This window comes from Paramormyrops kingsleyae, unplaced genomic scaffold (assembly GCF_048594095.1).
Source record: "Paramormyrops kingsleyae isolate MSU_618 unplaced genomic scaffold, PKINGS_0.4 ups92, whole genome shotgun sequence".
Lineage (NCBI taxonomy): Eukaryota > Metazoa > Chordata > Actinopteri > Osteoglossiformes > Mormyridae > Paramormyrops > Paramormyrops kingsleyae.
Window position 1 is genome coordinate 1 of NW_027326030.1, and position 72089 is coordinate 72089.

Consider the following 72089-nt stretch of genomic DNA (forward strand, 5'->3'; position numbering starts at 1 on the left):
CCTAAGATCAAAAGAGGATTTGTTGATGTTCATATATCTTGTAAGGGTTACAATGAGATTTCTTAAGATGATCAGTCTTAGCTTAGAGTGTTTTGTCTATAATTGATGCTTTGCCTCTAACATCTTCTTTAGGACATGTTGATTTAAAAATGGTGGGTGGAGGCAGTCCCTGTGCTGGCATAGAGCAGATATATCGATGGGGCAAGTGGTGGACACCAGCAGCACCTACTGATCTGGATACTATTAAAAAACTGATTGCAGTAGTAGGTAGACAGCTGGGCTGTGGATCCTTGGATTTTTTCCAAACAAGTGAATATTCACCTAATTTTGATAATATATTACTAGGTGAAGATCTCTGTAATGGATCAGAAGCTAATTTAATGGAATGTAAAATGGATGTTTTTAGTGAAATCAAGTTCCTTCCCCTAGTCTTCCATGCAATAGTTTTCACAGGTAGGAGTAAACTCGTACAGCATAAGGTTCACCGTTCACATTCTGCTTTGTCTATCACATACAGTTTATTCATGTGTGTTTCCAGATAGATCCAGACTTTTCCTAATGATGAAAGGAGAAAAAGAGAACCTGTTTATAGATTACAGTTGTCACACCCTGCATTCCTGCCACCTTGTTCTTTTCCCAGTTATTAATTTGTCTTACCTCTCGTTTCAGCCCTCGTGTGACTTACTCCAGCTGCCCCTCGTCTGATCCCTTGTTAGTGGTGTATAAAGTGTCTCCCAGTCTTGTGCTCCCTAGTCTGGTCATTGATGTTACCCTAGTGTGTGCTCCAGCAGTTTCCCCTATTGCCAGTTTTGCCCCTTTGTTTGACCCCACGTGGTTTATGTTTGTTTGCCCTGTTCCCATTCCTTAAACTTATCGTTTTGCCCTCATGCCTGCTCTGAACTCCTCTGTGTTTGGAACGTGACAACAATGATCTTAATAAACCTTCAACTTGAATTTAAAATTGTGATTATTAAGGGTTGCTTGTACAGGTGTGTTAAATTAAGAGATATAATTGAAATCTATTTCACCTCAGGCCATCGAGGGATTCAGTTAATAGGAGGAAGTCACATGTGTTCTGGGAGAGTGGAGATTCAGCACGGAAAATCCTGGGGCTCAGTGTGTGACGCTGACTTTGACTGGCAGGACGCTGAGGTCGTCTGTAGATCACTAGGCTGTGGGGAACCTGCACAGCTGCTGGAGGGAGCTGCCTTTGGTCAGGGAGAGGGAGGGATGTGGTCTGAGGAGTTTCAGTGTCAGGGAAACGAGTCTCATCTTGTTTTTTGTCCCAAATTGATACATAACAAGACCTGCCGCCATGAGAATGATGTGGGCCTGGTGTGTTCTGGTAAGAGTATCATTGCGCTGAAACACCCTCACTGTGTTATTATGATCTGAGAGAAGTTTCAGGGTCTTATCTTTATTCTTTTCTCTCTTTCATTGTGCTGCTCCTAGGATACTCAAGGTTCAGGCTGAGGGATGGTCCTGATCTCTGCTCTGGTAGAGTGGAGATGAGGTACAATGGAACATGGGGAACACTGTGTGATGCATCATGGGACATGAGAGCTGCCACTGTCCTGTGCCAACAGCTGGAATGTGGGAGCGCTGTGGCTGCCCTGGGACAGGCCTGGTTTGGGGGGGGCACTGGGCCCATCTGGCCCGATGTGTTTCATTGTCAGGGGAATGAGACTCGCCTCTCCCAGTGTGCTGTGTCCCCATGGAGACGAACAGCATGTTCTCATGGAGAGGATGCGGGAGTCATCTGCTCTGGTGAGGAATGGCAAGTCAGTTATAGTCCAGGGAGACAGAGCAAATATCATCATAAATAGCAATTACACTACATATCCATAGTATGGAGGCTCTTCATCATTATTAGGGTCCTTTTTCATGTTTGAATTTTTTCACAGGTTCAACCCCTTCTTCCTCTGATGGGGGTGTCAGGCTGCAGTCTGGAGGGAGTGACTGTGAGGGCTGGGTGGAGGTTTACTACAACCAGACCTGGCAGAAGGTTCACCAAGAGTCCTGGAGTTCCATGGATGCATCTGTGGTCTGCAGACAGCTGGGCTGTGGCTCTGCCACAAATATCTACAGATCATACCTGTCAAGGACAGGGGACAGTGACAAGTGTGTGACAGGCTTTCACTGCTCAGGAACTGAGTCTCACCTGGGGAAATGCAGACCTCCACATGTCCTCAACTGCCGCCCCAGTGACCAGGTGTCCATGGTCTGCTCCAGTGAGTTTCACCACAACACCACGATCTGTTCCAGCAGTATATGTGACAGCTATTTTGGAGGGATGCCAGTTTTTCACATATGTATAAACAGGTTGGATAATAGTCAATACTAAGTCTGTAACCATTTAATTCAGGAAATTAGGATTGGAACATTACCAAATCAAATCAAGTTTTGTAAAAGACTAATGACAAATAGACCTCAAGTTGATGTAAGGGTACAGAACTGAGCATCTAAAATGGAAGGCAACCGTTATTTTAGGAGCGTCACAGGGTTTGGCTTTGAGCCCATTTATTTACCTAATGCGAAACAATTTCCTAGCAATAAAGGAAGCAAACAAGAGGTAGAGATTTTGACCTGAATTTTAACATGACTTTCAAAGCAGGAAGAATCTTTTTAGATCTCTTGTAGAAACTTTGTATTTGTCACTGACCATTAGTTTACTTGCACTTGTATCTCTTGTTGCATAGGATGTATGTTGTTATATGGTGTATTTCTTGCATAGTTGTTCCTGCAATTCATAGTTGTCTTCTCTGGTAGATCACAGGTCCCTCAGGCTGGTGGGGGGAGGCAGTGACTGTGCAGGGAGGCTGGAGGTCTTCCACAGGGGCTCTTGGGGGACTGTGTGCCATGAGTCCTGGGGTCTGCCCGAGGCTCAGGTGGTGTGCCGGCAGCTCCATTGTGGGACAGCCCTCAGTGGGCAGATCCCTGTACCCACTTACTTTGGCCCAGGGACGGGACCCATCTGGCTAAGCAAGCTGGGCTGTGGGGGGAACGAGTCGTCCCTGTGGGACTGTCCCTCAGTGGAGTGGGGGAGGAAGGACTGTGGGCACAAGCAGGATGTGGGTGTTGTGTGTTCAGGTAAAGCCGATCCAATTCTACACGAATTGGCATTGTGTCCTTTTACACTCAGCACAAAGAATTCATATTTTTTGTGTGTCCTTCATGCAGAGCACAAGGTGCTGCGATTGTCTGAAGGATGTTCTGGGCACACAGAGGTCTATTACAATGGCAGCTGGGGAAGTGTGTGCTTTGATGGTCTGGAACAACCAACAGTTGCAGTCATTTGTCACCAGTTGGGCTGTGGAGACAAGGGGACAGTCACTAACACAATGTCCAGGCTTCATCCTGACCTCAATGGGCTGGACTTTGGAAAATGTCGATCCCATGACACATCACTCTGGCAGTGTCCATCATCCTCCAAAGGGCCAAATGGCTGCTCAGAAGCTGCCAGAACAAGCTGCTCAGGTGAAGATAAATTCAGCCTGCTCCCTGTTACTGTTTGTTAGTCAGTCCAACCAACCACGTGAGTCTTATTATTATGGACCAGGGCCGGTATTCACAAAGCATCTTAAGGCTAAAAGTAGCTCCTAACTTGCCTATTTAAGAGAAACTCCTAAAAATAATGGGTGTGTCAATTGTAAATGTAGGACTCCTATTCACAAAGCCTTTTAGTGCTAAAAGTGGCACCGATATCTGGGTTGAACCAAAAATTAGTCGAGAGGATTCCTAAGTCGCTAAGACCAATTCACAAAGAGTCGCAAAATGGCTGCTGTCAATCTACGTTGGAATGCCATGGAAACATTAAACAAACACGGAATTACTTAAATGACATTGTCTCAGTCGGGAGGGAATAATGACTGTTGTGGAGCTTATGAGGGATGCAATAATAATCTCCAACAAATAGAAACAACCCAATCATATACAGTGGAAACCTCTTATAGTGATCATTATAACCAATTTAATAATGTTTTTCCTTTTCTTTATGTCTCAGGCAGATTGTCATCTAATTGACATTTGTATATTTATTACATTAGTATAAGGTAATAAAACAGTTTTGCCATGTACTAAATTTTACTGACTTGTTTAAAATACAGTACAGCTGTTTCAAATGCTTTTCAAATTATGGAACTGTGTATAATTTAAATACGCTATAATACAGTACTGTACATAAAACTTACCTTAATGAGGTTTTGCTGCTGTGTGACCAAAAATGAACACTGTAAGCAGACTACAATAAGCAATTTATTTAATAAACAGCATTTGTACAGGAATGATTCTGTCCCAAGAATTTTGATCCATATAAGTGGTTGATCTCCATAACCATGATCACTATAAGTGGTTTCCACTGTATTTGTGTTTATGGGATATTGCGCATACATTTTTATAACATTGTTATAAAAAGCCTGCTCCCTGTTACTGTTTGTTAGCAGGCTGTTTTATAATTTGTTTTTTTTATTTTTAATTTGTTTTTTTATTTTTTATTTTATTCTATTTATTTTAATTGTAATGTATTTTAGATGTGATTTAGATGTGTAATGTATTTTAGTTTATTTTTGGCTTTTATTCTTATTCTGATACACTTGTAGCACTTTGGTTAACTTCGTTGTGTGTAAAGTGCATTATAAATAAAGTTGCCATTGCCATTGCCATACATTTTCACCAGCACATACCAGCCTCTCATCAACCAATCCTTGTGATTATTGCAGGCTAGTTCATGCATGAGAACCGACGCCAGTCTTAGCAATGGAGTCTTACTCTTAGCTTAGAAATGGACTCTTTTACTAATTAAAAGTTGCTCTCAGCCACTTTGTGAATATGTTTTAGGAAAAAACTCTTAGTTAAAAACTTTTAGTGCAATTTAGGAGTATTCTCAGTTGTAAGATAAAATGTTTTGTGTATACGGGCCCTGAAATTTTATTTTCTTCATCGTATTTCTTGTAGATTCTGAAAAACCAAAATCTCCTCCAGACTTCATGCACTGCCAAGCTTCTTCTGATCAGACTCTGTGTAACAGTAAGTTTATGGCTTGATGGATTTGCAAATTTGAGTTCAGACATGTTTAAAAACTCTTTAAAACCAAGAGGAAAACAAAAAGATTAAATAAGGAAATGATAATTGTGGTGTATAATTATTAACCTATGTGTTCCAAAAAAGAAAATGATTTATGTATTAGATGTACTGTGCATGCTGTCTATTTTGCTCCAAATAACCTCCATCTCCCTTGTGTCCACACTAGACCGCCCGCCCCTGAGACTGACAGAGGGTGCAGACACTTGCTCTGGGAGGGTGGAGGTGTATCACAGCGGCTCCTGGGGAACCGTGTGTGGCGACTCCTGGGACGTGCGTGACGCCATGGTGGTGTGCAGGCAGTTGGGCTGTGGGCCGGCTCTTAGGGCAGAATGGGCCGGACGGTTCGGGAGGGGTGACGGCGCCATCTGGCTGGATGAGGTGAACTGCAAGGGCAGTGAACTGCACCTATGGCACTGCTCTTACTCACTGAAGCAGAGTGACTGCTCACACAGGCAGGATGCAGGGGTCACCTGTGCAGGTGAGGCTACAAAGGATATCTACCCTATGTGCTTTATTGATCACAACTATCCAAGCTATAATTGCAAAACAGAGAAAGTTAGGTAAATCAAGTGATTGTATGTCAAGCACACATTTTACGTGCATGATATTTATGCTGGGGCAGCATGGTGGTGCAGTAGTCAGCACTGTGACCTCACACCTCTGAGACCAGAGTTCAAGTCTGTGCCATGGCTCCATGTGTTTGGAGTTTGAATGTTGTCATTGTGGAGTTCTCGCTGAGTACTTCAGTCCCCCCCCCAGTCCAAAAACATGCTGAGGTGAATTTGAGTTACCCAATTGTCCCTAGGTGTGAGTGTGCCCTGCAATGGCTTGCCACCGCATCCTGGGTTGTTCCCTGCCTTGTGCCCATAGGCTCTGGACCCCCTGTGACCCTGAATAGGATAAGCAGTTACAGAAAATGGATAGATGCTAATATGCAGAAATGTGCAGCTGAAATAGGTGTTCTTTGCCTTAAACTGACACTATAAAACAATTTTCTGCGTGCCATTTATATCTAAATGTAAGTGTATCTACTCTATAAATGTATCTACCTTCCCTTACTACAGGGGTGGCCAATCTTATCCGAAAAGGGCTTGTGTGTATGCAGGTTTTCGCTGCAACTCCCTAATTAGGTCACTAATTAGAGGACTGATTGGCTGAAGAGTCCTCACACCTGGGTTTGAACAGCTGACCTACAGGTTATCCCAAAAACCTGCGTACACACCAGCCCTTTGCGGATAAGATTGGCCACCACTGCCTTACTATCATCATTCCAACAGGTGTTACAGAAATCATTCCAGATGTCACTGGACCTCCCACTGTCACTCAGTTTAAACCAAGCCAGTCTGACCCAACAGTGTCCTCAGTGGTTATTGGCCTTCTGGTCTCAGTACTTCTGCTGCTGCAGTTTAGGCTGCTGTACAGGAACTGGGTCCTGAGAAGAGGTAGGACTGCATTTGAGCAGGGAGGGGTGGGGAACTGAGCAAACAAAAGAAACTGCGATGTTCAAGTACAGATAAGTACATACAGTTTATGGAAAGGTAATAAATGCAGGGCTGGTCAATCCTACTAGTGTCACAGGACATCTAGGGTCCCATCTTCTGAGGGGGGTGACTTTGCCAACTGCAGGCACCCCCACAAGCTATGTTCAGGTTACACATGGGTTTAACCTGCCTGGACTAAACATACCTGATTCTATTATATAAATGCAAATTGCAGCAGTATTGTCAGTGTCATATATGGACTTCTCTTGGCAGAAATGATCCAATGTATACAATGAACAGCATAAAGATTTGTAATGAATCCATGTTAACTGACTACTCCTTGCTGGGGGTGGGGGTGGGTTCCAAGGCTACCTAGTATATGTAAGGATCTCACTTTTTTACATAGTGGTATATCTGTTTGTATGCTTTACAGAACTAAACAGAAATAAACAGCTGTCTCCAGCCATTTATGAGGAAATAGATTACAGGTTTACCAAAAGGATAAAAGATGCCAGTCAGAAAGGTGAGTGTAGTGAAGTATTTATGACCACATAGTGAAGCACTTATAAACACATAGTGAAGCACTTATGACCACCACATACAGGTTCGTCCATGAAGTTAGAATATCAGTAAATTCTGAGAGGATAGGTCTCCACACTGAAATGTATCTTTTTATTTAGCTGAACACCCCTTAACTGTAGCCAGGTAAAGATCTGCCAGGAGTGTAAAAGTGTGACCAGCCCTTCTTCTGGTGTCAGGGAGTGACCTTCCAGATGAGCTGCCCTCAGGGTATGAAGATGTGGGGGAAGCGGAAGGAGGGAATCTCTTCAGTAATGATGGTGCAGAACATCTTAAAAAACATTTATGTAATAAATAAGAATTCAGGAGATTGGTCTCCTAACAGGCATTGATGTGCTGTGTGTCTTCTGTTCTTGTGACTTAGAGAAGACTGCCACCGGATATGACCCAGAAAACCATGTCGACCTTATTTGCGAGAAAGAGAATCCAGAAAATTTGAAAGGTGAGATTATCTCAGCTCAGCAATGCAGTTTTCCCTGCTTAAATTGTGTGTTTCTTCTCTTCTAACACTTCACATTTATATGAACTGTCATTCATCTCTTTGCTTTGACTTTCTGGTTCATGGGGTAGGTACACTGGACTACAATGGCACCCCCACAGATCAGACACATGACTATGATGATGTCGCAGTCAGCCAGAGCAGTGACTACAATGATGTCTCTGTGAAACATCACCCAGCCTCTCAGCCAGGTGAGCAGCTCTAAAGGGGTCAATGAGACTGAGTTTGATATAATTTCAACCCAAACATCCAATTGCATTGACTGTTATTAATGAAGAGCTTTTACACATAAGCATAAATATCTGTTTTATAACTACATAACGAGTGTTATGGGTGATTCCTGTTTTGGACCACATATTTAGCTGTCTGTTTTCTGAAAATTGGAATGATTGTATTTTATGGTTTAAACATTTTGTCAGGACTCTACCATACGTAGCTATGAGGAATGCATGTTTGCCAAGCTCAGGGGTTGGAAATATTATAATTATGGGATGTTTTTTGTATATATTTCTCCAGACGTTTTCCACCCTGTTAGGGACATGTACATGGTAATCACAGAGTTTAAATAATGTACAAATCAAACAATACTGAACTTTTCTGGGATACAATGTGTCCCTTTTGCTATGATAAAAGTTTCATTTTTGTAGTATTAACAGTTTTATTTTTATGAAGAGTACAATGTCAGAATAAGGGAATCTGCATTTCTTGTCCCCATTTTGTTGTCTTGTATGAGGAATTTTATTAATTAGAAATAAAAGTATATGTAGATGCATTATATGTACCTCATTTAACAAAACAATATACAAATATACCAAACACTTACTGTTGTGATTGGAATATTTTTTAAAATCATTGCCTAACAGGGTGGAATAGAATATAACAGGGTGGAACCGAGTCGGCCTCTTAACAAGTAGATTCAGATTCACAACAACAATACTACTACTACAACTAATAATGATAATAATAATAATACCACTGTAGTAACATAAAGAAATACACTCATACAATAATAATAATAATAATAATACATTTTGATTATACCATTATTATTCATTATCATACACAAGAAATACACTCAAATAATAAAGCTACAAGTCATTTTAATGAAAATAACAACACAATTTCTACTCAGTAGGCTGCATATCCCATACATAGCCTAACAGGGTGGAACTTAACAGGGTGGAATATTTCTAGCTAATTTAGCTCTAGCTCTTTGAGTGAGCAACATTTAGCTAGCACACACTCTACAGCTGATCAGCATTTAAATAGCTATTTTTAACATGTTTAAAAAATATATTTTTTCCAATAAATATTTCCCATAATATATACTAACAGGGTGGAATTTTAAGGGTGCCTCAAACCGGTTTGTAATATAAAATTGAGAAGAATACAGAAGAGAGTGACAGTTAAAGCTTACCTTAGTCTTCCAGTTGAATTTCCCCCCAAAAACAAATGATGTCACTTCCTGTAAATGGCTGTATGGATTTGTAATCTTTTTAGGGAGCCAAGAAACTAGAGGACCACAGGGTGGAAAACGAATGCGGGGACATATATTATATTATATAATTACAGAAAACAAAATAAGTTTCACCAGATTTGTTTCTTTCTCTAAAGGTAGTATACCTTAGTCTATCAAAATAATAAAGAATAAGTTTTGGTTTTTATAATTTTATAGTTTATATTTACTGAGGAAGTTGAATACATTGCATTTGGGACATGCTAAAATGAGCGCATATTCCAGAGAAATGGTGCTTTAAAGAGATGTAAAAAGATAAATAGTAATTTATCTTTGTTAGAGCAATAGAAATCACCTAAACACATAATAAATAGGTTTGTTATAAAGATTTGTCTAATTTTATAAAAGAATAAGAGCCAGTTAAACACGAGGACATGAATATGTGCCCCAAAACAGGAATCACCCTTATACATCCAAACTTAGACACATATTGTTGTTTTTAAGGAATCAAATGGTTTTGTCATTCACTTCTCACCTCTAGCTGTGGGTATGGAAGATTCACATATTATATTGAAATATGTGAATTATATTAATGTAGTTGAAATATTATACATAAAATTAGTGAAACATGACAGCATGCTGCCATTTCCTCAATCAGCAATTACAGCTACGTGCACATTCAACCACCGTTCTGTGTGTTTGTGTGCCTCTCTGAAAGATCTCCACCACAGTAACCCTATCGGACACAAGACCGAGCTGTCGTCCACTAAAGAAGGGAGGCTGCCTAATGCTGACATCATTGACTATGGCGATGTGGGGGAGGGGCTTCTGTGACTATTTGAAATGGCCTTTTTTTGTAATCATTATGCAACATGAAAATGCATAATTGTTATAGTTATCTTTCTGCTTATTCAACTACTTTTTAAACAATGTTGACTTTTGCATATATTTTTAGAATTGAATATTTTTCAATAATTCAAAATAATTTCTGTTATGTTTTTGAGTTGGTAATTTTTTTTCCTATTAACAGCTTGGTTATCGACATGCTTAAATCTATGTTAAACAGTTGTAGTATAAGGGGTATAAGGTATTCATGCTCTGAATAGTCTGTTAGCTACTTATGATTCAGATAAATAAACCATCACATAACAAACAGAAGTCTTCCTTCCTGAACCTTTAACAATTATAGACTTACTAAATACAGGTGTATCTCTGAAAATGGCAGAATTTGAAAGCAAAGGTGTTGCACTGCAGAGAGGAGTTGGAATTAGGAGATAGTTGATTGTAGCTCCCAGTAGCTGAGTGAAGGAAATATCATAGTGAGGTAAGACCTCAGGCTGATGGAGGAAATGTACAGAGTAGGGGTGGAGAGGATAGATGTTTCTTAACAGTACAATGAATGTGAGAGCAGAGTTGCAGAGATCTGAGTAGATCTAAGGTGGGGGATGTGTAGAGAAGGTTGGGAACGAGGGGGGGGGGGGGGGGGGCAGAGCAGAATATTACAGGAGCGTGTTTCCTGTCCCAAAATATCCTTTGCCTACATACATCAGGGGTGCCCAACTCCAGTCCTGGAGAGCCATAGCCCTGCACATTTTTGGGTTTCTCCTGATTCAACTGTGCTAATTACCACACAGCTCTTGAGCTGAATCATTTATGGTGGAACAGGGAAAGAACTGAGCTACACAGGGCTCTGGCCCCCCAGGACTGGAGTTGGGCACCCCTGCCCTACATGATGCCAAACCTGCTACATCTATTTTCAATAAACATAGAATTTCAGTAAGTCTGAAGACAATACTAAAATTAATAGGGCTTATTGGTTTTCCTTTTCTATGTGAAAAAAGCTGTGGGTAGTGAGAAAAACAAGTTATACCATATTATGTCAATCACACCAACAAGAGGAAACATGAGCCAGATTTAGGCTGCAATGCAAAATACCCTTGCAGGGTAAATGATTAGCAGGAACAAAAGCAGAGACAAGCAACAATGACTGAACTGGGGAACTCAGGAGCACTTAAATACAGGATCTACAAAGGGAACAAGAGGCAGAGGCACTCAGCATCTTTGGTTCTGTAGGTTTGGAAGGTTTTACAGTGCAGGTGTAACCGGTCTGCTTCGCGGTCGGTTATCCTCTCTCTCTCCCTCTCTGTACTGTGTAATAACATAACACAACATAAAAGACGAAGACTCGTGCCGCTGGTTGGCTGACGGACGTCGTTTATTCCTTTTCTCACCAAGGCTTCCCGCCGACTGACCACACAAAAGAACTTTGTACAGCACAACAGGAACACGCTTGTCACACTCCCTCTCCTCACCAAGCCTTCCTGCTGACTGACGCGCTTATAAACATATACTGACATAACAGATAAAATAAAATATATTTGAACATTGTCTAATTTATCTTATACATATTTCGACCGCCAGCTAGCTTCACAATCCCTTGTGGAATTGGAGTGCTGACATTTCAGGGACTCCCCATGCCTGCATTCTCACTTGCCTCTCCCTCCTTCTTATGCTACAGTACCGTAGCCATATCTGCCGGAGCTTGCACATTGCACTTCATATTGCACTCACCTAACTTTTAGCACTGCCTATAGTCTCCCCTACTTTGACTAATTGCACATTTTATTTCCCCTACTCCTCCTGGGGGGTGCTGACTGGAGATCAATCAAGAAATCCAGCACACCCTGCTACATGTGACGTCGCCACTACTCATGACGTCCTTGCATCCAACTCACCGTTCTGCCTGTATCATCTTCCATGTATGACCCGCTGCCTTACTTCTGGTTGCCTGGCAGGTAACGGGGATTTATTGGACACAAACAAGGTAACAATACAATGACGGATCTGGGGAAGACAGACTGAGACTCGGACTAAATACAAAAGACCAGCTAGACATAACAGGACACAGGTGATCACAATCAGGGCTGAACACGAGGTAACGAGGTGGGTGTGGCACACATCAGGAGCGGACGGAGCGGGGCATGACAGCAGCACTGATTTTACTGATTAGCAGTCATTGTTGAAAGAGTAGAAGACGAAGAGTTGTTGAAGTAGTCATAAAAAAATAATAAATAAATAAATAAATAAAAAGAAGTAGTCATTTGGTGCACGTGTTGCCCAGTTTCTAATGGAAACCATGTATTTCCCTGTCCATCGACGGCACATGTGCAAGAAAATTTTTTAGGTATTTCCAGTTACTGATCAGTGGTCAATGATGAAAGAGTAGGGGAGAAAAAGCTGTTGTTGTTGTAATTATGGTGAGCAGCTGTTTGAGGAGGGTTGGAGGTACCCACACATCTAATTTTTCATACTGTCCTGACATCATACCGATGTATACAATATTTTAAAAAGCAACACTAGTCTGGCATTTTTAAATATTGGCAATAAAATTCACTGAGCGGGGGGAGAGGGGCTCCTGGTTAATTTTCTTATGTGGATTTCAAAATACCGTGGTATGCCTTATTACCTTAATACTGCCCAAGCCTTGACTAATAATGTGTGTGTGGACTGACCCCAAACATCCACATCCGCAGCCAAATGTAGTATGAACACAAGCTGCCACGTACATGACCATCTGCAGCCCGAAAGCACACAATGAAAAGTGAAATATGAACTATGCTTTAGACTGCAGAACAGTTTCTATTAGCAGGCTATCAGGCTTGTGAATGATTTTTGCCCACTGCCCCTCCCCCTCCCCTCTACACCCCCGATTCTGTTGTAATACTAAATTAATTCTGCTGAACCACTGAACGTGTGCAATGGTTTCATACTCATCACAAAGTAATGTGTTCATTCATGATTACAAACGATTGCATTTAACTCAAATTTTTAATCTAATAGGCTTAATGGCAGTCCGTTCATAAGTAAAGGTTGTCCATAACTTGGTCTGATATACTTTTTGGGTCCATACATCAAAATCTCATGTAAATGGAAAATGTAAAACCCAGTCCAGAAGGCCAGCAAGTCCTGCCACAGATCTCCATCTGGATGCACGTCACCCATGACAACTCACAGCAGCATGGACATTAACAAGAACTACAGGCACCATATACAGTATAATACCTATTTGTAACATTATTATTATTATTGTTGTTGTTGATATTGTTGTTATAATTTTTGTTGTTTGATGTCTTGATGTCCTTGTAATGAGTGTTATGTGTGTTATGGTTGTTTGGATTCTGCATTCCCCTACACTTTGTTTTCTCCATCCCACCTTTATTATTATTATAATTTTTTCTCTCTCCCCATGGTGATTAATGTCTGTTATTGTTACGATTGTTGTTTCTGTGTGTCCCCCCCCCTTTTTTTTTTTCTTTCCTACTATAGTAGGACGGGTGAGTTCAGAGTGGCCACACTCTTTACACTGTACCTTTAATTTAATGTAAAATAAAGTTGTCCTCTGTGGAGGGGGGGTGATAGTGGGCAATTAAACAAAAAAAAAGATATACAAAGATAGAAAATGGCAGAAATGTCCATGGTAGAATATGACCCCAAACAGTCCCACTCCAGATAAAAGCCCCTCTGTGAATTTCAGATTAGCCTGCAAACAGCTCATACCCAGACGGCAGGGATTATACCTTTGAAACTGTAAAATATTATTGCAAATTGATTAATAAAATTAATTATGGTGTCACACCCCGATCGTGCTGATCCTCCTGTGCCACGCCCCCCTCGTTAACCTCATGTCGATTCCCAGTGTTTCGCAGCTGTTTTCAGTTGTCTGTATTCGATGTATTTAAGTCCACGTCAGAGTTTGTTTCCCTAATTCTGTCATTGTAGTGTCGTGCATTGTTATAGTCGTGTAGTTCCGTGTTGTTGTTTTCCCTGTGTAGGATCACACATGCACATATCACAGGGCCTAAATTCCAGGTGGCCTGAGACAAGGCCGAGCCTGGTACGAGAGGCACCAAAGGGGGGTTACACACATAAACACACATACACAGATAACAAGGGAGGCCAGCACTCCAACTTTTATTGCCCAAAGATTTAGGGACCTACAGACAAGCAGAGTGGACTTCACGGACAGGGGTCCCTCGACTTGGCACACAACCCCCTTCCCATACATTCTGCCTTACATTTCACTCACCCAACAGACAAACACCCTAAAGGAAGTTTCATTTAAGTTTGGCTTTTGTATACCCTGTATATTGATTTACTCACGACTACTAGTCTCAATATACAGATAGGTTATGTTGTATGTGTCCTTAGACAATCTTAGTGTTTTGTGTGCCACCCTTATAACCATGTTCACGGAGTATCACCTATTTTACCCCTTTGCACTTGAACACATATAAATTTAAATAAATAGATAGGTATAGCTACCATTGTATATATGTTCTCATGGTATACCAGAAGAATCGGGAAAAGTGAGAGTAATTAATGTGTCCTAACTTTTAGAGAGTCTTCTGTGTTAAAACCCCCCCCTTCTCTTCCAACATTCCTTTGTGGTCCTTATCTGATCTTGGTGGACAGTCACCAAGTTTCTTTGTTCCTACCATGCTATGTTAAAAGAACTGAATTAAGGTGTATCTTATCCATTCTGGAGAAGATGAATTGGCATAAGCCACACCAAACAAAATATGTTGTTTCCAGATGTGCAACTTATATTGATATTACCACAAACTAACGGCCACGCCTATCTATGGATAAGATGTGCTGTTTGTAAAATGAATATTTGATGTAATATCCGCACAAAGTGTAACATCTGTTGAGGTGCAACCCAAAACCCCTGTATCCTATACTGATATGAATCAGTCACATAGATACAATAATTAATTGTTTAATCAATTAATGCAGATGGTATGAGGTATGTACCTGTGAAGCTGGTATGGCATATTTGGTGTCAAACTAATGGAAAATCACTCCTGATTCTAAATCTGGTCAGTGATTACCATAAAAGTGGATGTATCAAAAGTTATAACAGCTTAATGAAAATCATCAGTAAAGGGAGATTCAGTCGGGCCATAAATCTCAAAAGGACTGATACAGACCCCCTTCCGAAAGCCCGCCAAATGGATGGCCAGCCATTGGGCCAGGAGTCGAATTCCTGGTCATCCCTATTCATGAACTTTACAGCATAAAATGCTGGCACCTCAGAACAAAGGGAGCAGAACAACCGCCAGCCAGCGCAGAGAACAACCAGCAGCAGCGCAGAGAATAACCGCCAGCCCGAAGGAGAACATCAGCCCGGGAGGAGAGAAGCCCACAGAAGCCCTCCGGTGAAGGCCCAGCTGAACAGAGAACAGCACCCAAGACAAAGCTTCACCATGAGAGAGAATCTAAAGGGACTCCACTCCACTGCTCCAAACGCCGCGCCTTCCTGAGTGCCATCAGCTCAGCAGCTCTGCCATCAACTGCCAAGACCCCCCCCCCCACTCTTCAACCAAGTAAACCAACTTCCTTTCATTCTAACAACTTAAGCTGTTCTGTTTAACCTGCTATAAGACTTTAGGGTCGTGTTTCCACAAACTATGTTTGCTTTGCAGAACAGTATTTCCCATTTAAGGTTACTCATTTAAATCCGGTCATTGCATTTTCATAATTACATCGTTTGTTTTATTCCGTTATTTCATGTTTGTTGTTTGTGTTAGGTGTAATGTCTGTCTTATGTTAGTTGTAGTGTTAGTTAGGAATAAATGCATGTCTTTTACACAACTTCAGCCTCCGTCATTGAGTACTCACACTAAGTTCCTGCCTCTGTGCGATCTTGCTACACGCTCTGAACCTCAAACTCGCCTGAAACATCGCGAGACTCTCTCTCATTGGCCGTGAGGGGAGCTTCGCTACCAATCGTGTACATTACCTGGTGATGCAGCTCGCTGGACGAGCCTTCTAACCCAGGTTACTAAGCGATACTGGTAATTAGTGAATCCCATTTAAGTCTCACATTAACAGACTCACAGGGATACCGCAATTGAGTTTGGAGGAGCCGACCATTCGGCATAACAATTGATTAATAATCAGCATTAAATAATAATTAATTAAACTTTAATTAATTCAAACATATTGGTGGAGAATATTAAAATTTATTTGAGCTAATAATTCCTACACCTGTTATGCCCCTTCGTTCTCCGATTAAATCCTTTTATTTAACCCCATTCCTGCTTTCGTCCGCCTGTTTCCCTGGTCCGTGTTCTCTGTCATATGACATATGGGCATTAAAAAAATGAGCTCCTTCTCACTTTCTGTTTTCTCAGAGTTTTCAGAAACAATATATCCTGCACAAAAAATTAAAGGAACACTTTTTAATCAGAGTATAGCATCAAGTCAGTTAAACTTCTGGGACATTGATCTGGTCAGTTAAGTAGCAGAAGGGGCTGTTAATCTGTTCAGGAGGGGCAACAATGACACAACCCCCAAAACAGGAATGGTTTAACAGGTGGAAGCCACTGACATTTTCCCCTCCTCATCTTTTTGTCTGTTTTTTCACTAGTTTTGCATTTGGCTACGGTCAGTAGTACTACTGGTAGCATAAGGCAATACCTGGACCCTACAGAGGTTGCACAGGTAATCCAACTCCGCACGGATGGCATCAATATGTGCCATTGCCAGAAGGTTTGCTGTATCTCCCAGTACAGTTTCAAGGGCATGGAGGAGATTCCAGGAGACAGGCAGTTACTCTAGGAGAGCTGGACAGGGCCGTAGAAGGTCCTTAACCCATCATCAGGACCGGTATCTGCTCTTTCGTGCAACGAGGAAAAGGGTGAGCACTGCCAGAGCCATACAGAATGACCTCAAGAACACCAATGGTGTGAATGTCTCTGACCAAACAATCAGAAACAGACTTCATGAGGGTGACCTGAGGGCCCGACGTCCTCTAATGGGCCCTTTGCTCACTGCTTGGCACCGTGGAGCTCGATTGGCATTTGCCATAGAATACCAGAATTGACAGGTCCGCCAATAGTGGATTTGTTCACAGATGAGAGCAGGTTCACCCTGAGCACATGTAACAGACGTGAAAGGGTCTGGAGAAGCCATGGAGAACGTTATGCTGCCTGTAACATTGTTCAGCATGACCGGTTTGGTGGTAGGTCAGTGATGTTCTGGGGAGGCATATCCATGGAAGGACACACAGACCTCTAAAGGCTAGGCAATGGCACCTTGACTGCCATTAGGTATCGGGATGCAATCCTTAGACCCTCTGTCAGACCCTACACTGGTGCAGTGGGTCCTGGGTTCCTCCAGGTGCACGACAATGCCCAGCCTCATGTGGCGAGAGTATGCAGGCAGTTCCTGAAAGATGAAGGAATTGAAACCATTGACTGTCCCCCATGCTCGCCTGACCTAGATTCAATAGAACACCTCTGGGACATTATGTTTCGGTCCATCCGACTTTACCAGGTTGCATCTCAGACTGTCCAGGAGCCAGAGGTGGACATTTCAGGTCCAGAAAGTAAAAATCCAAACCAGGATTTTGTTTCAACCAACCAGTTGATTATAAAGAGTCACAGAGTACTCAACTCTTTAGTTGAAACAAAATCTTGGTCTGGATTTTTACTTTCTGGACCTGAAATGTCTACCTCTACCAGGAGCTCAGTGAAGCTCTCGTCCAGATCTGGGAGGAGATCCCCCAGGGCACCATTCATCGTCTCATTAGGAGCATGCCCCAACATTGTCAGGCATGCATACAAGCACATGGGGCCCATACAAACTACTGAGTATGATTTTAGGTTGCTGCAATAAAATTTCAGCAAAATGGACTAGCCTGCCACATCATTTTTTCACTTTGATTTTCAAGGACTCTTTGAATTCATCCCTATGTTATGTTGATAATTTTCATTTCCATCAAACGATGTGGCATCCTTTCGTTCCTAACACATTATCCAGTCCATGTCAGTATAGATATCCAGCATGATTTTTTTCCTATTGATATCAGATGTGTCTTCAAAGTGTTCCTTTAATTTTTTTGAGCAGTGTATGTTCCAACAACCACCTTTGGTTTCTCAGGTGTTAATAGCTACACTTTACACTCTGTAGCACATATTGTGACTTCCTGTTTTATGCTGCCACATGTTATGTGACCACACACTTTGCGACCCAGCTTGTAATATTATTTTTGTCACTGTTTTGAAATCTGGCTCTTAATATCCTTCTACCTGACACTCTTGTGTTTGTATGTCAGAGCAAGATGAACCTGAAACACCTCCTTTGCTTACACTGACAAGCAACACACCATATTTCACAGCTGCCTGACAGCAAAAAGCACTAGGGTAAAGAAAATGTAACCAAGGTTGTTTTAAGTCCCACGTGGGGCTATATTGTAGTACCCAGACACAAGCAACACAGCTTGGACAGCTTTGGTAAAATGTCAAACTGTACATGTAAAGAAAAACTGCAAGATGCATTTTAAAAAGATCTGCAAAGCAACCAATTTTCTTTAAAAGCTTGCAGAATAAAAGGCTTTGAATGCAGTGGTGTCAGTGGACAGGAAGTAGCTCTGAATTATATGTAACAGACTAACAGTTAATGTGCAGGTGCTCTGAACAGTGAGCCTGCTGCTCACAGTGACAGAGAGAATGATCCAGCAACACAGACTCTGTATGGAGAAACAGGAACTGACCTTGAGGTTTAAACTCAAGAAAGATGTCAAATGACTTGATTTCACTTGTAACTAAATGAGTGTGACATTCATTCTGTTTAATTGAATTTATATTTTGAAATGTGGAGCAAGAGGGTGCTGGGAATGTACAGCAGAGATACTTTAAGTTTGGCGTTCCGGACTAATCCATGGTTGGTATAAGAATGAATAAAGCATGACAGAATCTTCCATTGACAGTCATAAGGCATTATTGTGTTGATTATAATACAGTCGAACTTCGTTACAACGTACCTCGGGGGAATTAAGAATTTGTACGTTATAACCATAGTACGTTGTAACCAAGTCCCTCAAAATGAATGATAGAACACAAAATGTATATAAAAAAACTTTTAGAAAACACCCCTCAAGTAGACACTATGACATACAGCTTGTGTAGTTTGAAGAATATAATAGGAACTATATTCTTCAAACTAGGTTAATATCAGTTACTCATAGACAGCCGACATAATGCAAAATCCACTGCCGGCTTATCGTTCAAATCGCCTTACTGTAACCTAATGTCAAACCGAAATTATGCACCTGTATATGATTCAATTGGCTGAAATAAATTTCGATACATGTGTTAGACATCTGTCTTTTGTTAATTTCTTTCACTATATGTCACACAATTACCCCAATAACCACACAGTTTCAGAACTTAGTTCGCGTCGGCAGTACTGTATAAGGCTGCCATGTATAATTCTGAATTATTTCCACCTTGTCGGTCAGCGAAATCCGTTTCCTTTTAGCAGGCATCTTGCTTGATATGCGGCAGCATGACACCATGCAAAACCATGAAAAAACGGGGGCTGCATGCAAGGAGTCCGGCCGGCGTGGAATGCTTCTTGAGGATAGGTTCATACAGTTAGGCGTTGCTAAGCGATGTAGATGGCCGGCAACAGCCGATTCTGAATTGTGCGCGCACTCGGAAGATGAGGCTGTACGTTGTAACAAAGGTCAATTTGCCTATTTTCCTCTGAAAATCATACGTTATATCGAAGTTTACGCTGTAAAGGTGTACGTTCTAAGCGATACCGGCAAATGGAATAATGCATTACGCGAATTCAGGACATCGAAATTTGAACGTTGTATTGGTGTAAACGTTATAAACATAAGAACATAAGAACATAAGAAATTTACAAACGAGAGGAGGCCATTCGGCCCATCAAGCTCGTTTGGGGAGAACTTAACTAATAGCTCAGAGTTGTTAAAATCTTATCTAGCTCTGATTTAAAGGAACCCATGGTTTTAGCTTCCACTACACTAGCAGGAAGACTATTCCATACTCTAACTACACGCTGTGTAAAGAAGTGCTTCCTCAAATTTGTTTTAAAATGTTCTCCCGCTAATTTCCACTTATGGCCACGAGTTCTAGTATTTAGACTAATATTGAAATAGTCATGTGGCTGAACAGCATCCAGACCCGTTAGAATCTTATAGACCTGAATCATATCCCCCCTTAGTCTCCTTTGCTCAACAGGGTACGTTGTAACGAGGTTTGACTGTACTTCATAAGCTCCATCATCACAGCTGCTCATAACCATTGTACCAATTCATGTGAACTGTAGGATATATCCTTATGGGACACCACAATTAATGAGTGCCCACCTTGAATAATAATCTATTCAAAATGAACTGACATATCCAACTACAGTTCATCAAATTATAGTTCACAACATTTAAATTTGGATTAAGATTAGCTGGTCAAGGAATGCTTCCTAAATTTCCTTCTGGATAAATAAAGTATATCATCCATCCATCCATCCATCTATCGCTTTATATTAACATTGTTACCCTGATTGTCAGGACTGCGGGGCAGGCGAGCCAGAAAGCAGGCGAGCGGAGCCGTGAGGTCGGGCAAACAGGGTTTATTTGGAACGGAGGGTAGACAGGCACGAACTTCCACTGACACTACAATGACGGATCTGGGTAGACTGACTGAGACAAGGACTAAATACAAAAGACAAGCTACGGGTAACGAGCCACAGGTGAGAACAATTCATTTTCTGTAACCACCTGTCCTATTTAGGGTTGTGGGGAGTCTGGAGCCTATGGGTACAAAGCAACTCAGGATGGGGTGCCAACCCATTTCAGGGTGCGCGTACACACACACACACAGACGGGCAATTTAGTAACTCCAAATCACCTTAGCATATTTTTGGGCTATGGGAGGTGGGGTGTAACAAAGGAGAGGCTGGAGTGCCTAGAGGAAACCCCATGATGATATGGGGAGAACATGCAAGCTCCACACACATGGAGCCATGGTGGAGACTTAAACCATGGTCCCAGAGGTGGGAGGTAACAGTGCTAACCACTGCACCACCACACCATCCCCTCCACCTTTATTTATAACTGCCAATTTTAACTTAATAACCTCTGCCCTCTAGGTTTGTCCTGAACGGTTCAAGCCAGCTCCAGTGAGGCCCACCCAAGTCTCCTAGGCTTATCTAGGAGTTATGCCTATAGTTTTTAGTGGGGCAGCAGTTTTTTACACATAGTTTTATGCTGCCAGAAACTGCTGCCTATAGCCTTTAGTGGGGTAGCAGTTTTTATAAGGAAATTTAATGCCATGATAAGAAAGTAATATCATAAAATAATCATTGATGTACAATTTTTTGCTTCCTATACCCCATGTATTTTTGCTGGTTTTAACCACATTGTGGGTATCAAATGTGATTAAAAAACAACATCTTCCTCGGTTTTATAAAATTCTGTGAATGTTTTAAATAAAAAACAAGCAAGCTAGTTTAAAGAAAAACTGAACAAAGTTTATTTTTCTGAACATTTGCTACAAACATAAGTGGACAAGTGTTTCTTGTATTTGGCACATTTGAAATGTGTCCATCTACTGCAGAGGTCAACCTGCACCTAAAGGACAGTAAAAGTAATATGTCATCTGAAACAATGAAACAAACCTTTATGACAAATCTTTTGAGAAATGTAATATTTTTAATCTATATTAAAATATTTCAGGTTACGACAATTATATTATGAGTTCATAATAAAGTGTGTTAACCTTTTGCTCCGTTAAAATATATTCATTACAAAGATCAGGTATATTTTCAGGAGTTCTTCTTTTGTAAATTCAGTAAATGCTATACTATTTGGAAATGTTTCTTTTAAAAGTTGAGATGTTAAAGTATAAACAGAATAATTTTTATGGGAATATGAGTTCTTACCATTTCAATCATACTTTCATCAGCGTTTCCTTCCAACATAGCGCAAACCACACAGTATTCCTCTACACTTCTTAGGAGCGTACCATTTGAAATAATCTATTCAAAATGAACTGACATATCCAACTACAGTTCATCAAATTATAGTTCACAACATTTAAATTTGGATTAAGATTAGCTGGTCAAGGAATGCTTCCTAAATTTCCTTCTGGATAAATAAAGTATATCATCCATCCATCCATCCATCCTTCCATCTATCGCTTTATATTAACATTGTTACCCTGATTGTCAGGACTGCGGGGCAGGCGAGCCAGAAAGCAGGCGAGCGGAGCCGTGAGGTCGGGCAAACAGGGTTTATTTGGAACGGAGGGTAGACAGGCACGAACATCCACTGACACTACAATGACGGATCTGGGTAGACTGACTGAGACAAGGACTAAATACAAAAGACAAGCTACGGGTAACGAGCCACAGGTGAGAACAATCAGGGAATCACACGAGGTAACGAGGTGGCCGTGGCACACATCGGGATCGAACGGAGCGGATCGTGACACTGATAAGGTAATTACGGCCATCTTGACATGATTCATATGATTTGTGGGTTAATATTGTAATCTATGTTCTAGTGGTGTAACAGTTCATCAATTCTAAAATATATATTGATTGTTAAGGCCGACATACGATTTAATCGACTCAATTAACAAATATCAATCCATATTATCACAATATGACAATACACCAAAACGCTGCAGAAAAAAATCTGTGAAAAAATCTCAGAAAGCAATCTAGAGACTCATCTTAGTACAGACCAATATGTTACAGTACACTTTATGTAGTTTAGTATACCTGTTCTGCCTCTATAGTATTTATGTTCATTGTAATTTCAGAGAAAGATGTATGACTCTTGGTTGCCATCTAGCGTCAAAGCACAAGAAGTGCAGGGACACAAGTCGCTGATGGATGACGTCTCCGGGAGGAGACACCGCACGCAAAAAAGGAATATCTTTTATCGTTCCTTCCTTCCTGTTTATTCTAGGCCTAATCCCAAACTATACCCTCGACACTCCACCTTCATTTTGAGTCACACTCCCGCTGAGTCACCCTCACAACACACCCTATGCACTTAAACTGAAGGAAATTGTCACAAGAAAGATCTGAGACAGACTTCGCAGCGTCTTCTTTACTGGAAAGAGGAAATGTATTACGTAGTGATTTGACAAAATGAAGAAGCTGTATTGTATTTTCTTTAATGACATATCAGTTATTTAAAAAAGCACAAAGTTTATCTAATGTGAGAAGACGACGGCTATGAGAACATTACGCAGTGGTTAGCACTGTTGCCTCGCACCACTGGGACCTGGGTTCGAGTCTCCACCTGGGTCACATGTGTGTGGAGTTTGCATGTTCTCCCTGTGTCGTCGTGGGGTTTCCTCCGGGTACTCCGGTTTCCCCCCACAGTCCGAAGACATGCTGAAGCTAGTTGGCGTTGCTAAATTGCCCATAGGTGTGCTTGTGTGAGTGAATGGTGTGTGAGTGTGCCCTGCGATGGGCTGGCCCCTCATCCAGGGTTGTTCCCTGCCTCATGCCCATTGCTTCCGGGATAGGCTCCGGACCCCCTGCAACCCAGTAGGATAAGCGGGTTGGACAATGGATGGATGGATGTTGATTGAGTTTGCGTACGAACGTTTCTTCACATGGTTTCTAGTTTATAAAGTACACAAAATCTCTCTTAATCGCATCACGATAAAATCTATCTGTAGCTGCTTTCCTAATTTTTTTTTCTGCAGCAATGAATTATAACACATAACATAGACTTTCTATTTGTATTTCACAGTGCTGTTAGAATCCAATTGTTGGGATACACTTGCTGTTGAAGTTTCTGTAGCATGGCTTTTTCTTTATAGGGTAGAGTTGCTAGCCCCACGCCCAACCCTCCTCCTTTCTCATCCCGGACTTGGGACCAGTCAATGGTGGAGATAACCCGGACCTTGTCAGGAAAGAGTTTCAACCCAAGTAAGTCAGTCAAGGACAAGAAGGGGAAAACCATCACAAGTGACGAGGAACAAAGAAGAAGATGGGTGGAACATTTTGAAGAGATCTTGAATCGACCACCACCACAAACAGTTCCCGATATACCACCAGCAGAAGAGCCCCTCTGTATCAACACCAATCCACCCAACAAGGCAGAGATCATCAAAGCCATCAAGTCCTTGAAAAATGGAAAGGCACCAGGGCCTGACGGCATCCCTTCAGAAGCTCTCAAGGCAGATGCGGCAGCAGCAGCGGAGATGTTACATCCTCTCCTAGTGAAGATATGGGAGCAGGAGCAAGTGACTGCCGACTGGAAGCTTGGTTACCTGGTGAAGCGCCCCAAGAAAGGTGACCTATCCCAGTGTGGCAACTGGCGAGGAATTATGCTGCTGTCCAACCCCAGCAAGGTGTTGTCCAAAATCATCGTGGAGAGACTGAAGGAGGCATTGGACAAGGGACTGAGATCAGAGCAGGCAGGATTTAGACAAGACAGATCGTGTACAGACCACATCGCCACTCTGCGTATTATCATCGAGCAGTCCATCGAATAGCAGTCTCCCTTGTACGCAATCTTTGTCGACTTTGAAAAAGCCTTTGACAGTGTCGACAGGGAGACCATTTGGAAACTGTTGCAGCACTACAGAATTCCGCAGAAGCTCATCAATATCATCCAACAGCTATACGAAGACTCGTCCTGCCAGATCATTCACAAAGGAAAACTGACCAATCCCTTTGCAGTAAAAACCGGAGTGAGGCAAGGCTGCATGTTGTCACCGACAATCTTTCTGATCATTATGGACTGGATCATGAGGAAAACCACAGAGGGCAGCAACACCGGTATCCAGTGGACCCTCACCAAGCAGCTTCTAGCCTTCTGTCCCACAAGCAGCAACATGCACAGTCCAAACTTACCCGGCTCGCTGAGGAGGCAGAAAAGACCGGCCTGAAGATCAACGTCAGAAAAACAGAGGTGATGCGGCTGAACAACCGACAAGAACATCCACTGCAGCTACAGGGGGAAGACTTAGTGGAAACCGACCGCTTCATTTACCTAGAAAGCGTAGTCAACAGCGTTGGTGGTGCAGATGAAGACGTCAGGAGCCGGATCAACAAAGCAAGGTTCGCATTCAACACTCTGCGACCCATTTGTAACTCCAAAGTCTTACAGTATCTCAGCGCAGCAAGATTCAAATCTTTAACACCAACGTGAAAGCAGTCCTCCTGTATGCATCCGAGACGTGGTGGGTAACCAAAAATATTACCAACAAGATACAGACTTTCATCAACAAGTGCTTGCGATACATCCTCAACATTAGATGGCCTGAAAAGACCTCAAACATAGACCTGTGGAAGAGAACCAGCCAGAATCCGGTCGGTCAAGACATCAAGAAGAGAAAATGGGGCTGGATAGGCCACACACTTCGAAAACCTTTCGACAACGTCACAAGGCAAGCACTGGACTGGAACCCACAAGGAAAAAGGAAAGTGGGGAGACCCAAACATACATGGAGAAGATCTATCGAAAACGAAGTGAGGGTCGCCGGAATGGCATGGATCCAGCTGAAGAAAACAGCCCAGAAAAGAGTCCGTTGGCGTGGTGTTGTTGAGGCCCTATGCTCCACCAGGAGTCTACAGGACAAATGATGATGTTAAAATCCAATTGTTACATTATCAAGAACATGACATTGTGTATTCTTTTTCTTTTTTCACGCTGTTCTGTTTCCTGTGCGCTAGGAATTGTGGGATATGGAAGTGGTAGTGGAATCGTGCCAGCCACCATCGTTGCTGACTCGCTTCAGGAGGGTATAATCGACCACTCCCCCTTAGCCCTTGCTGCTTTGAGACACATTTCAACATGGTGATGGGTCTCGGGAACGCGCAAACAAAGGCGGAGTGGTGAGGCAGAGTGTGTAGGGACTGGGCCAGTAAGTGGTGTAAGACCTCTGTAGGAAGCTCTGTACATGGGACATCTTCGGATCTCCCCTCTTCTTTTCTTTCTAGTTTTAAACTCCTAACTGTGGAGGAAATATCTGGTATCATTAGAAAATGTAAGCCCTCTATCTATATTCGGTTAAATCCTGTTTGTCCTCTCTTTCCTCTGTACTAACTAATATCATACATTCTTCCCTTGTATCTGGTCTTGTTTCTTTAACTCTCAAAACAGCCATAATAATTCCACTTTTTAAGAAACCTGGTACAGACCCTTACACCTTAAATCATTATCATCCAATCTCAAATTTACATTTCCTCTCAAAAATAATTGAAAAAACTGTTGCTCTGCAGGTTCATTCTTACCTTATTGGCAATCATTTGTTTGAACAATTTCAGTCTATGTCATGGACTGCTCCAAGGAAACCCCTATGACATCATGCGGTGTTTCCCAAGAAGGGAGACTAGCACCGGCAGCGATGCTCCTTCCCCACCTTCCAGTAGAACCGGTTAGCTGCACGCCTCCCTCTGTCAGCTGTGTTCCATTGGGGTTTAATGGACTGTCTTACTTAATCATGTCAGGCACACCGGCCAGCAGTAATGCTCCTAGCCGCTGAGGTGCCCTAGGCAAGCATCAGTGCCGACACCCTCCGTCCCAGGCATAGGGAAATTGCCTGGCAAGTCGGCGTCCCCTAAGAAGTTGGCACCCTAGGCGACTGCCTATGTCACCTATAAGATCGACCGGCCCTGTTACTACTACTACTTAGCTTTTCAATATCCACGGACTTTTTCTTTTTATTTTCACTGTGGATTTTTGAGTGGCTTACACTCGCACAGCGGGCTGCAACCACTCTGAACGTTTTGGGAAGACGTATGGTCGTAAACATATTTGGTATTCACGGCTCCCGGGGAGGAAATCATCACACCTCCCTGCCCTTTTCCACTGGGGACTGGCAATTTCGTTATGTAACATTTTGCTCTAGTTTGGCTATGATGATGCCAGTCAACTGTTTGAAGGATTTGTTCTCGTATATAGTTTATATAATATTATTTATTGTTCACTTTTCCTTGACAACAGTTAGAATGTTTCCTCACTTTGATCTGAAATATCGTATATATTATTTGACTAATGAGGATACCCTTTCGAATTACCAGTACAGGTGGTGAAATAAGGATGAGGTCACTTGTGTAAGCAACAATGTGAAGGGAACCCCATTAAAAGGAAAATAATATTCAACCAACTCAAAACCTTTAGGTGTTCTATAGCAATGCTCCAGGAAACTCATCTGTCAGAAAAAGAACATGTGAAGTTAAATCGAGAATGGGTAGATCAAGTTTATTCTGCACCTTTTGGTAGAAAAAGAGTGGTGGCCATTTTATTTAATAATTCAGTGCATTTTAACAAGGAAAAATTTATTGGTGATAAAGAAGGCAGATATGTAGTGGTTGTGGGTACAACTGAAGTTGTTAAAATCAACATTAATGAATATACACTCACCTAAAGGATTATTAGGAACACCTGTTCAATTTCTCATTAATGCAATTATCTAATCCACCAATCACATGGCAGTTGCTTCAATGCATTTAGGGGTGTGGTCCTGGTCAAGACAATCCCCTGAACTCCAAACTGAATGTCAGAATGGGAAAGAAAGGTGATTTAAGCAATTTTGAGCGTGGCATGGTTGTTGGTGCCAGACGGGCCGGTCTGAGTATTTCACAATCTGCTCAGTTACTGGGATTTTCACACACAACCATTTCTAGGGTTTACAAAGAATGGTGTGCAAAGGGAAGAACATCCAGTATGCGGCAGTCCTGTGGGCGAAAATGCCTTGTTGATGCTAGAGGTCAGAGGAGAATGGGCCGACTGATTCAAGCTGATAGAAGAGCAACTTTGACTGAAATAACCACTCGTTACAACCGAGGTATGCAGCAAAGCATTTGTGAAGCCATAACACGCACAACTTTGAGGCGGATGGGCTACAACAGCAGAAGACCCCACCGGGTACCACTCATATCCACTACAAATAGGAAAAAGAGGCTACAATTTGCACGAGCTCACCAAAATTGGACAGTTGAAGACCGTTTAAATGCCACGGCCTACCTGAGCATTGTTTCTGACCATGTCCATCCCTTTATGACCACCATGTACCCATCCTCTGATGGCTACTTCCAGCAGGATAATGCACCATGTCACAAAGCTCGAATCATTTCAAATTGGTTTCTTGAACATGACAATGAGTTCAATGTACTAAAATGGCCCCCACAGTCACCAGATCTCAACCCAATAGAGCATCTTTGGGATGTGGTGGAACGGGAGCTTCGTGCCCTGGATGTGCATCCCACAAATCTCCATCAACTGCAAGATGCTATCCTATCAATATGGGCCAACATTTCTAAAGAATGCTTTCAGCACCTTGTTGAATCAATTCCACGTAGAATTAAGGCAGTTCTGAAGGCGAAAGAGGGTCAAACACCGTATTAGTATGGTGTTCCTAATAATCCTTTAGGTGAGTGTATATCAGAGGTGTAAAGAGTACCTGAAAACCATACTTGAGTAAGAGTACAGATACCTTACTGTATAAATTACTCCATTACAAGTTACAAGTCACCAATTCCAATAAGACTTGAGTAAAAGTCGTAAAGTATCCAATTTTAAAAGAACTTAAGTATTTTACTCGTACTGAATGTAGGCTCAAAGAACACCAAGAAATGTGGAAAACAAGGAACTATTTATTTATGAGGCTTTATTTCCTAATATAGACATTAAATTGAACACCTCAATGTTTCAAAATGGCAGAAGAAGAAAATAGAACAAAAAGTCAGTCTCAGTCAAACTCAAATGTTCAAAAAAAAGGTAAAACAATAAAAAAACTAATAAATAAACAAATTCAGAGCTGACTTTAATGGTGTCTTAAGGGCAATTCTTAAGGGCAATTCTTAAGGGTATTTCAAGCAAAAATGGCGCACTCCTAGTAATAAAATAATGACTTGAATTACACCATGATAATTATCAATATCGTTTGATATGATCATGATAAAAATATTTTTGCTATATCGCACAGCCTTAATGGATGCTACCACAGTGGCTTTGCTAACTAGCTAATAACTAGTAACCCATAGGAAGCAAGCTGAACAGTCGTTTGAGCAGACAGTAATATCTGATGACGCACAAAGTCTTTAAGTGTCAAGTCTTGTTAACTACATGGAAGCTATATTATCAGCAAGAAGGTCTTTACCTAGTTACCATAGTTTTGGTAGTGAGTCGGCTAGATAGTCAGCTAACTGATGGAAACGTTTAACCAGCAGCAAAACAACCACAAACAACCATGCGGGTCCCACAGTAAAATCTTTGTGCAGTAATTGACAGTCAATAGTGTGTCTAGCAGAAACATTAACAAACAAAATAATAAATAATAGATAGCACTGTTATTACACTGGGATACTAAAGATTTTTAACTTAATGACATAACAGGTACTACAACGATTCCGTTCTGCGAGTTCGCTTTGGCTTCCGCTTTAAGACGTGTTGGACAAGGGCGTGGCTTTCGCGGTACGAATGGGCCGGGTTGGATGTGGGCGGGGTTGGATGTCCAACCCCGCCCTCCTGCAGGCTGCAGCCAGACATACTTGAAGAAATTAGCCGTGGTAGATAAAGATCCTGACTTGTCGCACGCAATCACAATGTAGCGAGTAACGGTAAGCGTCCGTTCAAATGTAGTGGAGTAAAGAGTACATATATTCAGTCACAAATGTAGTGGAGTAGAGAGTAAAAGTTGCTTATATTTTTGATACTCAGTACAAGTACAAAGTAGCCAAAAAAATACTTAAGTACAGTAACGAAGTCCATTTACTCAAGTACTTTACACCACTGGTGTATATGCTCCAAATGACGACTATCCAAATTTTTTCAAGGTGTCCTGTATTTTGGCAGATAAGGCAGAAGGTCTTATTTTACCGGGAGGGGACTTTAACTGTGTGTTAAATCTGAATATGGACAGGCTACCCACAGAAAAGGCACCTCAATCAAGAAAAATAAAGGCAGCCCTGTGAATGATGGGGGAACTGGGCTTAGTGGATGTTTGGCGATGGTGTCATCCTAGTCACCGGTACATGGAAGCTATTCTAGGATAGATGTATTTTGTACCTGAAAGATAGACTTGTACAAGGCAACATAGATAGAGCCTATTACCATTTCAGATCATGGACCCATTGTTTTAAAGTTACATTAACAGCAAGATAAAAAATTCAAATATGGGAGGCTTAACGTATCAGTCTTAAATGGCACTGTTATTCAAAAACAAGTATGAAATAACTTAATTAAATACATGGATATAAATGACAATGGCAATGTTAGTCCATCTGCTTTGTGGGATGTGGCAAAGGCTGTTATGAGAGGAAAAATCATTGCTATTTATAGAATGAACAAACAGCAAGATATTAGACGGTCTGAATTAGAGGCGGAAAGAGACTTGGAACCATGCACAAATTAATTTGTTGTTGCCGCGTGGCCGGCAGCGCCCCACAGATGCCGCCGCCCCCCACCCCGAGCCCACCCGCCAGCATTCACTGAGGGACAGCAGGGACTTCTGCAGGCAGTAAAAAGGTATGAGAGATATACATGGAAGACGGTGAGAAGTGTCAGTGTTTGGTTGCCCAAATTCATTAATTAAAAATTGTTGTTTATAATCTATTAGAATATGTTTATAATACTGTATAAGTGGGTCGCTGAACCATGCTGCTTAATGAGATGGAGACAGTGCCGAGTTCAACCATAAGGTGGTGTTTATTGACACGGGACAGCCACACACTTTCTTTAACTAGCATCACTTAACATACAAGATTTTCTTCAGTCAAACTTCCAATTGCGTTTCTTTAGTTATCATTACAACCCCATATTTTAACATCAGGCTTTACATTTTGACATAAATGCATCTCATGTCCTTTTACAATGTTTCCTTTTCAGTTTGCAGAGCAAATAAAAGTATAATACTTAAAACTACATTTACGATGGCCACGCTACGTTGTCTCCCTAAAACTCAGACAGCAACCCGGGTTACAAAGCATCCAGCTTACAAAGCGGCGGAGGCGGCGTTAGCTTATCCGCCATCTCTCCAAACGGAATATATACGCGCTGCAGTTTACACGCCTTTCTATCGCTTTGGTCCTCCCTCAAAAACACTATTATAATACTCAATAGTACTATCATAACACCATTACTTAACATCTAATAATATGATTTTTCATCTGATTTTGATTTATATGAATAATGATGAAAATTATATTAATATTAGTGGTAATCATAATTATGGTATTATTATTATTATTATTAATAATAATAATAATAATAATAATAATAATAATAAAATGTATATATACATCTTCGTTTGTGACATTCACCCCTGTGGTGTGACATTGGCATACTGTTATTAAGTGGAACGCTGTCATTTAACAACGCTCCGATCTTAAACCAAGGTCCTGGCGACATATCTGTGCTGTTTTAGTATATATGCATTAAGAATAGAATTTAAGTAACGCAAAAGTTACTTTCCTTAGTAACTAATCACTTTAATGTGCAGTAATTGGTAAAATAATGAATTACTTTTGAAAGAAGTAACTAGCACCTGTAAGTAATTACAAATTTTCAGTAACTTGCGCAACACTGGAGCTAAAGTAAGAGAGGGATGAAGATGACAGGCAGAAATGGCAGAATTAAACTAAGGAGCTAATCAGAGAGCTGATTCCAAAAGGCAGACAAGACTTCGGGCCGGAGGCCATGCAGACCAGGGGATCTCCCAGAACTCATGGAATCCAAAGCCTCCTTGAGTTCATTGAGTGAAAGAGGAGCATCAAGAACGTGGAACGTTGAGAAATAGGTCAGCATCTTGAGATACTGAAGAGGGAGACAGAGAATACAGCAGAGTAAAAACAAAAGAAGCAATTATTAATTTCACGAGGATCGGTGGTGAGGGTCCCTGCTTCAGTTTTAGTTGATGAAATTGCTGAAAAAGAATCACATTGCCTAAGTCTAAGAGCCAGTAATTTACTAGGTCTGGCTCCAAAGGGAAAGATACCCGAGGCCAGAGCTCTCTTTATGGACAAGCTCAAGACGCAGATCCCCATGAGGTGGAAGAGGTTAGGCATAGTATTATGTATATTAAAGCTGATTTCCCCTATTCTGTTTATTACAGGATACTGTACACTACTGTATAAACATTTGTAAATATACTAAAAAATGATATAATGGGTGCAAAGGTGACATGAAAACAGTATCTAAAGATGGTTGACATAAATACACTACCAGTACAATATGCCTGAAATATCAGTATCGCTTATTGACCAATTTGCTTAACGATCTAGTCGTAGGAACAGAACTTGGCCGTTAAGTGAGGAATGTCTGTATTAGCGTGGGCTAGGCTACTCTGATCATATTAAAGGTTGGGTTTCTTTCATATTATGCTCAATGGGCTAAATTAGGCTAATTAATGTTTCACATAATGTCATTAATAAAAAAATAATAATAAACAGCTTATGAAGGGGATGGTATCAGCAATATTGCCCATAGAAACTTTTCAAAGCCAAATTTGGATATCAAAACAAGTGCATTTGATATTAGCTTGTAATGTTGTGTTAATATCAAGCCTTTCTCTTTCATTATTATCTTTATATATGGTTACAAATAACCTTAACTGACATGCTTAATACTCATAGTATTTTACTGCTCTTTACTGTTCTATGTAAACCTAATTCATTCAGTAAGGCACATTCATATAATGGCTCCACATAACTTGCTGTAACCTAAACTATCAATGAATTGATATTAACTCTTATTTACCACTGCCTACCCCCCAGAAAACAAGCCTCCTGTATGTAATGTGTGATTGATGAGACCCACGCCCTCACTCCCGATTTCCAGACCTCACTATTTTTCAAACCCTGGCTACAGCCCTGCTCCTAATCACCTCACGCCACATCAGGAACTGGTACTTTTCTTTCTGAGAGCTGTTCAGAAGGTATTTCTTTCACTCATCCATCATCAACTTCCCCTGTTATACTGGACTGTTTTGGACATTGTTGGTAGTGTTTATTGTTTAATGTTGATTGTTAAATTTGTAATTTATTATCACTGTCAGGGAGCTGGGGAGAGCTTTGTGTATCTGATTATACTGTGTGTATAACAACGTTTTTCAGTAATAGGGTCTTTTGGAATTATATAAATGATAATACAGGCCCAATATGAGCGCACTCTACAAAAAAAATCTAAATTCTTATTGTGAATATTCAAGTCTTGATCTTGTCTTGGTCTTGACTTAGTCTTGGGTTGGATGAGTCTTGATCTTGTCTTGATCTCAAAACAGATGGTCTTGAACACATCACTGGGAGGAAGCAGTCGAATCCACACCAGACCTAGCATCGCTTGACTCAGGTGAGACCACTGTTGAGTCTGAAGTGTCATCAAGACCACTGCCGATGTCAGTTCTGGGGAAGGTTTGGGTCTTGGCTTTGTTGATGCCAAACTAAAGTCTGCAGGGGAAGAGGATGAAATTAATTTGTTTGTGCATCTCGCCATTGGTGGCATGCCAGGTTGTTTTTCTGGAGATTTTGTCTGAGAACACTGTGTTAGCCAGGGGAAGCTTGAGGCTGCTGATGAACTCCAAGAGTCTCAGTTAACAATTATTGGTATCACCTAAACCAAAATGTCCAACTGTTCCTCCCCACTGCTCATGAGCGTCCTCACATACTTTGGAATTCTAATCAATCATGACAATGAGAAGATCTTTCTTTGGAATCTTCTTAATGGTCCCCTCCAGTTCCTCAAAAAAATTTCCCACTGACTCATCTGCGTAGTCTGATGTTGGAGCAAACGCTTGAATGATGTTGCTATCATGGGGCCATGCAGCAGTACGGATGGAGATGACTCTGTTGTTGACTGGTGTGCATCTGATGATGGAGTTTACTCTTTCTTGACAATGAAGGCAACTCCATGTTATGACCTTCTTCTGTGATGGTCTCACCAAAACTTGTCCATCTGATTTCAGCTAGCCCTAAGATGTCCCACTTATTTCTGGCAAGCTCTTGGGTAAGTTCTTTCCTACAGATTATGTACAATGCATGTCCCAACAATGGTGTTGCTCTTGGGAAGTCTGATGGTTGTTGCTGATAATGGTGTTGCTTATGCCTCAGTAGCACACTTTACACTTCCACTGCCCTGGGGCACCACAGCAGGAAGCATGGCTGTTGGTATTCTGGACTTCAGCTGATCTTGCATGGTATCTGACACCGAACTGACTACACCCTTGCAAAGGAAAAGTACAACTCCATTCTTCAGAGACATGTGGTCCCTCTGGTTTGGATTTTTGTAAAGAAGGACTCATACTGCAGGAGGATAATGACCCCAAACATACCTGAAACCAGTGGAGTTCATGCCAGCTCGAGTGCACACCGTCACCAAAGCAAAAGGGGCACAGGCCAAATGCTTAGAAATTTATGAAAAATGTATATATTTTTTTCAAAGATTTAATTTCTACTCAAATTTTTTATGCTGATAATATCATTTCTAATGAACTATTTCATATTAAAGTTACATGATTTTGCACTTTTACATTATAATTTCTCTGCACAAAAAAAATCAGTCTAATGAGTCCTTATGTGGGTTAATTTTTAGAAATTACAATTCAGCAATGCATTAATTATGATGTCTGGCTTAGTATACATAGGAATCGCTGCTGTCATGGCCAGGAATGTTGGAGGTGATGTTTTACCCATTTTAACTTTGGAAGGCTCTGTTTCTGACCAGAGAGCTGTAGAGGACTGCATCACCTTGGCTCTCCCGCTCATCGACTGCACTCCTGTGGAATTTGGACAGAAACAGGTCAGCATAAGCTGTCATCTGAGAAAGTTTACTTTTAAATTTTTATGTGTAAAAGTATGGACGTTTTTGTGACAATATTCAATAAATGAATGTCATTTAAATGAGTATTTAAATGATAATTAAAATGGTCATTTAAATAGTTATTTAAATTATCATTTAAATTATCATTTAAATAGTTATTTAAATTATCATTTAAATGATTGTTTAGATGACCATTTACCAGCAACCATTTAAATTGCCTGTCAAAGTCACCCATTAAACTCAGTGGGTGGTGTCACGCCCACAGGGGCAGGGCAGGGCAGCACAGTGGCAGACAATCGCTGCTTAGTCAGTACATTACTACTACAAGGCGATCGCGACTTCCCTGAAGTTGAAACTCAGTGAAACTCTAGAAAACCTTTTCTTTGTACTTTTGTCATTTAAATAAAGGTTCACATGAATTTTTGTTTTTATTATATTTTAGAAAATATCCCAACTTTTCTGGAAATGGGGTTTGTAGTTCTGTGCTGGCAGCATGTAGATAAACTGAAATAAAATGCACACTCACAGCTTTTTTGGTTGCTTGGTGTTAAACTGAACAGAAGCATAACAGACTTCCTCCACCTGAGTTGAGACTTTCTGCCTCTGGTTCCTGGTGCTGGAAATGTGAGTCTCAATGTTTGCGTACACATTATTGTCTGCAGTCTACAGATGGAGGGAGAATAGAGAGAGTATCTTTTATTTCAGTGGTGTAAATGAACACATGTGTACCTATGGTCAGGAAATGTTATAAAATATGACTTCATATGCATGTCAGAAAACAGACCAACAATAAATATACTCGGTTTCTTACTGGTGTTTCCTCTCCTCTGTTATTCTCCCCACTCACTGAATCTCTCTTCTTTCTGAGAAACATCAAACACACAGTAAGAAATATCTCTCACAAAAGTATAACTATAGTTTATGTTTTGAAAAAATGTAATTAATTGCAGAAAATTACTAGGATATCAAATAACATTTGTGGAAAAAAAAAAAATCTTCTACAGGAAATGAAGTATGAAATACTCACCTCTTCATGCAGATGAAAATTACAAGAGTTACAGCTAAAACAGCCAACAATATCCCAACAATACTGAATGTAATTGCTTGCTTTGACTTAGCTGGAGAAAAAGATAAAAATATCAAAATAAGTGCATTAAATACGCATGTGTTTTCTGTATCAAAAGATATTTTAAATGAGGCAATGAGTTACCGGTTGGCTTTGTTTTTAAAACATTTAGTTTCAATATTTTTTTCACGTCAAATGTAATGAGACCGGTTTTCGCTGAGAAAAATGCTTCAAACAAACCCGGTTCCCATGATACAGTTATGGGGGCATAAAGCCCTTCCCTAACAGCACAGTGTCACACTCCAGGGCAAGCGAGCCAGAAAGCAGGCAAGATCAGCCGGAGATACAGGTAAACGAGGTTTAACAGCAATGAAAGGAGAGACAGGCATGGACATTAACGGACAATACAATGACGAATCTGGGGAAGACTGACTGAGACTCGGACTAAATACATGAGACAAAGAACAGGAACAGGGACCAGAAAAACGACAAAACCTGACAAAGGACGGGGAACGCAGACAGGCAGACAGAAAAGGGCGACACGGAGGGGCCAGGAGTGAACAGAGGAGGAACAGAGGGACGAGGAGCAAACACAGGCGGGATGAAAGGAGGAGGAGCAGACAGGGGAGACCAGACAGGAACGGAAGGGGGACAAAGGGGAGCCTGAGGGAGCCCAGGCGGGCGACGGGCAGCGGCCGGAGGGGCCGCAGGCGAGAGGAAGGAGGGAGCAGGAGGGGACCACACAGGGGCCAAGGGAGAGACGGAGGGAGCAGGAGGGAAAAGCGGCGAAGGCAGGCAGGAGGGGGAAGCCGCGGCAGGCGACAGCGGAGCCGGCGAAGGCGCCGTCCGACGCCCCGCCAAAGCAGGGGGGCCCGGAGGTGACCGACAAGGAGCCGGAGGCGACGCCGAGGACCGGCACCGAGGAACCAGGGGGGGACCCGGCGTAGACCGCCGACCCCGAGCCGGAGGACCCACAGGCAGCCACCGAGCCACAGCCAGGGGCCGAACGGGCGAGCCAGGGGGCAGAGTGGGCGGGACTCGGGCCCGACGCCTGTGTCCCCGTCCTTTACAGGAAATTGACAGGCGGTCAAGTACAGTAGGACAGGTACAGTAGGAACTCCTCCTGACAGGGGATTCCACCAGACGTTCCCAGCAGACCCTCACTATATGGGATTTAATTGGGAAAAGGACATGGAATAGGCAAAAACAGGCAGCACTACACAATTAGACTTCAATGACAGACCTAGGGAAATGTACTAGAACACGGACTGAAATACACAGGACAAATCAGAAATAACATGAAACAGCTGGTAAACGTGGGGATTCCACACGAAGTTAATGAGGGGGAGTGGCACACAGGAGGATCGGACGAGCAGGGCATGACAACTTGCTTTACTTGACATCACATATTCTGCGATGTGAGTTTTGCTGATATCATAGGGAAACCACCTGGGTTTGGTACTTGTGCTTTAAATTAACAGACGCAAACTAAATACTCACAGTGAACATTCAGTAGGATGAAATCAGACAATTTCTCACTGTATCCTGTCAAAGCACACCAGTATTTTCCAGAGTGACGATAGGAGACAGGATCAAACTGAAGTGTGGACCAGTGATAATTTCGTTGACGAAATATTTTCGTTATAATTTTCGTCAACGACAAATTTTCACTGACGAAAACGAGACGATAACTAAATAAAAATTAAGTGATGATGACGAAAACTATAATAAAAATATATTGACATTTTCGTTAACTAATAAAAACGAGACGAAAATGTGAGTGAGGGACGTTTTTGGAAATGATCCAATCAGAATTAATCTTGGTGCGTGGCGCGTTGAGACGCACACGCACATTTGAAAATTAAGATACTGATTCACCTTGCGACGCGAGATGCGACAGTACATCTTGCATACATTGGTGGGTGTCTGTCTGACTTAAACTAAAATGACATGGCAATGGCTGGGAGAAAAAGAAGAGAAGATATATAGAATAATTTCACGTTTGATGTCAAGACAAACAAGACCTTGTGTAAACCGTGTGGAGCGGAAATCGCTGGTAAAAATACAACAAATCTAAAGCGACATCTGCAAGGTAATTTTTTCAGGTCATGCAGTATTTGCAATGGCATTACTGCCAAATACAGTTTTTCTTTTAAATAATTTGGAGTTGCACTTTTGCTTTACAGAATGAAGAATGTCATATGCAAGTTCTAAACAATGCATATCTAATTTTTGGTTTTTATGGAAAGACGATATTCCACATATTTAATGAGACTTGGCTTTATTTAATTTTAAGTTAGAATATTTTGTATATTACCACGGTTTAACTAAATTACATTTAAATTAAACCCAATATATTTTAGTCAACTAAATCTACAGTAGATTTAGTCGACTAAAATCTTATGCTTTTTAGTCGACTAAAACTAGACTAAAACTAAAACAAAACAGATGACTAAAATATGACTAAAACTAAAATTGCATTTTAGTCAAAAGACTATGACTAAAACTAAATTGAAATCTGCTGTCAAAATTAACACTGGTGTGGACTGTGTCTGTGGCAGCGACTGGTTGTCCTTAAACCAGGTGAATTTTGATTGGTTATGAGAACAAATCCCTGTGTCACATGTCAGATTCACAAAGTCTCCTTCTGTTAATGTACCATTGTCTCCGGAAGATGTCATCACCACCTTCAGTTCTAAAAATTATGTATAAGAAGAAGCAGTCTGAGATTCTTGCAGTTTTTTGAGTATATCATAAGAAGATGCCAAAGATGAGGAAGCTTTACACGGTAATTCGTCTTTACGTTAATGTCCTTAATGCTCTCATAATTCATAAACACTTCTAAGAGCTGATATTCTCCTGCTTGAATAAGTACTGATGAATTCATTCAGTAATACATAAGATGCATGATATGTTTTGTATGATGAAACCAGTCACTGAAAGTAGAGCAAGATAAAGACTCACCATCAACTCGAAGAGTCACTCCAGTTGTACCACACTGTTCACACCCATTTGTTGTAAATCTAAATCTATACACTCCAGCATCAGTCTCTGTAATATTCCTTATCTGTAATGAGCAGTTCTTCCCTTTGCCCACAAAGAACTCTGCTCTGTTTATGAACGCAGCATCAATGTCTCTATTAGTACTGTGATAGGCGTATGTTTTTCCAGTACAGTCCCCATTATTATGACTCCACATCTTGGACTCCACTTTGTATGACTCTGGATAATCATATTCACACTGAATGATGATAGTTGATCCTTTCACTGCACACAGGCTTGTCTGTGGATAATGTACAGTCCATGGACCAGCTAGAAACCACCAAAAACAAGAAAAATGTAATCACCTATGGTTTTACTACAAGGTATAAGTGAAATATGACAAAATTAAAGCATGGAAAAACTTACTTTGAACGTTCAAATTAACTTCTGTAGACCGAGTGTCTTCACTGCCTTTCAGAGCACAAGAGTATTTTCCAGAGTGACGATAACAGACTGGTTTAAACTGAAGAGTGGACTGTGTTTTTGGGAGCCTCTGTTTGTCCTTAAACCAGGTGAATTCTGATTGGCTGTGAGGGCAGCTCCCTGTGTCACATGTGAGAGTCACAGAGTCTCCTTCTCTTAACGGACCATATTCTCTAGATGAGATCACCTGCAGTTCTGAAAGCATACAGGATATATTACAATGCGCAGATTTAGATTCTTGCAGTATTTTTGGAGTTTCACATGTGAGAATGACTTGTAAAAGAAGAAAAACCAGAAAATCAAAAATAAGTATTCTTCAGAAACACTTGTTATCCTTCTGTCAGTAGTTAGCTTGCCATTACTTTAATGTCTTTAATGCTCTCATAATTCATAAACACTTCTAAGAGCTGATATTCTCCTGCTTGAATAAGTACTGATGAATTCATTCAGTAATACATAAGATGCATGATATGTTTTGTATGATGAAACCAGTCACTGAAAGTAGAGCAAGATAAAGACTCACCATCAACTCGAAGAGTCACTCCAGTTGTACCACACTGTTCACACCCATTTGTTGTAAATCTGAATCTATACACTCCAGCATCAGTCTTTCTAATGTTCTTGATCATTATTGAGCAGTTCTTCCCTTTGCCCACAAAGAACTCTGCTCTGTTTCTGAACGCAGCGTCAATGTCTCTATTAGTACTGTGATAGGCGTATGGTTTTCCAGTACAGTCCCCATTATTACGACTCCACATCTTGGACTCCACTTTGTATGACTGTGGATAATCATATTCACACTGAATGATGATAGTTGATCCTTTCACTGCACACAGGCTTGTCTGTGGATAATGTACAGCTAGAAACCACCAAAAACAAGAAAAATGTAATCACCTATGGTTTTACTACAAGGTATAAGTGAAATATGACAAAATTAAAGCATGGAAAAACTTACTTTGAACGTTCAAATTAACTTCTGTAGACCGAGTGTCTTCACTGCCTTTCAGAGCACAAGAGTATTTTCCAGAGTGAGGATAACAGACTGGTTTAAACTGAAGAGTGGACTGTGTTTTTGAGAGCCTCTGTTTGTCCTTAAACCAGGTGAATTCTGATTGGCTGTGAGGGCAGCTCCCTGTGTCACATGTGAGAGTCACAGAGTCTCCTTCTCTTAACGGACCATATTCTCTAGATGAGATCACCTGCAGTTCTGAAAGCATACAGGATATATTACAATGCGCAGATTTAGATTCTTGCAGTATTTTTGGAGTTTCACATGTGAGAATGACTTGTAAAAGAAGAAAAACCAGAAAATCAAAAATAAGTATTCTTCAGAAACACTTGTTATCCTTCTGTCAGTAGTTAGCTTGCCATTACTTTAATGTCTTTAATGCTCTCATAATTCATAAACACTTCTAAGAGCTGATATTCTCCTGCTTGAATAAGTACTGATGAATTCATTCAGTAATACATAAGATGCATGATATGTTTTGTATGATGAAACCAGTCACTGAAAGTAGAGCAAGATAAAGACTCACCATCAACTCGAAGAGTCACTCCAGTTGTACCACACTGTTCACACCCATTTGTTGTAAATCTGAATCTATACACTCCAGCATCAGTCTTTCTAATGTTCTTGATCATTATTGAGCAGTTCTTCCCTTTGCCCACAAAGAACTCTGCTCTGTTTCTGAACGCAGCGTCAATGTCTCTATTAGTACTGTGATAGGCGTATGGTTTTCCAGTACAGTCCCCATTATTACGACTCCACATCTTGGACTCCACTTTGTATGACTGTGGATAATCATATTCACACTGAATGATGATAGTTGATCCTTTCACTGCACACAGGCTTGTCTGTGGATAATGTACAGCTAGAAACCACCAAAAACAAGAAAAATGTAATCACCTATGGTTTTACTACAAGGTATAAGTGAAATATGACAAAATTAAAGCATGGAAAAACTTACTTTGAACGTTCAAATTAACTTCTGTAGACCGAGTGTCTTCACTGCCTTTCAGAGCACAAGAGTATTTTCCAGAGTGACGATAACAGACTGGTTTAAACTGAAGAGTGGACTGTGTTTTTGAGAGCCTCTGTTTGTCCTTAAACCAGGTGAATTCTGATTGGCTGTGAGGGCAGCTCCCTGTGTCACATCTGAGAGTCACAGAGTCTCCTTCTCTTAACGGACCATATTCTCTAGATGAGATCACCTGCAGTTCTGAAAGCATACAGGATGTATTACAATGCGCAGATTTAGATTCTTGCAGTATTTTTGGAGTTTCACATGTGAGAATGACTTGTAAAAGAAGAAAAACCAGAAAATCAAAAATAAGTATTCTTCAGAAACACTTGTTATCCTTCTGTCAGTAGTTAGCTTGCCATTACTTTAATGTCTTTAATGCTCTCATAATTCATAAACACTTCTAAGAGCTGATATTCTCCTGCTTGAATAAGTACTGATGAATTCATTCAGTAATACATAAGATGCATGATATGTTTTGTATGATGAAACCAGTCACTGAAAGTAGAGCAAGATAAAGACTCACCATCAACTCGAAGAGTCACTCCAGTTGTACCACACTGTTCACACCCATTTGTTGTAAATCTGAATCTATACACTCCAGCATCAGTCTTTCTAATGTTCTTGATCATTATTGAGCAGTTCTTCCCTTTGCCCACAAAGAACTCTGCTCTGTTTCTGAACGCAGCGTCAATGTCTCTATTAGTACTGTGATAGGCGTATGGTTTTCCAGTACAGTCCCCATTATTACGACTCCACATCTTGGACTCCACTTTGTATGACTGTGGATAATCATATTCACACTGAATGATGATAGTTGATCCTTTCACTGCACACAGGCTTGTCTGTGGATAATGTACAGCTAGAAACCACCAAAAACAAGAAAAATGTAATCACCTATGGTTTTACTACAAGGTATAAGTGAAATATGACAAAATTAAAGCATGGAAAAACTTACTTTGAACGTTCAAATTAACTTCTGTAGACCGAGTGTCTTCACTGCCTTTCAGAGCACAAGAGTATTTTCCAGAGTGACGATAACAGACTGGTTTAAACTGAAGAGTGGACTGTGTTTTTGAGAGCCTCTGTTTGTCCTTAAACCAGGTGAATTCTGATTGGCTGTGAGGGCAGCTCCCTGTGTCACATGTGAGAGTCACAGAGTCTCCTTCTCTTAACGGACCATATTCTCTAGATGAGATCACCTGCAGTTCTGAAAGCATACAGGATATATTACAATGCGCAGATTTAGATTCTTGCAGTATTTTTGGAGTTTCACATGTGAGAATGACTTGTAAAAGAAGAAAAACCAGAAAATCAAAAATAAGTATTCTTCAGAAACACTTGTTATCCTTCTGTCAGTAGTTAGCTTGCCATTACTTTAATGTCTTTAATGCTCTCATAATTCATAAACACTTCTAAGAGCTGATATTCTCCTGCTTGAATAAGTACTGATGAATTCATTCAGTAATACATAAGATGCATGATATGTTTTGTATGATGAAACCAGTCACTGAAAGTAGAGCAAGATAAAGACTCACCATCAACTCGAAGAGTCACTCCAGTTGTACCACACTGTTCACACCCATTTGTTGTAAATCTAAATCTATACACTCCAGCATCAGTCTCTGTAATATTCCTTATCTGTAATGAGCAGTTCTTCCCTTTGCCCACAAAGAACTCTGCTCTGTTTATGAACGCAGCATCAATGTCTCTATTAGTACTGTGATAGGCGTATGTTTTTCCAGTACAGTCCCCATTATTATGACTCCACATCTTGGACTCCACTTTGTATGACTCTGGATAATCATATTTGCACTGAATGATGATAGTTGATCCTTTCACTGCACACAGGCTTGTCTGTGGATAATGTACAGTCCATGGACCAGCTAGAAACCACCAAAAACAAGAAAAATGTAATCACCTATGGTTTTACTACAAGGTATAAGTGAAATATGACAAAATTAAAGCATGGAAAAACTTACTTTGAACGTTCAAATTAACTTCTGTAGACCGAGTGTCTTCACTGCCTTTCAGAGCACAAGAGTATTTTCCAGAGTGACGATAACAGACTGGTTTAAACTGAAGAGTGGACTGTGTTTTTGAGAGCCTCTGTTTGTCCTTAAACCAGGTGAATTCTGATTGGCTGTGAGGGCAGCTCCCTGTGTCACATGTGAGAGTCACAGAGTCTCCTTCTCTTAACGGACCATATTCTCTAGATGAGATCACCTGCAGTTCTGAAAGCATACAGGATATATTACAATGCGCAGATTTAGATTCTTGCAGTATTTTTGGAGTTTCACATGTGAGAATGACTTGTAAAAGAAGAAAAACCAGAAAATCAAAAATAAGTATTCTTCAGAAACACTTGTTATCCTTCTGTCAGTAGTTAGCTTGCCATTACTTTAATGTCTTTAATGCTCTCATAATTCATAAACACTTCTAAGAGCTGATATTCTCCTGCTTGAATAAGTACTGATGAATTCATTCAGTAATACATAAGATGCATGATATGTTTTGTATGATGAAACCAGTCACTGAAAGTAGAGCAAGATAAAGACTCACCATCAACTCGAAGAGTCACTCCAGTTGTACCACACTGTTCACACCCATTTGTTGTAAATCTGAATCTATACACTCCAGCATCAGTCTTTCTAATGTTCTTGATCATTATTGAGCAGTTCTTCCCTTTGCCCACAAAGAACTCTGCTCTGTTTCTGAACGCAGCGTCAATGTCTCTATTAGTACTGTGATAGGCGTATGTTTTTCCAGTACAGTCCCCATTATTACGACTCCACATCTTGGACTCCACTTTGTATGACTGTGGATAATCATATTCACACTGAATGATGATAGTTGATCCTTTCACTGCACACAGGCTTGTCTGTGGATAATGTACAGTCCATGGACCAGCTAGAAACCACCAAAAACAAGAAAAATGTAATCACCTATGGTTTTACTACAAGGTATAAGTGAAATATGACAAAATTAAAGCATGGAAAAACTTACTTTGAACGTTCAAATTAACTTCTGTAGACCGAGTGTCTTCACTGCCTTTCAGAGCACAAGAGTATTTTCCAGAGTGACGATAACAGACTGGTTTAAACTGAAGAGTGGACTGTGTTTTTGAGAGCCTCTGTTTGTCCTTAAACCAGGTGAATTCTGATTGGCTGTGAGGGCAGCTCCCTGTGTCACATCTGAGAGTCACAGAGTCTCCTTCTCTTAACGGACCATATTCTCTAGATGAGATCACCTGCAGTTCTGAAAGCATACAGGATGTATTACAATGCGCAGATTTAGATTCTTGCAGTATTTTTGGAGTTTCACATGTGAGAATGACTTGTAAAAGAAGAAAAACCAGAAAATCAAAAATAAGTATTCTTCAGAAACACTTGTTATCCTTCTGTCAGTAGTTAGCTTGCCATTACTTTAATGTCTTTAATGCTCTCATAATTCATAAACACTTCTAAGAGCTGATATTCTCCTGCTTGAATAAGTACTGATGAATTCATTCAGTAATACATAAGTGTCACGCCCCGCTCCGTCCGCTCCTGATGTGTGCCACGCCCACCTCATTACCTCCTGTTTTGCCCTGATTGTTCTAACCTGTGGCTTGTTGTCCGTGGCTTGTCTAGTGTATTTAGTCCTTGTCAGAGATCAGTCATTGTGTAGTGTCCGTTGATGTTCGTGCCTGTACGTCTGCCTTCTATTAAACCCCGTTACCCTGACTACCTGGCTACGCTCGCCTGCTTCCTGCCTGCTCTACCCGCGAGCGTGACAGAATGACTGATCTCCGCGAAAGCACGAAGCAGCAGTCCGAGCACCACCGGCTCGGACTGCTGCAAACCTTCGTGTATTGGCAATCCCAGCCAGAGGTCCTGGAGGACCCGGTAGCCTTGGAGCTGGCTAGCCGGGGCCGGGACCTGCTCCAAGAGGAGCGCCCGCCCGGACAGCATTACCCGCTGACGAAAGCCCGGAAATGCCTCCGTCGGCTACAGCGCCGGCTCACCGAGCGAGGAGAGGACAAGCAGGAGGCGACTCCCTCGCTCTACCTGGGAGCCTGCTCTCTCCTCCCCGCCTGGGATGACACCGCCGCTATCCGCCTGACCAGCCTCCACCCGGAAAAGCCACCACCCTTGGAGGCTTATTACTACCGGCTGGAGCGTCTGGGCGTCGGAGGTATCCGCGCCGTAAGAGACGCTATTCCCCGGGTCCCGAGAGCCCTTAAAGGGAAGGCGCCTACGCGCTCGGCACCCCTCCTGCCGCCTCCGGACCTGCATGTTCCGGATCCTGCTGCAGCCGCCGCGATGCCTGCGGCACCGCCTGCTGTGGCTTCCGCCGCTCTGCCCGCGGCACCGCTTGCTGCTGATGCCGCCGCTCTGCCCGCGGCACCGCTTGCTGCTGATGCCGCCGCTCTGCCCGCGGCACCGCTTGCTGCTGATGCCGCCGCTCTGCCCGCGGCACCGCCTGCTGCTGCGGTTGCTGTCGCCGATCTGCCCGCGGCTGCGCTGCCTGCTGCCGCCGTCGATCTGCCCGCGGCTGCGCTGCCTGCTGCCACCGTCGATCTGCCCGCGGCTGCGCTGCCTGCTGCCGCCGCCGATCTGCCTGCAGCACCGCCTGCTGCAGCCGCCGCGATGCCAGCAGCACCGCTCGACCTGCCCGTCCTGCCTGTCTTCCCTGCTGCAGCTGCCGCCGCTCTGCCTGCGGCACCGCCTGCTGTAGCTTCCGCCGCTTTGTCAGCGGCACCGCCTGTCCTGCCTGACCCGTCTGTCCCATCTGACCCGCCTGGCTTGCCTGCAGTCCCGGTGGCTGGCCGCGGGGTGGCAGCGCCCGCCGAGGCGCCCCCCGCTGGCCGCGTGGAGGCTGCGCCCGCCGAGGCGCCCCCCGCTGGCCGCGTGGAGGCTGCGCCCGCCGAGGCGCCCCCCGCTGGCCGCGTGGTGGCGGTGCCTGCCGAGGCGCCCCCCGCTGGCCGCGTGGAGGCTGCGCCCGCCGAGGCGCTCCCCGCTGGCCGCGTGGTGGCGGTGCCCGCCAAGGCGCCCCCTGCTGACCACGAGACGGCGGCGCTCGTCTTGCCCGTTCTGCCGGCACCTGAACCGCCTGTGTTGCCTGTCCTGCCGGCACCTGAACTACCTGTGTTGCCTGTCCTGCCGGCACCTGAACTACCCGTTTTGCCCGTCCTGCCGGCACCTGAACTGCCCGCTTTGCCCGTCCTGCCGGCACCTGAACTGCCCGCTTTGCCCGTCCTGCCGGCACCTGAACTGCCCGCTTTGCCCGTCCTGCCGGCACCTGAACTGCCCGCTTTGCCCGTCCTGCCGGCACCTGAACTGCCTGTCTTGCCCGTCCTGCCGGCGCCTGAACGGCCTGAGGTGGCCACGGTTACGCCCCCTGCTGGCCGTGTGATGGCGGCGCCCGCTGTGGCGCCCCCTCCTGGTCGCGTGCTGGCGGCGCCTGCTGTGGCGCCCCCTCCTGGTCGCGTGCGGGTGGTGCCAGCAGCTGAGGTCCCTGTGCCGCCTCCGCCTGCACCCAAGCCCACCAAGGCGCCCCCTGCTGGACTCATGCCCGCGGCCCTGCCTGAGGCCGCCGTTCCGGTCCTGCCTGCGGCCACGCCTGAGGCCGCCGTTCCGGTCCTGCCTGCGGCCACGCCCGCGGCTCTGACTGCCACGCCTGTTGCCTCATTAGAGGCCCTGACTCCCTCGCCCTTACCCCAGCAAGGCCGACGCCCCCCAGGACCCCGCCTGTCAGTGTCCCGTAAGGGACGGGGACACAGGCGTCGGGCCCGGGTCCCGCCCGCCCTGCCCCCTGGCTCGCCCGTTCGGCCCCTGGCTGTGGCTCGGTGGCTGCCTGCGGGTCCTGCGCCTCGGGGTCGGCGGTCGCCGCCGGGTCCCCCCCTGGATCCTCGGTGCCGGTCCTCGGTCCCGCCTCCGGCTCCTTGTCGGCCGCCTCCGGGCCCCCCTGCTCCGGCTTGGCGTCGGACGGCGCCTTCGCCGGCTCCGGCTGCGCCTCCGCCTGCCGCGGCTTCCCCCTCCTGCCTGCCTTCCCTGGTGTTCCCTCCTGCTCCCTCCGTGTCCCCTCCGTCACTCCCTCGTCCCGTTCCCTTGGCCCCTGGGTGGTCCCCTCCTGCTCCCTTCTCCCTTTCCCCTGCGGCCCCTCCGGCCGCTGCCCGTCGCCCGCCTGGGTTCCTTCGGGCGCCCTTTGTTCCTCCTCCGTTCCCTCCTGGCCCTTTTGTTCCGCCTGTCTTTGTTCCTGGTCCCTCTGTTCCTCCTCTGTGCACTCCTGGCCCCTTCGTGTCGCCTGTGGGTGTCCCCTTTGTGTCTCCTTTTTCTCTCTGCCTGTCTGCGTTCCCCGTCCTCTGTCGCGTCCTGTCCTTCTTCTCGTCCTTGTTTCTGTTTTGTGTTTCGGTCCTGTTTCCCTGGTCTCGTTGATGGTTTTTGCTTTTTGTCTTTCAGGTCCTGTTCCCTTGTCCCGTCCGTCGCCTCCTCTCGGGCGCGCCCGGTGGGCGCGCCTTTGGGGGGGGGTTATGTCACGCCCCGCTCCGTCCGCTCCTGATGTGTGCCACGCCCACCTCATTACCTCCTGTTTTGCCCTGATTGTTCTAACCTGTGGCTTGTTGTCCGTGGCTTGTCTAGTGTATTTAGTCCTTGTCAGAGATCAGTCATTGTGTAGTGTCCGTTGATGTTCGTGCCTGTACGTCTGCCTTCTATTAAACCCCGTTACCCTGACTACCTGGCTACGCTCGCCTGCTTCCTGCCTGCTCTACCCGCGAGCGTGACAATAAGATGCATGATATGTTTTGTATGATGAAACCAGTCACTGAAAGTAGAGCAAGATAAAGACTCACCATCAACTCGAAGAGTCACTCCAGTTGTACCACACTGTTCACACCCATTTGTTGTAAATCTAAATCTATACACTCCAGCATCAGTCTCTGTAATATTCCTTATCTGTAATGAGCAGTTCTTCCCTTTGCCCACAAAGAACTCTGCTCTGTTTATGAACGCAGCATCAATGTCTCTATTAGTACTGTGATAGGCGTATGTTTTTCCAGTACAGTCCCCATTATTATGACTCCACATCTTGGACTCCACTTTGTATGACTCTGGATAATCATATTTGCACTGAATGATGATAGTTGATCCTTTCACTGCACACAGGCTTGTCTGTGGATAATGTACAGTCCATGGACCAGCTAGAAACCACCAAAAACAAGAAAAATGTAATCACCTATGGTTTTACTACAAGGTATAAGTGAAATATGACAAAATTAAAGCATGGAAAAACTTACTTTGAACGTTCAAATTAACTTCTGTAGACCGAGTGTCTTCACTGCCTTTCAGAGCACAAGAGTATTTTCCAGAGTGAGGATAACAGACTGGTTTAAACTGAAGAGTGGACTGTGTTTCTGGGAGCCTCTGGTTGTCCTTAAACCAGGTGAATTCTGATTGGCTGTGAGGGCAGCTCCCCGTGTCACATGTGAGAGTCACAGTGTCTCCTTCTCTTAACGGGCCATATTCTCTAGATGAGGTCATCTCTACCTTTAGTTCTAAAAGTGTACAAGATATTTTAGAGATTCCTGCAGCAGTTTTGAGGCATTTCTATCACATACCCAAATGATTTGTCTGCAATATAAAAACTTTCAAATAATTATGATTTTTCAATCACTTGCTGTGCAACAGCTCTCTGTGACACACGCTAGAGCCTCAGACTCTCCCTCTCACTGCTTTATCTCCCCTAGATGACGTCACCATCACCTTTTAATCTAAAGCTAAAGAATTTCATCCATAGTCTACTCACTCTGATTGTTCCTGTTTTCTAATGAGAGAAAATTGTCCTCACATTCATGGAACCAAAAAATCTCCACTAGCATTTTCTTATTTGATAGTTATTACATATTTTCTACAACGTAGACTGTATAATTTCAATAGCCCTGAAACCATTAAAGCTGCAGTTATTATATAACTGCTCTGTATGGGGAGTTTGCAGGTTCTCTCCCTGCATAACCCTGTTCTGGATTTGTGGCTGGGGGGGATGGATGGATGAAGAGCTTTTTATAAAGACTTACCATCAACTTCAAGAGTCACTCCAGGCTGTCCAGTCCAATTTCCCTCTTGCCTATCAGTTGTGAATCGGAATCTATACACTCCAGCATCAGTACCTGTAATGTCCTTTATCTTTAATGTACAGTTTTTCTCTGTGTTCCCCAGGTACTCTGCCCTGTCTTTGTACTCAGCTTTTATTTCAGTCTTATCAGTATGATACACATAAGGTGGCTGACCAAGACACCCAGAATTATGACACCACATGACATCCTGCACACTGCTTCCTGATGGATAATCATACTCGCAGGGAATGACCACAGCAGATCCTCTCGTAGCACAGACAGGACTCACTGGATAATTTACACTCCAATGATCACCCAGGACACCTGGAAAACAATAATAATCAATGGCAGCGTGATATAACAGGGAAATATTTGTCAGGTGGGGAGCCTCCTGTACGCTGTATTGGATTAGGTGATGTCGGGTCACATGCTTTAATGCAGGGCTCACCAACCTTTTTGAAACTGAGAGCTGCTTCACGGGTACGGAGCCATACGAATGGCTACCAGTTTGAAATGCCCTCCTAAACTTATCTAAACTTCATGTATAATAAACATGTTTTTTTAGATATTGTCAATTTCAAATCTATATAAATGCATATGTGATTAAAGAAGAATAGCAACAGGATAAAATTAAATTTTAGACGCTGCTCACAGGTGAGTTGTGCTATTTTTAGAACAGGTCAGAGGGCAACTCATGTGGTCCTTGGGGGTATCCTGGTGCCCACGAAACTAATGAATTTAGTTTGTTTTTTGTGTGGGGTTGATTTCCTTTGTGCCATATACATTTTGAGCATTTTTTTGTTTTGTTGTGATTGTTCCATATTGAACTGAGTTGTACCTTTTTACAAGCAGCTGAGAGACGACCACACCCCCCCATTGTTTGGCACGCAGGAGTGTGGGGCTGTGCAGGGCTGGCATTGATTGTTTGATTGGGGTACAGGTGTGCGGGGTGAAGGCAGCAGGGGATGGACTGGGAGGTACTGAGGGAATAATTCTATAAGGGGAAATTGAGGGAATGATTCTATAAGGCTGTAACTAATCAAAACGAGAACTGACTGGCGCGCCGGCAAGGCAAGGTTACCTAATCGGAACAGATAGGGGGGGGCGACAGAGAACGTCAGTGGCCCCTACTTATCTTTTAGCCTTCCAGAAGGACAACTACGAACCGACTAACTAGAGCAAGTGTCAAACATGTGGTTGTCACGTAGACGGAAGGTACCGAGACAGGGGGGGAGATGCCCAAAGGGCTTTAAAAGGGATACAGCTGATACATATGGCAGAGCCTCCCTCCTGTACATGCTGAATGTATGTCAGACGGCCGCTCCCGGATTGAAATCTGTCAGAGAATAAACCGGTGATTTGCAACTTCTCCCCGTGTCAGCTGTGAATCTCTTCTCATCCACAGACCCGGTGGAGACGGCATACTCCAACAGTACGAAGATAAAGGAGACTGCAAGGAGAGACTGAGGGTGAAAAAGTTCACTAGGGAGAGCTCCGATCATTGGGTGCCTCACGGAGGTGTGCTGCTGGAGGATCGGCTGACAGAGTCCACGGTGATCGAGAGGAGTGTATTTTTATTGCGTGCAGATTTTTTATTTTATTAAACATTGTGGAATTTTGCTTGACTGGTCATGATCCCATTCAGAGCAGTGGAGATAAATTGTGCTGGTATTAGAAAACCACATGTCGTGTGATATGTTTTAAGGATTTTTATTATTATTATTATTATTAATGAGTAATACCAAAGTAAACAGACATGTTATTCTCCAGGGTACTGAAGTTCCCCCAGGGAGACAATCACTTTTCACCTAAACATTTATTCCTCCAGAATCCATTTGCTGATTGCGGTCTCTTGGCCTCACTGCTCCCCACAGCCTCCGCATTACAGCCCTGACCTGGGGGTCGGCTTCACAGCCCTCTTTACTCGTTAAGGCAGACATGCTGAGCTTCCTTCCAGAAGAACCGGGACCATCAGAGTTGATGCCACACAGTGTTGCATTATGCCGATAAATGACTGTATGTTTAATTATGTCTCTATGCCTGAATTAAGTTAATTGCATGTAACCAAAACAGTTTATCTTTTTATTCTTATGCTGCAAAGCGGCCAGTCCTGATGGAGTTTCTGCGTGCATCTTAAAAAACCTGTTGTTCCCAGCTAGCAGCTGGCTTCCCTGACATTTTTAATCTCTCTCTGGGAAAGGCAATTATCCCCGCTTGCTTTAAAAACACATCCATCACCCCTGTTCCAAAGAAAGCCAAAGTGGACTGCCTTGTTGATTCCCACCCAGTGGCACATGAAGTGCTTTGAGAGCCTAGTGCAAGAACACATGAAGGACATCATACCAGACTGTCCTGACTTGCTACAGTTTGCCCACCGCTTTAGCAGGTCAGCTGAAGATGCCATCTCCATTGCTCTCCACACCACTCTGTCTCACCTGGAAAATAAAAACCACTAAGCCAGACTGCAGTTTGTGGAATACAGCTCAGCCTTCAACAGTGTCATTCCATCCCAGCCTGTTGTTCAGCTCCTCAATTTGGGGTTCAGGTTCTCACTCTGCAGCTGGATCCCGGACTTCCTCACCAGCAGACCCCAGCATGTATGCATTGGTGACAAAAGGCCATCCTCCATCACCATCAACACCGGGACACCGCAGGGCAGTGTGCTGAGCCCCCGGCTGTGCTCCCAGTTCACCTACGACTGCGTGGCCAAGCACAGCTCCAACTCCACCTGACAGTTTGCTGACAACACCACCGCCATACAGTTGATCTGCAATGATGACGGGGAGGAGCCAGACGGGCTTAGCCTAAAACTTAGGGGTCCAGGGGCATATTCCCTTAGGGAGATTTTTTTCCCCATTTACATTGAATAATTCATAACATTTGTAGCATTCACAGCAAAATATTCTGAAGTAACTTCTCACCTGTGAAATCATATTTCCTGTTGCTTGGTTTTGGCATATCTTTCATTAGAACATCCAACAGCATAAAAGTCTGGCATTAGCTACTATTTGCATGGGTCAGAACACCTCTGCAAGATAGCAGCGGCAGAGAAGCATCTACAGTTAAATCAGCTAACATTAGCTAGTGAGGTAACCACAGCTACTATTAGCTAGCAATCCAGCCACAATCCATTAGGTGATTCACCTGCACAAGTCACTGCCTAAGTGTTACAGCTGCAAATTCACAAACCTAAGCCAACATCTGTCTTGGCTGATGATTCACTTTCTGTTGATGGCAGCTGAGGTTGACTGCTCTTCAAAAACTTTCATATGTCTGTGTATCTTATAATCCGTAAGCCAGTCGGGGTAGAAAAGGTGTTTATATACAATCTTTGGTCTGACTAGTTTCTGACTTCCTGCTACTTTTCCCCTAGCCAATGAATGATCATGGTTTGCTTGTCTCACTTAAATTCAAGTGTAGTACGGCATCCCTACAGTATGCGGCCCAAATTATAACCTACAAACCAGCAATGCAACGGCTACCAGTCACCAGCAGGAGCCCAAGGACGTGCATGAAGGAGGCTGAGGAAGCTCTGCAGGGTGGCTTAAAGGAGATGCTCTGTGGGTCATATGGGGAGGGCATTGAGGGACACAATAGCCAGACAAGCCCTCCCCCGACACCACCAGCCTCAATCTGTGTTTAATTTACCTTGGAGGTCGGAAGGCAGAGCTGGGAATCACATCACACCCAAGTTAACCGTGTTCCAGTACAAGTTTGAAAGCCATTCAGCAATACCAGTTCTGGCCAAGTACAGTTAGCCATTGTTAGCAATACCTTTTGATAACAACAGATATCAACGCCATAATATTATGTGGGATTTTGCACATACAAATGCTGTAGCAACATGTCCACAGATAGAGATTGGATAGCACTGTGTGTATGACCGATTTAATAAGACACAAATCAGACATAAGTGCTAAAAGAAAGTATAGTAAACCTGTTGTAATACTGGGTTTGGTCACTAGTATAACTGTATATAACAGGGGTTTCAAACTCCAGTCCTGGGGGGGGGTGGAACCCTTTATAGCTTAGTTCTTTCCCTGCTCCAACACAAATGATTTAGCTCAAGAGTTGTGTTGTAATTAGCACAAGAAGTTCCAATGAGTTTAATCAGGTGTGTTAAGTGAGGGGAAACCCAAAAATGCACTGGGCTCGAGCCTACAGGACTGGAGTTTGATCCCCCTCGTATAAAATGACTTATTTGTTAGTAAAGCATGAGTATGCGGTCCTTGTTGGTAGATTTAGTAGATGCAAAACATAGAGGAGAAAGCACCTGTTTCGTTGTGTATTGTTGAACATCCTCCCATTAGTAAAATGCATGTTTCACTAAACTCTATCCCTTTCCCGCCTCAAGTTTGATGTTTAATTAGTCTCAAAACTACACACACATAAAAACCATGCATGCATATGCGCTCTGCGCCCGCGTCTGCACAGCACTCGCTCACTCATTATTTTTCCCACTTAAAAGCACTGTATATATACACACATTTTAATAAATAAATAGCCTTCCAAAATAGGCACCTCACACAACACAAACACGAGGAGATGCGCTAATGTTCACAACATAAATTTATTGACTGAAAGGGACAACCATTTACCAAGCTATTAATTTATGCATCCACAAATGGAAGGCAGTGCCACAGATGGTGCCCCCAAGGATTCAGACATGGGAGGTAACCTTGAGGGCATATGAATATGAGATTGCGTACAAAGAAGGAAAACACCATGGAAATGCTGATGGGCATTAAAAGCTCGACCCTACAACAGAGCGTTAACCCTACAAGAGAGATGGTTTAATGTTGTTTCTGCTGCTAGACGTGAAGAATTTCCATCATTTTTGAAGTTATTGATATTCGTGCTACCGTAAAACCACCACATGACACTAGGGCCGAGGAGGTGGGTTGAGGCAGGTGGGGCTCTGCCGTCTGCCAGCAGTGGGGTGCCCATGCCTCAACTGCTCGCCCACTTTTTGCACCTTAGTCATATACACAGTCCATATTACATTAGGGCCTTGGGGGTGCGGGGAGGGGGATGGGGGACTCTGCCATCTGCCAGTGGTGGGGCCCTCATACCCGAACTGCACCCACTAATTTTAATGCATTGTAAACATAAACACACAACTCTCTCACACATGTACATGCACACTTCACACCAACATGGGTCAGGGAGGGGATGGGGGCTGAGGGGCCCCCCCTAACTCTCTGTCTCTGGCCCTGTGCGGGTGGGGTGGCCCGCCGGGGGGAAGACCCATCATGGGGGGGTTCGGGCGGCCTACTCTCTTGGGCCGCGGGCCGGGTGGTGCTTGGCTCTGCTGCGCCGTGGTGGGGCCCTGGCGGGCAGTCCGGGGAATCTTGGGACGCTCTGGGCCCTGCTAGGCGGATTGGGGGGTTCGGTCTGGGCTGTGTGGGGGGTCTGCCGCTCCCCGGTTGCCGCGGGTCCGCTCCCGGGTGGGGGGGGGGGCTCTTTGTATGGGCCCCCCTTGGATCATCCTGCAGTGTTGTGGGGGAGGCGTGCCGGGTCGCTGCGGTGGGCGGCGGCCTGTCCTGCCAGGGGACGGGCTGGGGGGGCTGGGGCTCCTCCGGTGTGTGGGGGGCCGTCCGCCGGGGGGGGGGGTGGTCCCGGTTGGTGGGGCCCTTCGGCCCTGGACCCGCCTGCCTCGGTGGGGGGGTTGCGGGTGGGGCTGGGGGGCTCGCCGCCCGTCCTTAGTCCCTCGCGGGCTCCCTCTCGGGTTGGGCGGGTGGTTGTCTCGGGGATGCGTGGCTGTGGGCCCTTGTGCCGGGGGGGGCGGTAGGGTCTTCTTAAAACCCATTTTTTTTCCATAGCCTTTGATGACTTGCAAGATGCTGGCAGTTGACTCATTTGTCTTATTTCATTTATTTTATTTACTCTATTTTTGCGTTATTTGTTCGTATTCTACAGTTGTCGCTCCTATCTTATTTGATGTTTTTTGTTTATTTCTGTTATATGTGCTATTAAGCTTTTTAGTTTTTCATGTTTTTATTTGATTCTGTACAGCACTTTGGTCCAGTGTTGGTTTGTAAAGTGCTTTATAAATAAAAGTTGGTATGGTATGGTATGGTAGGGTGGCCTCGGTTGCCTGGTTCTCCTGCCTTCGCCTTGGGCCTGGGGGGGGAGGGGGGGGTGCTGCCGCCTCCCCTGACGGCATTAAATGCCAGCACATCCAATGACAAATCAGGTCACACCTACACTTGTACATGCATACAACAATGGTTGAGCGATCAATATCATTATTATTATTACTTTTTAGGGTATGTTATAGATTTAGGAATTGAAATATACATATATAAGGGTACGATCACGTGTGTGTATGCTACATATATATAATACCGATTTGTCACATTATTAATTATTATTATTATCACTGATGTTGTTATAATTCTTGTTGTTTGACGAGTGTTATGTTTCTTATGGTTGTTTGTATTCTGTATTCCCCTATACTTAATTTTTTTCCATTCCACCTACATTATTAGTGTTATTATTTCTGTATACCTTTTTTTTTTCTCTCTCCCCCTCTCCCCATGTTGATTGATTTATGTTATTGTTACGCTTGTTGTTTTTGTATCCCCCCCCCCCCCTGTTTTTCTTTTCTTTTTTTTCCTTTTTCCACGGTACTGGTGAGTTCGGAGCGGCCACACTCTTTGCACTTGAATGTAATGTAAAATAAAGTTGTCCTCCGAAGAGGGGGGGTGGTGGTGGGCAATAAAAAAAAAAAACATTTGTGGATGCATATGTTTCTGCAAGCAAGGTTGATTTCCAAATAAATGAATTTGAAACTAAAAATATAGATTGTTTAAACAAAACAGTTATAATTATCAACACGTTCACTCCACCCTATCCCTACTCTGGTGTTTAAGCAAGCATTTTCTTTATTTACTGATTGGCTACTAAATATCATTAATAGGTCACTTCAAACTGGCATGTATCCAGATTCTTTTAAATGTGCTGAAGTTCGATTGACACTTAAGAAAGCATTTTTTAGATAATACTCTTCTCAATAACTATAAGCCAATCGCTAATCCTCCTTTTATCAGTAAAATTTTAGAAACGTTGTTTACCTTCAGATTGTTGAATTCCTGAAAAATTTCAGTCAGGTTTTAGAACCCGCCAACAGGGGAGCCGGAAGGGGATGGAAAGTTAGGACAATTCCAAGGGCTCCTGAGTGACAGGGGCCCTAAAAAAATTGAAAAATAACTGGATTGCTCTGGACTGGGGGGCCCAATATGATGCACTTTCATGGGGCCCAAAATCTCTAGCAATGCCCCTGCTCGCCATAGTATAGAAACAGCACTGTGTTGTGATCTTAGACACAACACAGATGCAAACAAGGTATCCATCTTGTTTTCACTGGATATTAGTGCAGCGTTTGACACTATTGACCATGCTATTTTACTACATCACCTGGAAGCTTTGGGGTTTTCTGATATGGTTTTGAACTGGTTTAAAGCATTCATAACAGACAGAAATTTTCAGGTCAAAGTAGATAATTACAGAGCATCCCCACTTATATGCTGAGGAGATCCAGCAGTGTGTATAAGTCAGTCCTTATGTTGTGGGTAAATAAGCAATATGGAACAATGTCTGATTATCGTAAATGAATGGATGTGCAATGACTGCCTAAAGCTCAACGAAGATAAAACAGAAGTAATTGTCATAGGTCTCAGCAGGGAATCCCAGACTTCCCTCTCCCCGGCCACTTCATCCAGCTCCTCCTGGGGAATCCCGAGGCGTTCCCAGGCCAGCCGAGAGACATAGTCCCTCCAGCGTGTCCTGGGTCTTCCCCGGGGCCTCCTCCCAGTGGGACATGCCCGGAATACCTCACCAGGGAGGCGTCCAGGAGGCATCCTAATCAGATGCCCGAGCCACCTCATCTGACTCCTCTCAATGCGGAGGAGCAGCGGCTCTACTCTGAGTCCCTCCCGAATGACCGAGCTCCTCACCCTATCTCTAAGGGAGAGCCCAGCCACCCTGCGGAGGAAACTCATTTCGTTATCATTATGAACAGAATCGGTGACAAAGGACAGCCCTGACGGAGTCCAACCCTCACCGGAAACAAGTCCGACTTATTGCCGCTCATGCGGACCAGACTCTGGCACCGGTCATACAGGGACCGAACAGCCCTTAAAAGGAAGCCCGGTACCACATACTCCCGGAGCACCCCCCACAGGACTCCCCGAGGGACACGGTCGAATGCCTTTTCCAAGTCCACAAAACACATGTAGACTGGTTGGGCAAACTCCCATGAACCCTCCAGAACCCTGCGGAGAGTATAGAGCTGGTCCACTGTTCCACGGCCGGGGCGGAAACCACACTGCTCCTCCTGAATCCGCGGTTCGACAATCCGGCGGACCCTCCTCTCCAGAACCCCAGAATAGACCTTACCAGGGAGGCTGAGGAGTGTGATCCCCCTATAGTTGGAGCACACCCTCTGGTCCCCTTTCTTGAAGAGGGGGACCACCACCCCGGTCTGCCAGTCCAGAGGCACTGCCCCCGATGTCCACGCGATGCTGCAGATGCGTGTTAACCAAGACAGCCCCACAGCATCCAGAGCCTTCAGGAACTCTGGGCGGATCTCATCCACCCCCGGGGCTCGACCACCGAGGAGCTTTTTAACCACCTCAGTGACCTCCGCCCCCGAGATAGGGGAGTCCACACCCAAGTCCCCATACTCTGCTTCCACATCGGAAGGCGTGTTGGTGGGATTGAGGAGGTCTTCGAAGTACTCCCTCCACCGACCCAAAACGTCCCGGGTTGAGGTCAGCAGCACCCCATCCCCACCATAAACAGTGTTGATGTTGCACCGCTTTCCCACCCGGAGCCGCCGGATGGTGGACCAGAATCGCCTCGAAGCTGTCCGGAAGTCGTTTTCCATGGCCTCACCAAACTCCTCCCAAACCCGAGTTTTTGCCTCAGCGACCGCCGAAGCCGCATCCCACCTGGCCTGCCGGTACCCGTCAGCTGCCTCTGGAGTCCCACAGGCTAAATAGGCCCGATAGGACTCCTTCTTCAGCTTGACGGCATCCCTCACCACTGGTGTCCACCAGCGGGTTCGCGGATTGCCGCCGCGACAGGCACCGACTACCTTACGGCCACAGCTCCGGTCAGCCGCCTCCACAATGGAGGCGCGGAACATGGCCCATTCGGACTCAATGTCCCCCGCCTCCCCCGGGACATGGGAAAAGTTCTGCCGGAGGTAGGAGTTGAAACTCCTCCTGACAGGGGATTCAGCCAGACGTTCCCAGCAGACCCTCACTATACGTTTGGGCCTGCCAGGCCTGGCCGGCTTCCTCCCCCACCAGCGGAGCCAACCCACCACCAGGTAGTGATCAGTTGATAGCTCCGCCCCTCTCTTCACCCCAGTGTCCAAGACATGCGGCCGCAAGTCCGACGACACGACTACAAAGTCGATCATCGAACTGCGACCTAGGGTGTCCTGGTGCCAAGTGCACATATGAACACCCTTATGCCTGAACATGGTGTTCATTATAGACAATCCGTGGCGAGCACAGAAGTCCAACAACAGAACACCACTCGGGTTCAGATCGGGGGGGCCGTTCCTCCCAATCACGCCACTCCAGATCTCACTGTCATTGTCATTTGGGGGAAAAAAAAAAAAAGAAAACAGATCATACCACACCAATCCTGTATAACCTCCACTGGCTACCTGTGTCTTTTAGAATATATTTTAAGATTCATTTACTTACTTGTAAAGCACTAAATGGACCAGAACCTCCATATATTACCGACCTTCTTACCTTTCATACTCCCACTAGAATTCTGCGATCTACCAATCCTAGACTTCTGTTGTCACGCCCGGCTCGTCCGATCCTCGTGTGTGCCACGCCCCCCTCGTTACCTCGTGGTAATTCCCAATTGTATTCACCTATTGCCTGTTATGTTCAGCCTGTCCTGTGTATTTAGTCTGCGTCTGAGTCAGTATTCCCCAGATCTGTCATTGATGTTCATCGCTGTGTTGTTAGTTTCCCGACTAATAAACCCTGTTTGCCTGTATTTACGGCTCGACTTGCCTGCTTCCCCGCTCGCCCGCACGCGTTGTGACAGAATGACAGATCTCCCCGAAAACGCACCGCGGTGGACCGAGAGCCAGCACCTCGGTCTCCTGCAAGAGGTGTTGTATTGGCTGAACCAGCCCGAGGCCCGGGAGGACCCCGTGGCGTTGGACTTGGCCAGCCGGAGCGGCGACCTCCTGAGGCAGATGACACCGTCCGGGACTGTGCACCTCATTAACGAGGTGCACGACAATCTCCGGCAATTAGTGCAGCGCGTCACGGAGATGAGGGTTCCGCCTCGGCAGCGGAGGCTGCCGACTCGCCGTCCCCGAAATGACGCAGCCGCCCGCCACCCACCGGAGAAAAAAAAAGAGGCGTAAGGAGAGGGCACCTGAAGAAAAACCGATGATTTTCTTGAGGTCCTGCTCTCTCTCCACCGCTGCTCTCTCCGTCGGATTTCGGGAAGAAGCCCTCCCGATCCGGATACCAGCGGGGCTTGCCCAGGACGTCACCGCTGCATTGCCCCCTCAGGTACCCAAAGCCCACATTACGGCCACTGAATTACCACCGCTAGCAGCCTACCATTTCCGTGTGGCGCGCCTGGTGAATAAGGGGGCCAGGGCCGTGTGGGACGCTATCCCGCGGACTACAAGGTGTCTTAAAGGGGCAGCACCGTCTTTAACGGCACCAACCCTGGCGGTCATAGTGGATGTACCTGTCCTGCCCGTCCCACCTGACTCGCCGGCGCCACTTGTCCTGTCCGTCCCGCCTGACTCACCGGCGCCACCTGTCCTGCCCGTCTTGCTTGTTCCGGCGGCCGTCGTACCGCCCAGTGAGGCTCCGGCTGCTGCGGCGCCCGCTGCTGGCCACAAGTCGTTGCTGGATGCTGCGGTGCCCCCTGCTGGCCACGTGTCGGTGGTGGCTACTAGGGTGCCCCCTGTGGGCCCAGAGCCTGCGGCCCGCCTGCCTGCTGCTGCTACGCCCGAGGTCCCAGCGCCGCCTACAGCCCCGCCTCTGCCTGCTGCCACCACTCTGCCCGAGGTGGCCCCTGCTGCGGCTCCGCCCATCCTGTCTGTTTCGCCGGCTCCGCCCACTGTTCTGCCCGAGCCTCCATCCGCTGCTGCTCCCGAGGCTTCTGCTGCAGCTCCGTCTCCGCCTGCAGCTGCACCCGTGGTCCCTGCTACGGCTTTGCCCTAGGCCCTGGCTCCTGCTCTGCCTGCGCCTGATGTCCAGGCTCCGCCCTCACCTGATGCCCCGGCCCAGTCTCTGCCTGTCCTGGTCCCTGCTCCTGTCCCCCCAGTCCCCGAGTAGGTCCCAGACAATCTGACCATCGCTCCTTCCTCCTTGGAGGAGGAGCTCAAAGTGGGACCCCTCAGGGGCCTTCCTCATGGCCCTCGCCCCGGTCAATCCCGGTCAAGAACCCCGCCTGTCAGTGTCCCAAAAGGGGAGAGGACACAGGTGTAGGGCCAGGGCTCGCCCTCGCTTGCCTTGGCTGGGGCTCCGGGAGCGCCTGCGGGTCCTGCGGCTCCGGGTTGGCAGTCGCCTGCAGGTCCCCCTCCGACGCCTCGTCGCCTGGCCTCGGTCCCACCTCCGACTCCTCGTCGGTCGCCTGCTGATCCCCCTGCTCCGGCACGTCGGTGGACGGCACCTTTACCAGCTGTGACTGCGCCGTCGCTTTGCTGTGGCTTCCCCCCCCTCCTTGCCTTCACTGGTGCCCCCTCCAACTCCCTCCTTGTCCCCTTTGTCTGTCCCTTGGCCTGTCTCCTTGCTCCCTGCGTGGTCCCCTCCTGCTCCTGCCTCCCTGTCGCCTGCGGCCCCTCCGGCCGCTGCCCGTCGCCCACCTTGGCTCCCTCGGGCTCCACTTTGTCCCCCGTCCATTCCTGTTTGGCCTCCTCCGTCTGCTCCTCGTCCCCTTGTCCCTCCTGTCTCTGCTTCTCGTCCCCCTCTGGTTCCTTCGTTCACTACTGGCCCTTTTGTTCCGCCTGCTGGTGTTCTCCCTGTGTCTCCCTTCCTGGTCTGTCTGTCTGCGTTTCCCGTTCTGTGTCAGGTCTTGTCGTGGTTTCTGCCTCTGTGTCTGTTCTGTGTTTCCGTCCTGTTTCCGGTGCCCCGTTGATGGTCTTGTTTTTGTCTTCTAGGTCTGGTTTCCCTGGTTTCGTCTCGTCTCCTCCGTCGCCTCCCCCTTTAACCACTTTATAGTATTTAATTATGCTTCATTTTATTCTCCTATTCGGTTATATCATTGTGGCATTATTTGCTTGTGTTCTTTTACTACCTATGTAATTTCTCTTTATCTCACGTTTTTGTTGCTATATCCATAAAATATGATATTATTTCCAATTTTCACTAGGTTATACTTTCGTAGCTTTAACCTTTTATTTTTTTATATTTTATTGTATTTTTTATTTGCTTATTTAGTTTTAATTTGCTTATTTACTTTACTTAGATTTATTACATCCTTCTGTAATTTCATTGACCTGTACTGTACTGTAGTTGCTTCTCTGTCTTCGTTTTTATTTTAACCGCATATGTGAAGCACTTTGAGCTGTATTCCATGTATGAAAAAGTGCTATATAACTAAAGATTATTATTATTATTTCTGAAATATTACAAAATTCATTTTTTCAATATTCATCCATTTCTGTACTTTTTAATTTGTTTGCACCACCTTTACTTGACTGCACTGTCTTTGCACTTTGTTTTTGCACTATATCTATGTTCATCTGTGTTCTACATTCTCACTGCTGTATGCACAAGAATTTCTGCATGTGACCAATAAATTTAATCTTAATCTTAACTTCGAGATTTAAACAAAGACCCTACCAAATACGGAATGACTGATGTCCTTACCAGGTAAGACGATCAGAACCAGTCCCCAGAAGTTCAGAGGGTCTCCACCTCCCATCTCTGCTGCTCTTGCTGCTCTGAGCTCCTTCTCACTCAGTCTTCTCAGAGTTTGCAGAAGTATCTTTAAAAAGTTTAGAAAATCACTCCCCCCCCCTTTGCTTACTTGTGGTTTATTTTTAGCCACATATTGTAAACTTCTCTCTTTCCATCCTAACTTTTGTATGCATACCTCAGGCACAAATCTCCCACACAAATTTAATTTAACGATCAGAGGAAAAATATATGACAAGATATTCACAAAAAGAAACACAGCAACACTTAAACATAATAATAATAATAATAATAATAATAAACTTCAGAGCTATTAGAAGCACACCAAAGGCAACGGCTGCAGGGGTCAGTTCCACATTGCTGGGAGTCACTGCACCTCAGCCCTCCGACCAGAGTCCTTAGAACACTACTAAATACAAACAAGGTCTCACTTCACACATGTACAAGTCAACATAGCAGCAAGCATGAGCAACTCTGACTCCAAGCTGCCAGGACTAAGGGGGATTACTGCAGCTGTAGGTAATCAACCCCACACAACAAAGACAGCAAGCTCACCCAGAACAACAAACCAAGAAACAAAAGCAAACATGAAAGCTATTATAACCTAAACCATAACGCATGAAACAAAGCAATCACAACCATAAAGCAATTAACTGTACTGTAAAACCAAAGACACGATTAAAACAGAAACGGCCAAACAAACAAACAAACAAAAAAAAACAGCAGAACAGCACCAACCAAGAAACAGCAGCCAATGTCACCTATACCCTTTGTTACAGTATGAAAAATTGGGGGAGGGGGGCACATTGGCCAAGGTGGGTAGAAAACTGCCTACTGTGTACACAGACCTGACCAGTAGGGTTGCCACCCGTCCTTTAAAATACGGAATCGTCCCGTATTTGAGAATGAAATTGCGCGTCCCGTTTTGAATCAATACGGGACGGGTTTTGTCCCGTATTTTTTTATCATTTTTTTAAAGCAGCGTCTCATGCAAATCATCCCACACGCATTTTATGAAGATGCCTCCTTTCCTACTTTTGATTGGGTAATACTTGATGTCATCGTTAGTTTGATTGGTCTTTTTAACTGTCCAGTGAGGAGGGCGGGTCTTTTAAGTAGAGTCTGCAAAGTGTTGGCAGAGAGTAATATTAAAAAAATGGCAGGTGCTTCTCCAGGTAACCCCCCGCGTCTTAAAGTTTCAGAGCTTAAACGCAAGCGGCTGCAAAAATACCGCAGAGAGTGGGAGGAAACAAATACTTGGCTGCAGAGTGTTAGCGGAAATTGTTATCAAGCCAACTGCACAATTTGTCGGAGAGCGTTCTCTGTGGCTCATGGTGGTCTGTCAGACGTGCGACAACATGCCTCCGGAGAGCAGCATTCCCGCAGTGACAGAGCTCACAAAAATCAAAGCACAGTCAGACAGTTCTTCGTACCCCAAGTCTCTCCCGAAGCAGACATGGTAATGACAGTATAATTATTATCAACAATATTCATTAATTAATTGCTAAATAATGTTAAAAATGTGACCCAGTCTGTGAAAACCTAGCTGGAGTCATTTTTTTTTTGTAATTTACTGTTTTCTACATGAAATAAAGAACAGTCTGTGAAAATAATAAAAATCTATGTATTTAATATTAACTGAGTAAAACCATGTCAACAACTGAAATCACAGTGAAATGAATGGCTAAAATCAAACTTTATCTCAGAATTAGATTTGGCCTGGTTTTCACACACTGGGTCACAAATTGTAATTTGTAAAAATTCTGTAAATACAATGTAAGTGGATCACATTCCAATGTAATATTATGATTTGTTTGTTAAGGTTAAGTCAGACACATAAGCATTAATTTATTACATAAAACATTACATTTAATACATTAATAAACAACATAATGCCCATGTAAAGAAAATATGGGATGTGGCCCCCGCTGCAGTATGCGTCCCTTATTTTTTTGTATTAAAAGTGGTAACCCTACTGACCAGGGACCTGTATCACAAAGCAGGATTTCTTTCTTAGGTAGTCTGTGCTAAATGGAGGAGAACGGAGATAAAGTCCATTTAAATTGCGGTACCTTAAATCTGACAAGTTATACAGCTGAGCAAGAATTCCGGCTTTGTGATACAGGCACCAGGAAAATGCTGAGTGTGCTGCTAACAAGTGTGCGGCAACACCAACATATACCCTCTCCTAGCTGGCTTCACAGGCCCTTTATAACCCATATGAAGCAATGTGCAAATGCTACATACAGCTGGCCTGCTTCTAACAGCTATGTTATTCACAGGACTGGCCTTTGGTACAGAGCAGTACAAAACTGCAGACAGAGGGAATGAGCCAAGAAAACTGCCGCACAGAGTTACAGCACAGAGACTGTAACTCTGAGAGCCATATGATCGTTTATTCTCTGTGAGCTTTATTCAGACAGTAGCTGGTATGGCTCATTCCCTCTGTCTGCAGTTTTGTACTGCTCTGTACCAAAGGCCAGTCCTGTGAATAACATAGCTGTTAGAAGCAGGCCAGCTGTATGTAGCATCTGCACATTAACTGTTAGTCTGTTAAATATAATTTCGAGATACTTCCTGTCCACTGACACCACGTCATTCACACATGAAGAAGAAGGAACTGGCCTTATGGTTAAAACTCCACTGATTCCACGTCATTCACACCCTTTTCATCTGCAGGCTTTTAAAAAATGTTTGCTTATTATTTGAGGCATCTTGTAGTTTTTCTTTGTTTTTGCAGATTACAGTTTTTTACAATCGCTATGACAGTTTTTTCAAAACATTTAACAAGTTTCCTAAACTCTTAATGCACCATCATACCTAAAACACACAATTGGCAAAACGGTTAATTTCATGCTCAGAATCACACATTGTAAACTAAACCCCAAAACTAATTTTCAAAATACAATAATAAACTACCACAGTACACTATGTCTAGCAAAACACTGCAAACATGTTTTAAAATCAAATAATTATTCAAAACAGTAACACATGTTCTCTTCCAACAGGAACATTTAGTCAATCATAACACATTGACAAAAATACACTATCATCAGCTGAAATTACAGAAACTGCATTATTTTATGTGTCAGGTCTGCCCTTATATTTGAAGCCTTTCTACATTTTTGTTTTGTTGGGTTTAGTAAATGCATGCATTTTGTTTCTTTTGCTGCAGAAATTCAATACAAAAAAGTGAATGACCATCTCAGAGTAGCTTTATAAAATGTACAGTTTATGTAAAAAAAAAATACAGACAGAACTGCTGCAGTACAGACTTTATTTGCAAAAGGACATTACTGCAAGATATACAAACAGAAAAAGCACCGTAATTATAATACAGTTTTTTACAATTGTTATGACAGTTTTTTCAAAACATTTAACAAGTTTCCTAAACTCTTAACACGGTTAGCACAACATCCATCTTTGTACAGTAGGCTATACAATTAACACATTTCTTGTTGCTTTGATACAAAATGCATACAGTTAACACCAATTTAAAATGCTTGAACTTCTTTTACACACAAGCTCAACCAAGACCAAAACAATGTAATTTTACAGTCAAATTTACAAATGCTTTAACACTGTATGTCAGAACAGATAACATCATGTTCTAAACATAACTTATATAGGCTAAAGTCAAAGTGAACAGCTGTTCATATTGTGAATTTAAACACAAATATATTCTCTGTATTTTATTCCATTGCCAATGAGAACTATACAAATTTCCTTTTGAAAGGAACAGTGAGCGCATCAAAGAACTCCGTCACCAATACGTCCAGGTAAGGTTATGCAATACAATCATTACTGTACTATACACAGTGTGTTTTGCAGTAAACTACTCTATAAATCTGGAATGCATTAGTACATACAGTAGATATACAGTACAGCACAGCATTTACATACACTGTGAGTAATTACTTTCAAAGAGTCATGGAGTTGGAGGCCAATCAAGTCCCACATGAAATTATCTATGTTGACGAGGCTGGCTTCAACTTGGCGAAAAGGCGTCGCCGTGGGAGAAACGTAATAGGCCAAAGGGCCACAGTTACCGTGCCGTGCCAGAGAAGAGCCAACATCACCATGTGCGCCGCAATCTCCAACAACGGTGTACTCCTGCATAAATGTCAGATTGGCCCCTACAACACCGACCGCCTTCTCCTGTTTTTAGAAGACCTGCACGAAAGACTGGTGCCAGAGGTAGAAAGGGGACAGGTGGGAGACCACTTGCCAATATATCCCTCTATGGGACTTATTAAGGATATTCATTTTAAAAAATCAATAATATTTGATTTTAAGTGTTTTAAGGCCTAAAATACATTTCCTGTGCTCAGTTTTACAAATTGACCTTTGACCTTTATTTTGGGGAACCGTCATTCATAAATGACTTTGTCCCATTAGGGTATATATTTTTTCATGTTTTCTTAATGTAAAAAACTATTAATTAAAGAGCAATGGCTTCATTATCCATGAACATATTTTATTGAAAAACACAACACTTTTCATTTCAGAAGGATTCTAAAAGTATTCTAAAAGTTTGCTATGAATTATATAATTGATGTGATGGTAAAGGTTCGTGAAACAAATTTGTTACATCACTGATGAAACTGAACCAGGCAGTTCTTCTTTGGTGTGAAGCACAGGTGAACATCACATTTGCTGCATTTCACACGTGTTTGCCCAGAGCAGTTTCCATTCTTGCATCTGCCTTGCTTTTCTGTGTAATATGGCCAGTGGGCGATGCCATCTTTTCTAACTTCTTCTTGAGGGAGTGATTCCCTCTTCTTACATGCCTGCTTTCGGGGAATCTCCTCATGGCTTGGTCGCCCCCGTTTGGCCTTTTCTGTGCCCTCTGAGCAGAGAACATCAGCAATGACCGCCTTGAACTCCCTTAGACTGAGTTCCCCTCTCTGTGAATGACCACTTGTCTCATGGTATCGACGGTAGAGTAACCATGAATTGACACAAATCATGTCCATGACATGAAAAAAGATTTGAATGTACCACTTGCGTGGCCTGATCTTCGTTCGATACAGTGCTATGAGTGAATCCATCAAATCAACGCCTCCCATATGTTTATTGTAGACTGAAACAGAAGTGGGGCAAGTCACATTGATTGTTTCTTTTTTGGTTTTGTCCCATCTTTCGACTTGCAACACTGGGTGTGCACCTGTGAAAGTGCTGAGCAGAGTAACACTACGGTTGTCTTGCCACTTGTTAGCAATGATCTGCACCCCATCATATGTAGCAACCTTCTCCTCAAAAGAGCCCCTTCCCATTTTTTTCATTTCCTTGTCTGTTTTCAAGGGACATCCTTTCAATCTGTTTGTTCTGACTGTGCCAAGGCAGTGGATACCTCTCTTTGCCATTTCTACTTCCAGCCCTATGCTAGTAAACCAGTTGTCATGGTATAGCTTGAAATTCTGGTAGGAAGGTATTATGGATGCTACACGCAGGACTATATTGCTGCTTGCACCCAGGTCAGGCATCCCACTGACTGGTTGAATTTTGCCAACATGGAATTCAAAGTTGTAAGCCATACCCTTGGAGTCACACAGCAAATACACCTTGTATCCCCATTTATGGGGCTTACTGGGATTATACTGTTTCAAATGACTCTTCCCTTTATATGGGATTGTTTGCTCATCAACACTTAGATGCTCTGTCATTGGGATGCTTCTCATTCTCTCAGCTGTGAAATTAAGAAATGGTCTGAGCTTAAACAGTGGATCTTGGCCTAGATTATGAGGGACCTCCATAGTGTTGTCATTGAAATGGAGGTTGGCTTTGATCTGTTCCCATCTTCTCATTGGCATCACGTCAGCAATTTTGTCAAGACGGGAGCGTGTTGAAGGCACACCATACATGCGTGTTGAAGGCACACCATAGATGGACATCTGAAAGGCACAACCAATGAACTGCTCTATCTCTTTCTCTGAACAATTCAGGGGTGTGTTTACATTGCTCTGTACAGAGTAAAGATTGGTTTGCTCTACAATGTGTTTGAGGCTCTCAGAGGTGAACATCTGTCTAAAATAATACAGGTAGGTTGGGGAATGCACCCTTTCTGCTGTGGCCAGACATATCTTCCAGGTGGGGACTGGATAATGAACACGGATCCCTGTCTTCCACAACAACCTACGGCCTATCCCTGGTTGAAGATTCTCCTCACTGCCTGGCTCATCATTCTCGTCCTGTCCTTCATCATTACCATCTGCCTCATTGTCGCTGTCTTCCTGTTGCTCATAGCTTACACTGGGCTTCACTCTTATAACTACCTCAGCCTCATCACTGCTTGATTCACTGTCCTCACTGCCCTCAGGAATAGGCATAGCTGTCCCTTTCACCTTTCCATAAAACTTGGAAACATCCTAAGAAAGATGTATGAAAAATAGTTTGACCCTGCATTATAGAACTAAAAGTCACCCGAATGACAGAGCATTACGGAAATTTCAATCACTTCATAGGACATTTATGCATGACATGCCCTTTTCGACAGTTTTAATGAATGATTTGTATATTTTTTCATATGAAATGAATAAAATAGTTAAAAAACAGTTTAGGCTATTCAGTAATATTTTTGTTAGTGATTTATATGTGTTTTATAGTTTAAAAATGGACTTACCATGATGCTACTCGTGCATGTCACCCAACATGTGCTCCTGTCTTGTGTACTTCCTTGTTGCAGAACATGACATCATTTTTTTTAAATAATCTTTGATTTTATTGGTTAGAGGGCGATTTTAGGTGATAAATTTAAGGTACAATATGATTGGTTAGAGGGTTGTGTTATTTTTTGAAGCAGTTTTTTTAAGCGTCATTTATTACAGTTTTTTTCAGTCGCTAACAAGCGTTTGTCCAAACAGTTGTCACATTTTCAAAACTCTAAACACAATTAGCACAGCATCGGTCTTTTGTGGCCATACCATTCACACATTTCATGTCGTTTTCACCCAATATGCAGTCAGTGAACACATTTCCACAATGCTTACATTTTCTTAACAGACAAGCTATACCTCCCAACAAAATTATGGACTGTTTTTGTAGTATTTACGAATGTTAACACACAACATCCCACAATAGCAAAAACAATATTCCAAACCTTAGATACAGTATAAAAACCTCTGCTTCTGCAATGATATCAGTTCAAAAACAATATCAATATCAAAAATATATCTCAGCTGATAATAAACAAACAATTGAATAATTGACACACAGCTGATTTATGTTGGGTAAATTGGGCCAACCACAGCTTATTCCATTCTGGCTTAGACTCAGTGGGGTTTATAAGGCAAGACTTTGAGGAGTGATGTTGATGAAAACATGTGGCCTAACCCTGAAGATCGCAGAGATTAGATGCAAATTTTTTGCCTTTTTTTAGCCCCCCTCCCCCCCTTTTTATCTTGGCTTTTTGCTGTTGTTTTTTTGTTCAGAATGCTCTTCTGTGTTTCATGGATATTTTGTTCACTGTAAGCAATACTGTAAAACTTTTTCTGTTCTATCATACCGTGTTTCTACTGTACCTCCTGTAGTAAACAGTAAAGAAAAAAAAACTTGTTTGCTTTTTACTGAAATGCTTTTGAATGTGAACATTACTGTACATGTGGACATACAGTTACCAACCAAGACATTTCTGGTGTCAAAATGGTGGATTGCATGTTTTGCATGCAAATACCTGTAAAACTGAAACATAAAAGTCTATGCAGTTTTTGTAATGTCAATAATAGCCAGTATTTTGAAACCTGGTGTACTTTGATTGACTGCATGTACCTTGTGAAGTGAAAACAAGTGTTATTCTTTGACAGAATAATTTCATTTTGAGTCAGATTTATAGTGTTTTTGTAAAGTTAGTGTGTGCAGAGAAAGATGTGTTCTATTTTGAAATGAAGAGTTAGTATATATTTAACAAAATGTATTTTTAAGAAGAAAATTATCCATTTGGCCAATTGTGTTTTGTAGGTGTGAGTCTGTGTTAAGAGTTTAGAAAAAGTATCTGAAGTATGGGTAAGCGCTTGTTAGCGATTGAAAAAAACTGTAATGACGAAGGCCCATAGAGGGATATGTTATCACATGGGACAATGTGGCATTCCACCATTCCCGTGCAGTCACAACCTGGTTTGACGCCCATCCAAGGATGATGTCCCATTTCCTTACCCCTTACTCCCCTTTCCTCAACCCCATTGAGGAGTTTTTCTCAGCCTGGAGATGGAAGGTTTTTGACCATCGTTCACATGACCAAATGTCCCTCCTGGATGCAATGGATGCTGCATGCCAAGACATCACAGCTGAACACTGCCAGGGGTGGATAAGGCATGCCAAAAGATTCTTCCCACGATGCCTTGCCAGAGAAGATATCAGGTGTGATGTGGATGAGAACATGTGGCCAAATGTAGAAGACCGGGCAGAATAGAAGATTACTTTGTTTTTTTTTTATTATAATTACGGTGCTTTTTCTGTTTGTATATCTTGCAGTAATGTCCTTTTGCAAATAAAGTCTGTACTGCAGCAGTTCTGTCTGTATTTTTTTTTTACATAAACTGTACATTTTATAAAGCTACTCTGAGATGGTCATTCACTTTTTTGTATTGAATTTCTGCAGCAAAAGAAACAAAATGCATGCATTTACTAAACCCAACAAAACAAAAATGTAGAAAGGCTTCAAATATAAGGGCAGACCTGACACATAAAATAATGCAGTTTCTGTAATTTCAGCTGATGATAGTGTATTTTTGTCAATGTGTTATGATTGACTAAATGTTCCTGTTGGAAGAGAACATGTGTTACTGTTTTGAATAATTATTTGATTTTAAAACATGTTTGCAGTGTTTTGCTAGACATAGTGTACTGTGGTAGTTTATTATTGTATTTTGAAAATTAGTTTTGGGGTTTAGTTTACAATGTGTGATTCTGAGCATGAAATTAACCGTTTTGCCAATTGTGTGTTTTAGGTATGATGGTGCATTAAGAGTTTAGGAAACTTGTTAAATGTTTTGAAAAAACTGTCATAGCGATTGTAAAAAACTGTAATCTGCAAAAACAAAGAAAAACTACAAGATGCCTCAAATAATAAGCAAACATTTTTTAAAAGCCTGCAGATGAAAAGGGTGTGAATGACGTGGAATCAGTGGAGTTTTAACCATAAGGCCAGTTCCTTCTTCTTCATGTGTGAATGACGTGGTGTCAGTGGACAGGAAGTATCTCGAAATTATATTTAACAGACTAACAGTTAATGTGCAGATGCTACATACAGCTGGCCTGCTTCTAACAGCTATGTTATTCACAGGACTGGCCTTTGGTACAGAGCAGTACAAAACTGCAGACAGAGGGAATGAGCCATACCAGCTACTGTCTGAATAAAGCTCACAGAGAATAAACGATCATATGGCTCTCAGAGTTACAGTCTCTGTGCTGTAACTCTGTGCGGCAGTTTTCTTGGCTCATTCCCTCTGTCTGCAGTTTTGTACTGCTCTGTACCAAAGGCCAGTCCTGTGAATAACATAGCTGTTAGAAGCAGGCCAGCTGTATGTAGCATTTGCACATTGCTTCATATGGGTTATAAAGGGCCTGTGAAGCCAGCTAGGAGAGGGTATATGTTGGTGTTGCCGCACACTTGTTAGCAGCACACTCAGCATTTTCCTGGTGCCTGTATCACAAAGCCGGAATTCTTGCTCAGCTGTATAACTTGTCAGATTTAAGGTACCGCAATTTAAATGGACTTTATCTCCGTTCTCCTCCATTTAGCACAGACTACCTAAGAAAGAAATCCTGCTTTGTGATACAGGTCCCTGGTCAGTAGGGTTACCACTTTTAATACAAAAAAAT

General features: G+C 43.5%; 2 protein-coding genes across 5 annotated transcripts; one reads left to right on the plus strand and one right to left on the minus strand.

The window, feature by feature from the left end:
• Window positions 1-32: 32 nt before the first annotated feature.
• Window positions 33-10235, plus strand: LOC111848907 (antigen WC1.1-like). Of its 3 annotated transcripts, none has more exons than XM_072708450.1 (14): window positions 33-453; window positions 1034-1345; window positions 1453-1767; window positions 1905-2231; window positions 2770-3090; window positions 3181-3477; window positions 4954-5025; window positions 5249-5560; window positions 6360-6524; window positions 6997-7086; window positions 7322-7402; window positions 7507-7584; window positions 7713-7832; window positions 9816-10235. In XM_072708450.1, the coding sequence occupies exons 1-14, from the start codon at window positions 150-152 to the stop codon at window positions 9929-9931; spliced, it is 2910 nt and encodes a 969-aa protein (XP_072564551.1). In that variant the 5' UTR covers window positions 33-149; the 3' UTR covers window positions 9932-10235. The 3 variants fall into 3 exon arrangements, with proteins under 3 accessions (XP_072564551.1, XP_072564552.1, XP_072564553.1); XM_072708451.1 differs by having other exon boundaries at window positions 33-309; XM_072708452.1 differs by lacking the exon at window positions 6360-6524.
• A 20875-nt stretch (window positions 10236-31110) lies between these two features.
• LOC140586920 (sialoadhesin-like) lies at window positions 31111-48623 on the minus strand. 2 transcript variants are annotated; one of them, XM_072708448.1, is made up of 19 exons: window positions 48532-48623; window positions 48088-48435; window positions 44259-44510; window positions 43815-44162; window positions 43235-43486; window positions 42791-43138; window positions 42211-42462; window positions 41779-42114; window positions 41199-41450; window positions 40767-41102; window positions 40187-40438; window positions 39755-40090; window positions 39175-39426; window positions 38731-39078; window positions 35728-35818; window positions 35512-35563; window positions 35227-35363; window positions 34570-34656; window positions 31111-31700 (listed from the first exon to the last, which is right to left on the minus strand). In XM_072708448.1, exons 2-18 carry the CDS (start codon window positions 48320-48322, stop codon window positions 34575-34577), a joined length of 4161 nt encoding a protein of 1386 aa, XP_072564549.1. In that variant the 5' UTR covers window positions 48323-48435; window positions 48532-48623; the 3' UTR covers window positions 31111-31700; window positions 34570-34574. The 2 variants fall into 2 exon arrangements, with proteins under 2 accessions (XP_072564549.1, XP_072564550.1); XM_072708449.1 differs by lacking the exons at window positions 31111-31700; window positions 34570-34656; window positions 35227-35363; window positions 35512-35563; window positions 35728-35818 and adding an exon at window positions 37019-38461.
• Between the last annotated feature and the right edge of the window lie 23466 nt (window positions 48624-72089).

What these genes read in the sequence shown, in the direction of transcription:
- LOC140586920 (XM_072708448.1), bottom strand. Translation starts at nt 48,322, where the DNA reads ATGTGGAGTCATAATAATGGGGACTGTACTGGAAAAACATACGCCTAT. An exon ending in AGTGACTCTTCGAGTTGATG is followed by an intron (nt 35,819 to 38,730) that starts GTGAGTCTTTAT and finishes CTTTTTCTCCAG; the next exon opens with CTAAGTCAAAGCAAGCAATT. An exon ending in ATTTTCATCTGCATGAAGAG is followed by an intron (nt 35,564 to 35,727) that starts GTGAGTATTTCA and finishes GATGTTTCTCAG; the next exon opens with AAAGAAGAGAGATTCAGTGA.
- LOC111848907 (XM_072708450.1), top strand. Translation starts at nt 150, where the DNA reads ATGGTGGGTGGAGGCAGTCCCTGTGCTGGCATAGAGCAGATATATCGA. An exon ending in GGTGTCCATGGTCTGCTCCA is followed by an intron (nt 2,232 to 2,769) that starts GTGAGTTTCACC and finishes CTTCTCTGGTAG; the next exon opens with ATCACAGGTCCCTCAGGCTG. An exon ending in TGTGGGTGTTGTGTGTTCAG is followed by an intron (nt 3,091 to 3,180) that starts GTAAAGCCGATC and finishes TCCTTCATGCAG; the next exon opens with AGCACAAGGTGCTGCGATTG.